The sequence below is a fragment of the Mobula hypostoma genome, chromosome 14 (genome assembly GCF_963921235.1).
Source record: "Mobula hypostoma chromosome 14, sMobHyp1.1, whole genome shotgun sequence".
NCBI classification, from domain to species: domain Eukaryota; kingdom Metazoa; phylum Chordata; class Chondrichthyes; order Myliobatiformes; family Myliobatidae; genus Mobula; species Mobula hypostoma.
Genome location: NC_086110.1, coordinates 13,932,268 through 13,993,215, shown reverse-complemented (window position 1 = coordinate 13,993,215; position 60,948 = coordinate 13,932,268). Strand labels below are relative to the sequence as shown.

The 60,948-nt window shown below is 46.1% G+C and overlaps 1 protein-coding gene across 1 annotated transcript; it reads right to left on the bottom strand.

Moving 5' to 3' along the window:
- Positions 1-1,283: 1,283 nt before the first annotated feature.
- Positions 1,284-17,303, bottom strand: LOC134356591 (uncharacterized). Its single transcript, XM_063067551.1, has 3 exons — positions 17,154-17,303; positions 14,448-14,912; positions 1,284-1,292 (listed from the first exon to the last, which is right to left on the bottom strand). Exons 1-3 carry the CDS (start codon positions 17,301-17,303, stop codon positions 1,284-1,286), a joined length of 624 nt encoding a protein of 207 aa, XP_062923621.1.
- Positions 17,304-60,948: the final 43,645 nt, after the last annotated feature.

Sequence of the window (60,948 nt, the reverse complement as noted above, 5' to 3'; positions counted from 1 at the left end):
AAACTTCTTCAACCTTCTGAAGTGAAAGAGATGTTGCTGTGCCTTTTTCACCACACAACTAATATGTACAGACCACGTGAGATCTTCGGTAATGTGCATGTCGAGGAACTTAATGCTGTTCACTCTCTCGACCCCAGATCCATTGATTTCAATAGGAGTTAGTCTGTCTCCATTCCTCCTGTAGTCCACAACCAGTTCCTTTGTTTTTGTAACATTGAGGGAGAGGTTGTTTTGTTGACACCACTGTGTCAGGGTGATCTCTTTTCTGTAGGTTGCCTCATTATTACTTGAGATTAGGCCAATCAGTGTAGTGTTGTCAGCAAAATTAATTAGCAAATTGGAGCTGTGGGTGACGACACAGTCATGGGTATACAGGGAGTAAAGGAATGGGCTTAGGACGCAGCCCTGAGGGGCACCTGTGTTGAGGGTCAGAGGGACAGAGGTGAGAGAGTCCATTCTTACCAGCTTCTGGCAATCTGACAGGAGGTCCAGGATCCGGCTGCACTGTCAGCTCCATTCCGGTATCTCCTGATAGAACAGAGAAGATTAGCACAGCAGCAGACATAGATGAAACAATGGAAGTACTTGAAGAGACAATACAGAAAGGATGGCCAGCAACTAGGACTGACTGTCCAATGTGTATTCGGGATTACTGGGCGTGCAGAGCTGAACTGTCAGTAGTGGAAGATATAGTCTTCAAAGGGAATAGTTTGTTATTCCAGTGTCACTATGCAAGGAAATTCTCCAGAAGATACACGAGGGGTATCTTGGTGAGGAAACAGGTAAATGTGGAGTATGTGAAGTGACGTACTGGTCAAGAATGAATCAAGACATCAGGCAGATCATTGCTTCATATGAAATATGCCTTACCTATAGACCAAAGCAGCAAGCAGAACCACTTACACCGCACCCTGTACCAGACAGGCCGTACTCCAAAGTTGGAGTGGATTTGTTTGATTGTAATGGGAAGAGTCATATTGTTGTAACAGACTACTTTTCCAATTACCCAGAGTTTGCAACACTGCAATCAACATCCCACAAAGCAGTCATCACCTTCCTGAAAACTGTGTTTGTGAGAGTTCAATGTGAAGTGGTATTGGACAAAGGTCAACATATAACTTAAAGCCCTTATCACCTAAAATTGAATGTGCTGGCAGAGGATTCAGTCAAGGTTGTGAAGGGCCTCATGAAAAAGGTGCAACATGGACAAGGGGGTTTCCAAAAAAGTCTATTGATTTACAAAAGTGAACCACTGCAGAGTGGCCTTTCACCAGCCCAGATGATCAATACACCTGTGGAAACAAATAGCAGACCAAAGGGGACCATTAAACCACCTTAGAGACTGATAGAAGGTTGCTGAGTGGATAAGAGACTGTAGTTGCTTATTACAATTGAAGTTGAAATGTTGAACAGTTGAAAATTCAAAAAAAAGAAAAGAGACCAACTACGGGATGTAGATATCTTTATTGGAAAGGATTATTGTTCCTTGCAGGTTTATGAGGCCAGAGGATTGTGTTTTGTTTTCTTTCAAAGGTGAAGATGTGTTATTACGTGTACATAATAAAGAACTTCAGTTCCCAATGGGCAATGTGAGGGGTTCACCCAGAACCAGAGTCTATGTTGGTGACCTGGTTGTATGTGCTCAGGGTCAAGTAGCAGTTCAGTAATAAAATGTTCCAATATATTCAGATAAAAGTGAGGATTTCTATCAATAATCCCTCGAATTGTTTTTACAGCTGCTCTGAGCTGGAAAGTTTTACATGGCCTGAAAGACACGTGGCACATTATATGAGAGAAAACTCCAGCTGCGCTGCAACAAAGGCTTTGTGTGTGGGAACATTTCAGTTACGGCGCACCCACGCAGCTCAGAGGGAAGAGTGACAGAGTTAAGTCTGCACTCCCAGGAGCAGATATTAAGTGCATAACCAACTCAAAACCAAATATGTATTCACTCAAGATCAAGATGATGAAGGTCACAAATCCAATTATTGACTGAATTGGAGTTAGATTTATTATTGTACAATTTTCTGACGTGTAATGTGTTGGTTTGCAGCAGTACAATGCAAAGACATAAAATTACTATAAATCACAAAATAAATAACCCAAAATAACAAGCTTGTGTGCATGGACCATTCAGAAATCTGATGGTGGTGGGATAATCACACCCATATACGGGGACATCATGCCCACAATATCTAGACCTAATAAGGGAAAATCTTCAGATGCTGGAAATCTGAGCAACACACATAAAATGTGGAGGAAATCAGCAGGCCAGGTAGCATCGATGAAAAAAAAGCACAGCTGGCATTTCGGGCCGAAACCCTTTGGCAGGACTGGAGAAAAAAAAGCTGATGAATACATTTGAAAGGTGGGAAGAGGGGAGAGAGAAACGACAGGTGATAGGTGAAACTTGGAGGGGGAAGACTGAAGCAAAGAGCTAAGAAGTTGATTTGTGAAAGAGACAAAAGGCCATAGAAGAAAGAAAAAGGGGCAGGGAGCACCAGAGGGAGGTGATGGACAGGCAAGGAGATAACATGAGAGAGGGACAAGGGGATGAGAAATGGTGAATTTGGGGGGGGGGTGTATTATTGGAAATTTGAGAAATTGAAGTTGATGCCATCAGGTTGGAGGCTAACCATGCGGAATACAAGGTGTTGTTCTCCAACCTAAGTGTGGTCTTATCCCAACAGTGGAGGAGGCCATGGATGGACATATTGGAATGGGAATGGGAAGTGGAATTAAAATGGGTGGCCACTGGGAGATCCCGCTTGTTCTGGCGAACAGAACGTAGATGGGTCTCACCGATGTACAGGAGGCCACACCAGGAGCACCGAACACCGCCCATCGTCTCCCTTCAGTGCTTCTTCAGAGCATAGATGCTTGGCGAAGCGGTCTCCCAACCTACGTCGGGTCTCACCAATATACAAGAGGCCGCACCAGGAGCGTCAAATGCAGTATATGACCCTAACAGACTCACAGGTGAAGTGTTGCCTCACCTATCTATATCTAGACCTGTAAAGGATGAAATTCTGAGCATTCTTTCAGCAGTCTATTGTTTGAATAATGTAGACGTTTGTCCCAACTATTATGGACAGATCAGCTAGCATGTCTTTCTAACAACAATTTTGTATGGAATAAATAATAGAAGGCACCCCAGAACTATCTCTCAAGGGAGATAAGGACATTTAAACTCCTGTTTACAGTAATCTTGGTTGTAATTGCTGCTGTAAACTAGCAAATTCCGTATTTGTATCTGTGATTGATCTTCCATCTTCAGACAACTTACCACAGGCTGCTAGAGAAATTCTCAATTGGTCAACAAGTTTAAATTACATCAGAATAAACGTTCTCTTGCACAGAAACAAATGCATGGAGATATGAACACCAGGAGCTGAAATGCTGTCATGCATTCATGTTAGAATTTCATCGGCCTTGTATTTTCAGTTTTCCATTAACCCATTCTGAAGATAATTACACTCAGTGGCCATTTTGTTAGGTACCTCCTGCACCTAGTAAAGTGACCTCTGGGTATATGTTCATGGACCTCTGTTGCAGAAGCCCATCCACTTCAAGGTTTGACGTGTTGTCAGTTTAGAGGTGCTCTTCTGCACACCACTGTTGTAATGCGTGGTTACGGAAGTTACTGTTGCTTTCTTCTTGTCAGTGTGAACCAGTCTAGACAGTCCCCTCTGACCTCTCTCATTAACAAGGGAGTTTTGCCCATGTAACTACTGGTCTCCGGATGTTTCTATTTTTGTTTTTTTTTGCATCATTCTGTGTACACTCTAGATATTGTTGTGCATGAAGATCCCAGGAGATCACCAGTTCCTGAGATACGCAAACCACCCCAACAATCATTCCACAGTCAAAGTCACTGAGGTCACATTTCTTCCCCATTCTGATGTTTGGCCTGAACAACAACTGAAACTCTTGACCGTACCTGCAGGCTTCCATTGCATCGAGCTGATCACTCAAAGATCACCGTCAAAATAACAGGATTCAAGATTCTAGATTGTTTAATGTCATTTCCAGTATGCAAGTGTAGAGGAGAATAAAATAATTGTTACTCTGGATCCGATACAGTCAAAATAACACAATAAGATAAACAACACAGTAAATATAGATACATGAGACAGCTTTTATACATCCATTGATTATATTAACATGAAGTGATGCTAGTTACTGGCGTGTCAGTACGTAAGGTGACTCCGACAGGAATGATAAAGTAGTGGTGGTGGGGAGTGTATTAGTGGAGGGGTGGGTTAGTGGTTGGTTGTATTGAGTAGCCTTACTTCTTGGGGAAAGTCATTGTTTTTGAGTCTGGTGGTCCTGGCATGGACACTGCCATTAGCTTCCACCCTGATGGGAGTGGGACAAACAGCCCATGAACAAGGAGGGCGGTATCTTTCACGGTATTGCTGTGTTTTTTCCTCCTGGCACCTTGCTGTAATTATGTCCTTGGTGTCAGTGATGCCTTGGACAGGCTTGACTCCCCATTGTAGAGCTTTGCTGTCTGCCGCAGTGCACTTTCCATACCCTGCAGTCGTGCAGCATTTTGGGACGCTTTCTGCTGCATATCTGTAGAAGGTCATATTATTGATATGCATAGTCCAGCTCTCTTCAGCCTTCTCAGAAAGTAGAGATGTTAGTGAGCTTTCTTGACTGTATAGGATGTGTTCTAGGACCACAGGATGTTGTGTGAGATGTGCTCTCCCAGGAGTTTGAAATTGTTCCCAGTTTCCACTGCTGTGCTACCGATGTAAGTAGGGGTGTGAGTGGTGTAACACTTCAGGAGGGGAGATGGTTCTCCTGAAGTCGATAACCATCTCCTTTGTCTTGTTGACAGTGAGGAAGAGGCACCAGGCCTCGAGCCCTCCCACCTCATCTCTGCAGGCCAACCCACCGTTGTTGGCAATGAGCCCCACCATTGCCGTGCCACTGGTGAACTTGACAGCAGCTGACACCAAATGAATTGAAAAAACGTTTTTTGTTCTCACTAAAATGCTCAGTACTCACCAAGTATTTAGTCCTCCCTCTTCCTTCAGCACGCTGTTAGTCGTCACTGAGATCAGCCAGGTTATTTATAAGGAGAGGTTGCATTAACTTGGAGTTTCCTTTCTGGAGCATTGGAGGCTGAACTGAAACCTGTTCGAAGCATATAAAATTATAAGTTGCATAGACAGGGCTGATAGAAACATCTTTTTGTCTCGGAGTGGAAATATCAAATAGAAAAAGGCATAACTTTAAGATGGGAAGGGGGGAAATTTAAAGAAGGTTGCAAGGTAATTTTTTTATACAGAGTGTGGTGGGTGCCTGAAGCTCACAGGTGAGGAAGGGGGTCATGGTAGAATTAAATGCAATACAACATTTAAGAGAAATTTAGACAGATATAAGAAGAAGCAGCAAATTTGGAGATGTGGACCATGTGTGGGCAGATGGGATTGCTGCCATTAACTTGTAATTTGGTCCAAACAGTTGCTCTTACCAAAACTGTAATATCTTGCTTGACCAGATCATTCAGTGCTTCGTGTTTCAGTTTATCATTGAAAGGCCAAGTCACTAGGTATTTAAAATGCGGTTAATAGGTTTTTGATTAGCCAGGGCATCAAAGGTTACAGGGAGAAGGCAAGAGGATGGGGTTGAGGGAGTAATAGACCAGCCATGATAGAACGATGGAGCAGACTCGATGGGCTAAAGAGCCTAATTCTGCTCCTAAGTCTTATGGTGTTATGATCTAAAGGCAATGTCCTTTGCCAAAGGACACATTTGCACTTGTTCCAACAAAGCTGATTTCCTAGTCTTATCAAGATGCTCAGTTCCAGTACAAACTTCTGAGAATATTCCTACATGAAGCACTCAGTCATTTAATGAACAGATTATGACATCAGCATCTGAATTATTATATTATACTTAATGCCAATTCTTAAACATGCTATCTGACCAGCGGAGGCCTTAAAACCCACAAGTTCTCCTTGCATCTGTTGTCACCACTCTGAACCAAAAACTGTACCTGACCTCTAACAGGAAAACAAGCTCCACAAATTTATATAATTTCACCTTTGCACGATTGAAGTCTTTGTTTACTTTCTTTATAAGTGAAAGGAATTACAATTAAAACTGGGCTGGGACTCTTAAATAACTCTGAGTTTTCGTTATCCAAGCCTGCACTGACCGTGCTGACATCAATAGATATTGTTCCTGCTTCATCATCAGTTTCTCTAGCTGTCTGTTTCAGCACAGATAATGCAATTCTCTTTATCTGGTTGAACCTTCTGCCTTTAGTTCATATTTTACTGAAAAGCAGGAGACAAATCTCTCCTGTCTCCTCCCACAGCTCCAACACACTCACACACTTGTGTTTCAGTACCAGCTTCGGTCACCCCCTGAGATTTTCCTGCATCTGCATCTCACATCCACCTCCGTCTTGTGGATTCACTAATTACCTAAGATGAACTCCAAGCCTTCTCCCAAATGACATACTGTAAATCATCTAATTTCTCTGAGGTCAGAATAGATTCTCAAAGCAACCTTTCATCCTGTGGTGTATAATTACAACTTCAAGTCTGTCTCTATGTACTTCTACAGGCATAATTGCACACCACTCAGGATTTCCAGCTGCTTTTTTCTTGCAACATTTCTCTATTGATCCCACCATTTACCAACATCTTGCCTTCTCCTATTAAAATTACACCTTTTTTAGAGATTGTTTTCCTGCAGATGTTATCACTCAGAAAAATGTCTTCACATTTGTACAATCTAGTAATTATCTCACACTTTGGCTCAGCTTGTCTAATTAAACTTTATACATTTCTATGTCGGAGAGAATCACTGCTGCCTGGACAGTCCGTTTTCTGCTTCACTCTGTCAAGATAAATCAAATGTCCTTCACCTTCCTGAACACTTATTTCCATTATACAGTTCAAGATCTTTCAGCTAATGACCATCTCCAATGTAGAGTGGTCACCAATGTGTTACTTTAAAATCCTTCGCCCGGTGCTACTATGCATCAATTACTGTACTCTTTAACTAAATGCATAGTCAAGATGTGTTGTAAACTAAAAATTGAATTTTCAAATAAAATCAAGTAACCATGTTACAATTAAGGATACAAGTTTTCTAATGACAAACAAGAGAATCTGCAGATGCTGGAAATCTAAGCAACATACACAAAATGCTGGAGAACTCAGCAGGCCAGGCAGCATCCACGGAAAAAATTACAGTTGACGTTTTGGGCCGAGACCTGTCGACTATACTTTTTTCCATAGATCGTGCTGGCCTGTGGATTTCCCCCAGTGTTTTGTGTGTGTTGCTCAGGTTTCTAATGGACAGCCTTGTTTTTGCTGTTTCACAGACAGGCTCCAGGAATGCTCTGAGACAATAATAATACAATCGCTCGAATGGAGTATGACATTCTCTTAAGGGGTTGCTTCTTAGTGGGTCTTCAGGTGGCTGTAGAGGCCGATCTGGGATCCATATTGTTGTGACTATGGTCAAAGTCACTAGAGAGACACTGAAGCTGGTAATATGGAAGTCTTCAGAATCAGATTTATTATCACCGACATGTGTCGTGAAATTTGTTAACTTAGCAGCAGCAGCAGTTCAATGCAATACATAACATAGAAGAACAAGGAAAAAATAAAATAATAGTAAGAATAAATAAATACATAAATCAATTACAGAACAAATCAGTCAACTAGAATGGTTGGGGGGTGGGGATCAAATTAAAGAGACTAGGAGAGAGGAGGTTAGTTCACAACAGGGGGATAAGAGCAAGTGCAGAGAGACAGAGGGGTGTAAAATGAGGGTAGAAGCAAAAAGTAGTAAGGTGAAGAGTATAAGTGGTAGGCTGGTAAATCCAGGGCAAAAATCAAAAAGGGCCACTTTTCAACATAATTATATAAGGGCTAGGAGTGTTGTAGAAGCGAGCCTGAAGGCTTTGCGTGTCAATGCAAGGAGCATTCGTAACAAAGTGGATGAATTAAAAGTGCAGATTGTTATTAATGAATATGATATAGTTGGGATCACAGAGACGTGGCTCCAGGGTGACCAAGGATGGGAGCTCAACATTCAGGGATATTCAATATTCAGGAGGGATAGACATGAAAAAAAAGGAGGTAGGGCAGCATTGCTGGTTAGAGCGGAGATGAACACAATAGAAAGGAAGGACATTAGCCGGGAGATTGTGGAATCGATAGGGGTAGAGCTGCATAACACTAAGGGGCAGAAAACGCTGGTGGGAGTTGTGTACAGGCCACCTAACAGTAGTAGTGAGGTTGGGGACGGTATTAAACAGGAAATTAGAAATGCATGCAATAAAGAAACAGCAGTTATAATGGGTGACTTCAATCTACATATAGATTAGGTGAACCAAATTGGTAAGGGTGCTGAGGAAGAGGATTTCTTGGAATGTATGCAGGATGGTTTTTTGAACCAACATTGTCGAGGAACCAACTAGAGAGCAGGCTATTCTAGACTGGGTATTGAGCAATGAGGAAGGGTTAATCAGCAATCATGTCGTGAGAGGCCCCTTGGGTAAGAGTGACCATAATATGGTGGAATTCTTCATTAAGATGGAGAATGACATAGTTAATTCAGAAACAAAGGTTCTGAACTTAAAGAAGGGTAACTTTGAAGGTATGAGACGTGAATTAACTAAGATAGACTGGCAAATGACACTTAAAGGCTTGACGGTAGATATGCAATGACAAGCATTTAAAGATCGCATGGATGAACTACAACAATTGTTCATCCCAGTTTGGCAAAAGAATAAATCAGGGAAGGTAGTGCACCCGTGGCTGACAAGGGAAATTAGGGATAGTATCAATTCCAAAGAAGAAGCATACAAATTAGCCAGAAAAAGTGGCTCAACTGAGGGCTGGGAGAAATTCAGAGTCCAGCAAAGGAGGACAAAGGGCTTAATTAGGAAAGGGAAAAAAGATTATGAGAGAAAACTGGCAGGGAACATAAAAACTGACTGTAAAAGCTTTTATAGATATGTGAAAAGAAAAAGATTCGTTAAGACAAATGTAGGTCCCCTACAGACAGAAACAGGTGAATTGATTATGGGGAGCAAGGACATAGGAGACCAATTGAATAACTACTTTGGTTCTGTCCTCACTAAGGAGGACATAAATAATCTTCCAGAAATAGTAGGGGACAGAGGGTCCTGTGAGATGGAGGAACTGAGAGAAATACATGTTAGTAGGGAAGTGGTGTTAGGTAAATTGAAGGGATTAAAGGCAGATAAATCCCCAGGGCCAGATGGTCTGCATCCCAGAGTGCTTAAGGAAGTAGCCCAAGAAATAGTGGAAGCACTAATGATAATTTTTCAAAACTCTTTAGATTCTGGACTAGTTTCTGAGGATTGGAGGGTGGCTAATGTAACCCTGCTTTTTAAAAAAGGAGGGAGAGAGAAACCGGGGAACTATAGACCGGTTAGCCTAACATCGGTGGTGCGGAAAATGCTGGAGTCAGTTATCAAAGATGTGATAACAGCACATTTGGAAAGCGGTGATATCATCGGACAAAGTCAGCATGGATTTGTGAAAGGAAAATCATTTCTGACGAATCTCATAGAATTTTTTGAGGATGTAACTAGTAGAGTGGATAGGGGAGAACCAGTGGATGTGGTATATTTGGATTTTCAAAAGGCTTTTGACAAGGTCCCGCACAGGAGATTAGCGTGCAAACTTAAAGCACACGGTATTGGGGGTAAGGTACTGATGTGGATAGAGAATTGGTTGGCAGACAGGAAGCAAAGAGTGGGAATAAACGGGACCTTTTCAGAATGGCAGGCAGTGACTAGTGGGTTACCGCAAGGCTCAGTGCCGGGACCCCAGTTGTTTACAATATATAATAATGACTTAGATGAGGGAATTAAATGCAGCATCTCCAAGTTTGCGGATGACATGAAGCTGGGTGGCAGTGTTAGCTGTGAGGAGGATGCTAAGAGGATGCAGGGTGACTTGGATAGGTTAGGTGAGTGGGCAAATTCATGGCAGATGCAATTTAATGTGGATAAATGTGAGGTTATCCACTTTGGTGGCAAAAACAGGAAAACAAATTATTATCTGAATGGTGGCCAATTAGGAAAAGGGAAGGTGTAACGAGACCTGGGTGTCATTGTACACCAGTCATTGAAAGTGGGCATGCAGGTACAGCAGGCAGTGAAAAAGGCAAATGGTATGCTGGCATTCATAGTACGAGGATTTGAGTACAGGAGCAGGGAGGTACTACTGCAGTTGTACAAGGCCTTGGTGAGACCACACCTGGAGTATTGTGTGCAGTTTTGGTCCCCTAATCTGAGGAAAGACATCCTTGCCATAGAGGGAGTACAAAGAAGGTTCACCAGATTGATTCCTGGGATGGCAGGACTTTCATATGAAGAAAGACTGGATCGACTAGGCTTATATTCGTTGGAATTTAGAAGATTGAGGGGGGATCTTATTGAAACGTATAATATCCTAAAGGGATTGGACAGGCTAGATGCAGGAAGATTGTTCCCGATGTTGGGCAAGTCCAGAACGAGGGGTCACAGATTGAGGATAAAGGGGAAGCCTTTTAGGACCGAGATGAGGAAAAACTTCTTCACACAGAGAGTGGTGAATCTGTGGAATTCTCTGCCACAGGAAACAGTTGAGGCCAGTTCATTGGTTATATTTAAGAGGGAGTTAGATATGGCCCTTGTGGCTAAAGGGATTAGGGGGTATGGAGGGAAGGCTGGTACAGGGTTCTGAGTTGGATGATCAGCCATGATCATACTGAATGACGGTGCAGGTTCGAAGGGCCGAATGGCCTAGTCCTGCACCTATTTTCTATGTTTCTATTACAGTATACGTATATTGAATAGATTAAAAATCATGCAAAAACAGAAATAATATATGTTAAAAAGTGAGGTAGTGTTCACGGGTTCAATGTCCATTTAGGAATCGGATGGCAGAGGGGAAGAAGCTGTTCCTTAATCGCTGAGTGTGCGCCTTCGGGCTTCTGTACCTCCTACCCGATGGTAACAGTGAGAAAAGGGCATGCCCTGGGTGCTGGAGGTCCTTAATAATGGACATTGACTTTCTGAGACACTGCTCCTTGAAGATGTCCTGTGTACTTTGTAGGTTAGTACTCAAGATGGAGCTGACTAGATGTCAGACACCCCACCCTGCAAAAACTCATTTCAAGGAGGTCTCAACCTTTTTTCAGGGAGATCTCAACCGGTACTCTCAATCTCATAGCAGTCTGTGTCAATGAATCCGTTAATTTTGCAAGACATGAGATTCACAGAGACAGCTGACTTCTGAATTCTGTCTTAATGTGCCATGTTCACAATAGCTGCTGTCTTGGTTGATGAGTAGGCATAGTTTTTTGCTATTTCTGAATCAGGAAACATTTTCCTGATTAGCTTGCCTGTTTGCTTACACACCTAGAATGGCAGTTTATGCTCAACAATGAAAGATGTAAAGTTCACCTCAGCTCTAGTCACCTTCTCTGTCAGACTTTGGTTTTCTGCTGAAAAGAACTGTGAAATACTTGAGCAGCTTTCCCTGCGCTTAGCGTCCCAAATATGTTGTGGTCCCTAAATGAAATAAAAGCATAAGGTGTATCCTTATTACAGGTGTGCGTCGCTTAACGTCCATTCGGACAACGTCCGATCGCATATACGTCCGCAGTCACACCCACACACACTGCCTGCAATAGTCGGGATCAGAACTTACTTTTTTACATTGAAATGGAGGATTTTAAATGAGTGATTTAGAAGTTCTGTATCTTCAAGTTCAAGTTTATTGTCATCTGGCTGATTGTCCACAAACGAAACCACCTCTGTCTGGACCACGGTGTAGCCACAATACATATATCACGCACACCACATAAAACAATATATTACCACATTATTTAATAAAGTGTAATTCAAAATGCATATAAAGTGCGCAGCCCAGGTAAACAGTTCGCTGTCCTAATGACGAGACCTCGGTGGTGGCTGGGTATTTATTAAAATCGGTTTTTCTTCTGAAAACTACTACTACTACGTCAACTCAGGCCTAGGGGGCCGGCGTCGGGCACGATGACGGACTCTCCACTTCTCCCCCTCCCTCATCAGTGTGTTCAGTTCATCTACATTAGCCGCGCCACTGTCTTCTAGGAGTGTGTTGACCATAGTCTTGGGAGGGTGCCCAGGGTTCATCCTCCCGTGCTTGGGCTCCCATATGATGACTAGGCTGGCAGGTAGCTCGGGATGGCGTAGACAGTGCCCCGCTAGTTGCAATCTTCTCGCCTTGATTTTAGTGGTGAGCATTGGTAGGTTGTTATAGAGCTCGACATTTGTCATGTGCTGTTGCCAACTCACGTCAAGAGCCATCCGGAGCATTCGTGTATAGCAACCATCTAGAGACTTTCGCATTGAGTTGGTGAGTGTCCACGTCTCGCATTTGTACGTGAGAATGGACTCTATGACTGCTATGAAAATCCTCTTTTTAAGCCCTCTGGTCAGGTTCGACTTCCAGATTTCCTTCATGTCGTTCATAGCCCTCCACGCCAGTGCCTTCCGTATCTTTATGTCCTTCTCCGAACTCATCATTCTTGGCCCGAGGTACTTGTAGTCAAAGACATTCTTAATGGTATCATTCTCTACGGTCTTGAGAGTACCTTCGTCGCAGTTAAACGCCATGTACTCTGTCTTTTTAGCGTTTAGGTGAAGTCCAACTTTATTGCACTCAATTTCCACTTTTGTCAGCAGCTGCTGTGCTTCCTCCATCTGGTCAGAGAGCAGGACTATGTCATCTGCAAAATCGAGATCTGTGAGTGTAACTAGTCTGACCCTTTTGGTTCTCCCTGGTTTTATGGTAAAACCAAACTTGTCATGATCTTTGGTAGCTTGACGCAGAGCGTAATCAAGGAGATTATAAAGATGTAGGGTGCCAGAGTGTCTCCTTGCAGCACACCAGCTAGGAGCTGAAACCCTGCTGTTTCTCTGTTTGGTGATACAACTTTCGCCATGGTTTTGGTATAGCTGGACTCTATTGCTCTCAGTAGACGGTCTGGTACTCCATAAGCTTTCAGGATCTTCATTATTTTACCTCAGTGAATGGAGTCAAAAGCTTTGCAAAAATCGATGTAAGTAAACACGGCTGGTAGGTGGTCTTCTTGACTTCCTCAGTGATTCTACGGAGAGCAAGTATTTGCATTACTGTTATGCGCTTCTGCCGAAAACTTTTCTGATTGAATCTTAGCTTAGGGTCAATGGTGGTGCGAATCCTGTTCAAGATCATCCGATTGTATAACTTTGCTAAGATGCAGGTCAAGCTGATACAGCGGTAGTTATCTGTCTTTGTGAGGGATCCAGACTTGGGGACTGGGATAATGTTTGGGAGTGACCACTATGCTGGTTTGTCGCCTTTCATCAGTGTCGTATTACATATGTCCAGCAAGATGTCGTCCAAGTCGCAGTTCTTCAGGACATCTGGTGGTATCCCATCTGGTCCAGTGCTCCTGCCTTGTTTGAGTGCATATTTGGCCTTCTTCAGTTCCTCAATGGTGAACGGGCCGTCATATGATGTCGACTTGCGTTAGTATCGTGGGTATGTCCTCTTCTTCTTCCGTAATTGTTGGAGGGCTTCCCAGCAGGTTCTTAAAGTGGGTAAACCGTGTCAGGACACAGTCCTCTGGTGTTTTACCACTTATTTGACCTGATGGGGACTTCTTCCGTCTACTGATCTCATTGACTAGGCGCCATGCTTCTCCATGCTGCATGTCTTCATTAGCAGCTTCTAGCTCTCTAATCCTCTCAGCTAGTTCCCCTTCCTTCAGTTGGTCGTAGGTGGCAAAGAGATTCTTCTTTGCTGTCTTGAACTTGTCTGTTAGCTCTTCTGATTTGCTCCTTCTAAGTTCGGCATGACAAGCATTGACCACACTTCTTGCTGCGATGACATCAGGATGTTTCGAGATCCGGTTCTTCTTGATTCGCTTCACAAGTAGGCAAACTCTCTGTTGCATCTGTGTGTGTGTCTATGAGATGTTGATAGCGGTTGGTGGCAGTCTCTTCCTCCCCCTTTTCCGGTGGGCTGAAGTGATTTCTCACCTCCACTGTGTACTGGGCTTGAAGAATAGGTTGTGAGGAGAGTGCCTTCCTGTCTATCTTCTCCTTGGGTCCTGTGGCTTTGGGTTGCCGCAGGCTCAGTCTCACTTGCATTGACACTACTCTGGTCAGAACTGACTGAGTTGAAGGTGCTGTAGGCTTCTGTGTTGATCACACAATTACACCATTTTGTTCTTTTGAGGATGTAATCGAGCTGTTTCCTGTAGATGGAGGCTCTGTTTTCATATGTTCACAGTTTACCAGCTCGCTTCTTGAATTGTGTGTTGGCGGCAATGAGACTGTGTTCCTGGATGAAATCAACTAGATATTGTCCATTTCTGTTGGTAAAGTCTCGGTATGAGTATGCAACATCTTCCAGCCCGACCCGGTCATTAAAATCGCCAAGCACAGCCAGGAAGTTATGTGCCGGTATTGAAGTGACAGCTTGGTGAAGTTTACTGTAGAAGGCCTCCACCTCCTTCTCCTCGCTGCTGTTGTGCGGGGAGTAACAGATGATGACAGAGGTCACCGGGTTTCCGTCGAATTCCGCAGTAAGGATTCTGTCACTGACTGAGACTACACCCCTCAGTGCCTCCTTTGCCTTGCTGTTCACCATCAGCCCTACTCCACCTTGTGCTGACATCGTCGCCAGCTCTCTCCATGCAGACGAGGTGATGAGGTGCATCCCCTCTACCTCTGTGAACCTTATCTCTTCGTCAGGGTGTACACAACGGTGTTCCTGGATCCCCAGGATGGAGATCTCGTAGCTGCTTGCCTGTGATGCCAACTCTGTGCATCGAGGCAAGAGGCGGATGGTGTTTGTGTTGAAGGTTGAGATGATCGTTTTTACCTTACAACACCCCCCTTGTCGGACTCAACCCTCCCCATGGGGTTTGAGGTTGCATCTTCATACTGCCTGTCTTGGCCAGGGTCTGGGCATTCCGCAGAGTTCCTGAGCACTCCTGGCTCTGGAAGTATAGGGTTTGTTGGGTTGTCTGTCATCATAATGCCTTACAAGGCGTGAAACGGAATATTGTGTGGTGCGCCACTCCTCACACAGACTCACATAGAGTTCATCCACCCTTTGACAGGTTTTGTTTTTAGTCCTGCTGGGTGCCTACACACCCTCCTCCCTGGTTAACCAAAGTGCACCAGGGGGTGTGCTGGTTGAGTCGCCGACAACCCAACCCGAGACAGGTAGTACTGGGCTACGTGGTACCAGTAGCAAGACAAGGCCCTGACCTGACTTGTAAACGGCTGCGCTTAAACCCAGCCTATCGCGGGCTTCGATGTACCTATAAGTGGAAGTGTTTCAGGAAAAGAACCTCGAAGAAGTTGCTTGCTGTGAGCGCGTTTTTAAAGATGTCTTTGCGGATGATTTTGGAATTTTGTTCCAATTTAAACCCTGCTCTAATCCCATTTAAATCGACTGTAAAGCCCACCCACAGAGAAAACTGATAGGTCTACTTAGCACAAAAAGAGACCAATCAGGATGCTCTCTCTGTCTCTCTGTCACTCACTCATTCGCTCCCTCTCTCTCCCTCTCGCTCACTGGCTTTCAAAAAAATTGATTTCCGGGAGATTGTACTGTATATAATTTGCAGACGTCAGGGAGCCACTGTCGATATGAGGGAGACTCCCGGAACTTCCAGGAGAGGTGGGATGTCTGAGATGTACAAACCTCTGCAGCTTCCTACGGTCCTGTGCAGTAGCCACCTCCCCTTACCCACCATACCAGACAGTGACGCAGCCTGTCAGATTACATCTATAGAAGTTTTTGAGTGTACTTGTTGACATACCAAATCTCTTCAAGCTCCTAATGAAGTATAGTCGCTGTCTTGCCTTCTTTATAATTGCATCGATATATTGAGAACAGGTTAGATCCTCAGAGATCTTGACACCCATGAACTTGAAACTGCTCACATCACCACCAGATGGCATCATTTTGGAGACACTCTTGGTAAAGGATCACAAACTCAAAGTTACATCACATTTTTATATCTTTAAGATCATAGGTAACAGCAGATGATTCAATACAATTTCAATAGTTACAATCATATTGATTACTTCAGTACTTTGAGTTGACACATCGTTTCTTTGAGATACATAGTGGAAGCACGTTGTAATTGATAAATCACCTCTGGAGGTCCAAACGCCTTTGGGAGAAACTAATTAACATAAATATCCTAAAACCTTTTGACAACAGAGAGCCAGATACTCAAAATTAATGTAGTCAGGGTTGTCTCGGAGTACACGAATATGGTAAGTACACAAAAACTATTGGTTCCCTATACCTGTGGCCATGTTTGTTATGCTTAGTGATGTCTGTTTGGCCTGCCAACTTGCACTCAAGTCACAATGGTGCAAAACACTGTGCCATGTTGCGTGGTTTGATGCAATCCAATTAACACAATCCCTTTGCTTTATCACTTGGCTCTTGCATAGGCAATCTCTTAGTCTGTGGAACAGCCTGTGCTTTTAACTTCAATTTAATGCTTGCAATTTACAAAAAAAAATTGAAGGCTAATTGCAAGCTTCCTAAACTTACCTACATGTACAGTAAGAACTGAAGCCTGGTTCTTGTTTGAATTAATATCTGCTACATTCACATAACTCCAGAATACTCCCTAACCTACCCTCCTCCAGCCCCCCGGACAGAAATCTGTCCCAGGAAGGCCAGGTTTTAAGGAGGATCTGATTAAGTGGGGCAGTGAAAATGCCCTTCACCTTGGATCCCTTCCCCAATGACCAACCTATCATGTCCCAATGTGAACTTGGTCTGGTTGTCCATTGTATCTGACAATGACAGGAAGCCTGTCCAGTTTAAAGTTTTTAAACTGGAAAAGCTGTCGCACTGGGGCAGTTTGACTCTTTCAACATCAGAAATCCGGATCCAGTTGTATGATCATGCATCACAAACTGGGATTCTCCTTGGTTATAGTGGCTGGACCATGACGTCTTCTGTGCCTTGTCATGCCCTTAGCTCCCCTTGGAACATTGCAGTCTCGCCTTCCTAGCCTTTGAATCTCACTGCAGATCTCATTCACACAGACGGACTTCGTACGCTAGGATAGGCATGTCTCTATTTTACCGGGGTTGGAGGTCCCTGGCTACCCTCAGCCGCTTTAGCCCACCTGTTGATGTGGTGTACCGGGGTGGCAACTGTCACATGCAAACAGCCACTTGGAGCCACAGGTGACAGCTCAGTATCCGGGTGAGTGAGCTGTCCCAGAATGGACATGACAGGCTCCTTCACCAGAGGAGCTACCCTTCCCTGGACACCCCACGCACCCCGAGATACACACGACAATTATAAGACCATAACATATGGGAGCAGAACTAGGCCATTCAGCCCATTGGGACTGCTCTGCCATTTCATCATGGCTGATCCAATTTTTCTCTCAACCCCAATCTCCCGGCTTCTCACCATATCCCTTCATGCCCTGACCAATCAAGAATTTATCAACTTCTGCCTTAAATATACATAAAGACTTGGTTTCCACAGCTGCCTGTGGCAAAGAATTCCACAGATCCACCTCCTCCTTCCTCCTCATCTCTATTCTAACAGGATGCCCCTCTATTCTGAGTTTGTGTCCTCTGGTCTTAGACTCCCCCACCATAGGAAACATCCTCTCCAAATCTACTCTCTCAAGGCCTTTCACCATTTGAAGGGTTTCAATGAGGTCACACCTCATTCTTCTGAACCCTAATGAATACAGGCCAAGTGCCATCAAACGCTTTTCATATGATAAGCCGTTTAATCCTGGAATCATTTTCGTGAACCTCCTTTGAACTCGCTCCAGTTTCAGCAGGTCCTTTCTAAGATAAGGGCCCCAAACTGCTCACAATACTCCGAGTGAGGCCTCACCAGTGCTTTGTAAAGTCTCAGCATTACATCCTTGCTTTTATATTCTAGTCTTCTTGAAATGAATGCTAACATTACATTTGCCTTCCTCATCACAGACTCAACCTACAAATTAACCTTCAGGGAATCCTGCACAAGGACTCCCAAGCCCCTTTTGTGTCTGAGTTTGTTTGTATTTTCTCTCCATTTAGAAAATAGTCAACAGTTTCATTTTTTCTACCAAAGTGCATGGCCATACACTTCCCAACACTGTATTCCATCTGTCATTTCATTTCCCATTCTCCTATCTGTCTAAGTCTTTCTGTAGCCTCTCTACTTCCTCAAAACTACCTGCTCCTCCGCCTATCTTCATTTCACCTGCAAACTTTGCAACAAAGCCATCAATTCCTTCATCCAAATGCCTTCATCCACAGGTGGATAGAGTAGTTAAGAAAGCTTATGGGGTGTTAGCTTTCATAAGTCGAGGGATAGAGTTTAAGAGTAGCAGGGTAATGATGCAGCTCTATAAAACACTGGTGAGGCCACACTTGGAGTACTGTGTCCAGTTCTGGTCGCCTCATTATAGGACGGATGTGCAAGCATTGGAAAGGGTACAGACGAGATTTACCAGGATGCTACCTGGTTTAGAAAGTATGCATTATGATCAGAGATTAAGGGAGCTAGGGCTTTACTCTTTGGAGAGAAGGAGGATGAGAGGAGACATGATAGAGGTGTACAAGATAACAAGAGGAATAGATAGAGTGGACAGCCAGTGCCTCTTCCCCAGGGCACCACTGTTCAATACAAGAGGACATGGCTTTAAGGTAAGGGGCGGAAGTTCAAGGGGGAAATTAGAGGAAGGTTTTTTACTCAGAGAGTGGTTGGTGCGTTGAATGCACTGCCTGAGTCAGTGGTGGAGGCAGATACACTGGTGAAGTTTAAGAGACTACTAGACTGGTATGTGGAGGAATTTAAGGTGGGGGCTTATATGGGAGGCAGGGTTTGAGGGTTGGCACAACATTGTGGGCCGAAGGGCCTGTACTGTGCTGTACTATTCCATGTTCTATGTTCAAATCATTGACATATAACATAAAAAGTATCAGCCCCTGCCAAAAACCACTAGTCACAGGCAGCCAGCTAGAAAAGACTCCCTTTATTCCCACTGTTTGCCTCCAGCCAGTCAGCCACTGCTTTACCCGTGCTGGAATCTTCCCTGTAAAACCATAGGCTTGTAGCTTGTTAAGCAGCCTCATGTGCGACGCCTTGTCAAAGGCTTTCTGAAAATCCAAGTACACAACATCAACTGGTTCGCCATTGTCTATCCTGCTTGTTATTTCTTCAAAGAATTCCAATAGATTTGTCAGGCAGGTCTTTCCCTTGAGGAGATCATGTTGACTAAAGTCTATTTAGTCCTGTGCCTCCAAGTACCTTGAGACCTCATCCTCAATAATCGACTCAAACATCTTCTGTCAGGCTTCAAAAACTTCATGGCAGACAAGTGTGTAGACTGTGGGACAGCTCAGCTCAGAGTGGATACTTCTTCCATGTGGAAGGGTTAGAGCATTACTGGCTGATTGGCTTTTTCTGTCGGTCTTCGGATGATAGCCAGGGGACAAACTCACTGAGTTGCAGAGGAGGGAGCAGGAGGCTCATCGGAAGGAGATGAAATGCACAGACAGGCACCTCCCAGATTCCACCCAGCTAACAGCAGCCACCTGCCACACATTTCCAACTCATCACCTGCAACCTACTCTCGCCCACAGTCCTTGCTCCCCCATCGAACCAGCCAGCCTCAACCAGTTGGCCCTAGCCTTCAGTAACTTTGTTGCCCGTCATAGTAAGTATCAGTTTTCTCTTGTTATGTGCCCGCCATGGCTTGTTGTTTTGCAGTTCATTATTAAAGCTATCATTCACCGAGTCGTCTCCACCGCTCTACGTTTGAGTCAAGACTCCTCCACATTTCCTGACAATAAAAGAGAATGGAACCAAATGAGAACTGTCCTATCCAAATAGGTGACAGCGCTTTTCAAATGCCGTAATATCAGAACAATTCATCGCATGTTGTTTGCATATTTATACAAGTGAAGGTGATTGTATGTATGGGGATAAAGCTCAAATATGTCTTCAGGAGGTGATTTTACTTCATCTGAAATAGTCATGTTTGCATTCATGCATGGCAGCTTGTGTTGTGGCAATGTTTACGGATCCATTACCAAGTCAATATCTTAAAAGGACAGAGGAGAAAATGCACTCTGTAAAACTGATGGCGGCTTCATGGGGAATGTGTTGCCTCTGAACCTGAAGATTGTGGAACCAATCCCATTCCACAGACATAAATACCTGATTTAGGTTAATATTCCAGTTTAGAGAGTGTTCACGTCTTTCAGATAAGACATTAGTTGTATTTCAGGCAGATATTAAAAAGGCCTAATGTCAAAAAAGGTCAGAATTTTCCCTAGTATCCTGCCTCACACTTCCCCCTCAACACCATCACTACCTGTTTGTGGTTTTGTACTATCGTACAGTCTGCATGCTGATTTAATTTCTACATTAGAACAGGGAGTATATATACAGAATATATTAAACCCTTAAATTTACTGTAAAATGTTCCCAAATGTCTGGAGGTTATTATATAAATACAAGACTCTTATTTCTGTTTCTGCTACTCTTAGGCTATGATCATGATAAAAAGAAACAAAGAAAAGTAACCAGGAAGAACTCTGATTAACATTGCAACTTCCAATATCTCCCAGATTCACATCGGTAGCTAATTGCCTACAAACATGAACTTTAACTGGTATTTGACAACTTCTGATTTCCAATATGATCATCTCAAGGCTGAAACGAAAATCAAAGCTTCCATTTTAATCATGTGCTTTTATTAAAAGGTATACAGCCACCATCAAAGAAGGAGAAGTCAGGCACTAGGGACTGCAGTTCCTTCGATACTCTATTATGGGATGAGAAAAGGCAATTTTCTCCAATGTGCCTAACCATTGGGAAACATAACTTGTAGAGTCTCCAGGGGAAAACACCAAGACACAGCCAAAAAAATTAAACTAAGCATCTTCATGTGAAGTTGTAGGATAGTAATCCAGCTTCATAATTTTTCTTCGCATCAAAGGGAAATTGCATTCCAGCTGTCATAGATGCTTCAATTGAGAACTCAATGTTCACAGTGAGAGAACCATTAATGAAACGTAAGGAAGATAAAAATTGAAGCAAGGGTAGACCAACTGGCTTATTGAGACTTCCATACCACTCACTGCGGCCAGAGCCAATGTTCCACTGCAAAGCTGTGTTCCAGCTCTGTCGCTAGAGGCCATCAATAGCCAGAGATCCTTTGATCTGTCTGTGACCATAGAGTTTTCATCAGTGCTCCACTTTCCTTCCATATCCTGAAGGTGTGCAGGTCTGTTGGCTATTGCAAATTGCCCAATTTAGAGTGTTAGAGTTTGGGGCAGTGGCAGCCCCAGAGACTTTTTCTTGCTGGTGCTACGGAAGGGTTGAATTATTCAGTGATGGTGTTGAGGGATGCACTGTATGGTAATATGTATTCGCAAGGCCAGACGCGTGGCATTAAAAAGTCAGTTTCAAGCATTATGTGCCAACTATAAATGCCTCTGTTGATTCACAAGCAAAAGCAATTGATAGATCTAATATAGAAGTGAACTGTTACAGTGTCAATGGCATCGAAGACAACCTGTGCTACATGGAGCATAAATAAAAAAAACAAACAGAGCATCCGAGCAACAGCGGACAACGTGACTCACGCACCAATCCCGCAATCAGCGTCAAATGCGTGCTTTTCAACTGAAAAACACAAAACGAACCCACTGCTATTTGCATTACATGGACAGCAATGCCAAAAGATACACCGTTATTAAAGTCAAATAAGGCAAACAACAGATGCATGGCTTTGCCAGGAGTTGGACAAATCATACTCTGACCATGCAATACCTCAATCAATTTGGCTATTGAATTTAAAACAAAAATCAACAGAATCACTGCTTGGAAGTCTAAGCAAAACCAGTAGGCTTAACAGCAGTAAATGTAATATTTTAGGATTTGCAGGAAACATAAGGACCATAGAGTATCCACCACAAAATAATACTAATAATCAGCATTAGTCTTGGCCCAATTTTTTAAAAAATCAACTGCACTCACCATAAATGTTTTCAGAGAAGCACAATCTGTCTGTTGTTGTGATTGGTGGCGAAAGCATCAATGATTTTCTGGATGTCAAGTGCTTTGGTCCTCCGGCTGTTTATGGCCAACAGAGCCAAGTTGCTGTTCTGAGCATCACCGCTGCTATTCCTTAGGTAGCTTTTGATGCATCTGAGGCAAGAGAAACTCCGTTCACATGAGGCAGATGTAACAGGCAGAGTCAGTGATATGCAGATTAGTTTGTATAAATCTATAAATGCATCGCGGTAGGGTCTCATTAGAGCTAGAAATTCCACTGTGTCATTCACTGTCTGTCCTTGGTTTTGTTTTGTTTCCAGCAGACGCTGAACCTGATGTAGCTCTGCAGTCAGGTTCACTTCAGTCACTCCATCGTATTGGGCATTGACCAAAGACAATTCTTGTCTAGGAAGAACTTGTGTTTGGGACTCAATGCTGAGACTCCAGTCAGAACACTCCCCGTCTCAAATGAGAACCGTCTTTTCATTTCAGTCAGAAGTCTGTCTATAATTGGATAGAAACAGTGGTTGCGAAGGCCATCGGAGGATGTGACAGGTGTGTGTTCAGTTTGGGCCACAACAATATAATCATGTAGGCGGCGGGGTGGCTGGGCCTGTCTCCTTTCATGTGGTCTGCTCTGCATACCGGCCTTGACGCACAGGTCCCTAGCTCTTGTCTGAATTCCACTCCATGATTCCTGTCCCCGTTTTGCTGAGAGTGCATCGATAACAGACTGAGCCAAGTCCACAGCGGATGAAAGCTCCAAACCGGGAGATTGTAGCTGGTCTGACATGAACTTGGTGACTTGGAATAAATCCTCAAACAGAGTGAGAAGTAAAGCAAACTGCTCGTCAATCAGTCCATTTACAGCTCTGGCCTCTGTTTCCCTCCGTGCATTTGGTTGACCCACAATGTTCTGTAGTGTAGCAAGAATGGCAGGGAGTGATTTCCTTATAGCCCACAAAGCTGTATACTGCCATGGCCAGCATGTATCTGACAATTTCTTCAACTCCGCGGGCTGTACAGTTGATTCCAGTTCTCTCTGTTTCTTCATGAAAAGATCGTGGGCAACAGAGTTTGAAAAGAAGTTGTAAAGTAGCTGCACAGTTTCAAAAAACTCACCTGCTTGTGATACATTGCTCACAACATCCACTAAGACAAGGTTAAGTCTGTGAGCATGGCAGTGTATGTATAACGCCTGCGGGACCTTTTTCCTGAACCTCTCTTGTATCCCATTATTGCACCCAGACATCACTGCCGCCTTGTCATAACACTAACCATACACGTGTTCTTATCAATAACACACTGGGCGAGTATCTGTTCAATGCTTTTAAGAAGTGACTCTGCGTCCAACCCTTCTGCTGGAGTGAAGTGCAAGAATTCTTCAAGCACTGTTTTGTTATTCAAATACCGCACCACCACTGATATTTGCTCCTTTTTACTCAAGTCTTTACTCTCATTCACCATGATGGCAAAATATCCAGCCTGCTTGATTTCTGCACTTATTTGTTGTCTGACCATATCTGCCATAATACACATAATTTCATTTTGGATATCATGATGGGTGTTTTTTGCATTTCCAGGATTGTCCTCTATTTTTTTAGCTACAGTCTTATCAAACTTCCCAATTACACTGAGCTCACTTGTAAAAGCACAATGTGTGTGTGTGTGTGTGTGTGTGTGTGTGCACGTGCACGCGCGTGGGGCATCCGTTAGTCTCGCGATTCCATGGATCTGCGCCTGGATGTGTACTATCAATCTCTTGTGTGAGTGAGAGTGAGTGACATCACCACCTTAAGTGATCTTAGATCAGCTTAACTGATCTGGGGACAGCAACGGCAAGACATTGACAACAAACGAATAAGCAGAAGTGTAGAGTGGATCTGACAGAATTTATAACTTTATTGCTGCGTGGGTGCTATGGTAATTGTGGGCGCTGTTTCACTAAATCATCTGTAGAAACAAGCTGTATTCAAAACTATACAGAGAAAACAAAGCAGTTGCGGTTAATTTCTTGGTGGTGCTCTGGTGGTGCTATTGCAATTTCTGCTGGGGCTATAGCCCCAGCTAGCACCACCTTAGCGCTGCCCCTGGTTTGGGGATGGTTGATAGAATGGAGGGAGAATGGGATTAACATAGGGCTAGCATAAATCGATGATTGATGGTCAGCATGAACTTTGTGGGCCAGACAGCCTGTTTCTGCGCTGTGTCACTATGATCCTGCATCTTCCTCTATTACAATCCACCAAGTTGGTATATATTACCTGCATAGTTGGAAATATGACTCAAATTCATCAACTAAATCATTGATGTTGGTCATGAAGGCTGGAGGCTCATGCGCTGATCCTTGCAATATCCAACTGGTCACTATGTTTATCCTAACATAAACTATTTCATTTCCATACTTTGCTTTCTGTTCAACAACCTATTTTCAATCCATATCCATCTATTAACCCAGCTCTGTGTATTCTAGCTTTGCTGAGTGATCTCATTTGTAGGACCTTATCAAAAAAGTCTGAAAATTCAAATACATTGCATCCTCTAGTTTCATTCTTAGCTATTCCACTAGTCACATACTTAAAGAACTCCAGATTAGTCAAACATGATTATTTGTCCATCAAATCCAATTTGCCCTTGCTGCCTTTTCCTCTTTACATACCTACAGAATCAGATTTATTACCACTGATATATGATGTGAAATTTATTGTTTTGCTGTAGTGGTACAGGGCAAAGACATAAAAATCTAGAAGTTACAAACATAAATAAATAATGCAAAAGAAAGGAATAATGAGGTCCCGTTCGTGGTTCATGGACTGTTCAGAAATCTGATGGTGCTCCTTTATGTTCCATGTCAGTTTACTCTCCAATTCTATCCTGTCTTTCTTTATCAATGTCTTTGCTTACCTTTCTGAGTTCTAAAATGCTCCCAAGACTGAAGCCTATTACCATTCTGGTAACTTTTCTGCCTTTTCATTGGATTGCTAATTTCTCCTAAGATTGATATTTTTTTGTTGAATTTTTGTGCTTTAAAGTGCTTTCCACTAATTTCTTTAATTGCTAGCCATTGCTTCTGAGCTGCCATGCCTTCATACATTCACAGTTTAAATTTATGACCCTATTTTCAGATTGAACTAACTCATTTTCAACCTCAAGCCCCGCTGAACTGCTGTCAAAATCATTCAGATCTTATTGGGAAGAGAGGTCCCAGAGCTTAGATACAGCACAACTCATTAGTGAGATTACCACCAGAGCTGGGAACTCACAGCCTCATGTGGATTTGACTCCAAACATTACAAAGCCTGTATTCATCCAGGACTTTAGCCATTCAGGAGTGGCACTGTAGGCCAGTCACAAAGTGAGATGTTTTGCACTGTCCAGAATATGGGATCTCACATGTTCTCTATTTAACCCATCCACTTGGACTGCAAACAATGGAAGGATGAGCTTGCACTGCCAATAGTAGATCAAAGAGTGAATATAACCATGCAAAGCCCTCAACACTGAATCACAGCCTGCACAGACTATTCCAAAATCATATATTATACAATGTAGGGGTCCTCCATATCACGTGCCCCCTGGGACAGGAGATGCAAGTATGGTAGCTTAACAGTTAGCATAATGCTACTACAGGACTAGCGACCCGGGTTCAATTCTCACCTTCTCACCATTGCCTGTAAGGAGTTTGTGTGTTCTCCCCATGACCGTGTGGATTTCCTCCGGGTGCTCTGGTTTCCTCCCACATTCCAATGATGTACAAGTTAGTAGTTTGATTAGCCACACAGGTGTAATTAGGCAGCATGGGCTTGTTAGGCTGGAAGGGCCTGTGGTGTATTTCTAAATAATAAAAAAAGATGCTAGGTGTCGGAATTTGAAGGTAAAAATAAACTCACAAACAAGACATGATCTGCAGACGCTGGAAATCCGAGCAACACACACAAGGAGCTCAGCAGGCCAGGCAGCATCTATGGAAAAGAGTACAGTCGACATTCCTCCAGCAGTTTGTGCGTGTTGCTTAAATATAAACTGCTGGGTGAACTCAACGAGTTAAACTTCATCTGTAGAGGCAAAAGTATGGCTGGCATTTCTGATCGAGACCAAAGGGATCAGGACTGCCTCGGGCTTTTCTATCCGTTAAATAAAGGTTCTCCTTCTTTAGTCCACGTCTCTTGTTTCTAATTAGAGCAACAGTCTCCAGGACTGTGCTGGATGACAGAGAATGCACATTGCTGTACAGGTTCAGGTTACAGTGCAGGGACGTGGGGGCATAGGAGAAGGAGTGGAGATGGGAGGAGTAGCTTGTCAATCAAGAGAAAGACAAAGTAATTCATACTTTTTACCTAGTCTTCTAATGTTAAGTGCTTAAGGTGTTCGTCTAATGATCTGAAGGTGGCTGGTTTGAGCCTTGGCTGAGGCAACGTGTTGTGTCCTTGAGCAAGGCACTTAACCACACATTGCTCTGCGATGACACTGGTACCAAGCTGTATGGGTCCTAATGCCCTTCCCTTGGACAGCATTGGTGGCGTGGAGAGGGGAGACTTGCAGCATGGGCAACTGCCAGTCTTCCATACAACCTTGCCCAGGCCTGCGCCCTGGAAACCTTCTAAGGCGTAAATCCATGGTCTCATGAGACTAACGGATGCCTATATAATGTCCTTTTACTCAAGTTGTGGTTTCTTTCATATTAGAAATGATAGATCGAAGGAAACGGAAGTGATCGGCGTACAACCTTAGCGTATCTCTAGAGGTGCTCAAGGTGAATTTAAACATTCACCATTCAGCCTGGAGAAAATAGCTGCTGGTTTTAGTCTACAACCTTTCTTTTCCACTAGGCATAATAAATATGTCCTAGTAATATTCCATCACCGAGATGTCACAAGAGTCTCTAGATGCTGGGGTCTGTACCAAAAACCAAGCTGCTGGAGGAGCTCGGTGGGTCAGGTAGCATCTGTGGTGGTGAGGGTTGAGATCCTGCATCAGATTGCGACTGGCTCTTGCCTGGTTAGATGTAAATCCCACTTCCTAAGGGAGTAATTGGATCAAACGTGTTTTAAGGGAAGCTGGTTAAATACCCTGAGGTATTTAAAAGGTAGCGTAGGAGGAAAATCCGGAGAAGCATAATTGACAATTAGTAGAATCTATTGCATATGCAGTTTAGATGCAGTCAGAATCATGCTTACTGTCACTGGTTTATATGATATGAAAGCTGATGTTTAGCAGCAGGAGTACGGTGCAAAGATACAAATTACTGTAAATTAGAAAATAAATAAACAATAAAGAAATGGGAATAATGAGGAAGTGTTCATGGGTTTGTTGTCAGTTTGCAAATCTGATGCTGGAGGACAAGAAACTATTTCTTGTTCATTGAGTGTGGGTGTTCAGGCTTCTATACCTCCTCCCCGATGGTAGTAACGAAAGAGGACGTATCCCAGGTAGTGATGGTCCTTAGTGATGGGTGCCACCTTCTTGAAGATGTCCTTGTTGGTGGGAGATTGTTCCTGTGATGGAGCTGGATGTGTCTATAATCAGCTGTACCCTTTTACAATCCTGTGCATTGGAGCCTTCATACCAGACTGGGATGCAATCAGTTAGAATGCTCATCACCATCTATCTATAAATTTGCAAGCGTCTTTGGTAGCATACCAAATCTCCTTAAACTCTTAATGAAGTACAGCCATGATGGATTCAGCATAAGATTCTTCACAATAGGTTCTCTATAAGTGAAACCCAGCTAGTTTCCTTGGCTGCGTAAGTCTCGGGAAGACGCACTCTGGTCCCGCCAGACCTGTGAGACTGAGACGGCTCTCCCTCCCCAAACCCCAGTTTGTGCGGCTGCTGTGTAATTTGCTACCCTGTAAAACTCAGTGCAGAGAAATAACAGACTGCACACTGCATACGATTAAAGGAATTATATTTATGAATCTCAACTAAAGGATTAGTAAAGAAAAAAACAAAAAGGGCCTATTATAATTAAACAGTCAAACGTGCACAAGTTGGAGCTTAGCTCTTCGAAAAATCATACGTATCACCGGTCCTCAGTCGAATGTGGAACCTTCTTCAGCGAATCATGGTCCCCCACCGGGTCAAATCCTACAACTGGTTCTCTCCAGAGTTTTTCCTCTTCATCTTCTGCCGAACAAAGGACCCAGCTCACGTTCTAAAGCACCTGTTATCTCTAATCATAACCCAAACACTGCTTCTACAGAAAGGTCATTAGCAATGAAACCTTTCCCAGGGTGTTACATAATTTTCCTGATTACATTATGTAGGCTAGGAGAAATATCCTGAGGACCATCAACAACAGATTAGTTCATATGTAACAAATTCTATCCACGTAATTGGACCTCTGCTGGTTTGAGTGTTTTAAATCCTTCCCAAAGTTCATAAGCTGAACTGGAAATTACAGCATTAGAAGATGCAGACGTTAGTCCAAAATAGCTACATGTCTCACCAGTAAACATTTTTGGCAGCTCCAGAGATGTCCAACTCTGCATGGGCCAAGGGAGTAATTGCTTGCCACTTGAAATTTGCTTCAGAATGCTTCATCACAATTAAAAACTCAGCCTGACTTGGAAACAAGTGTGCGTTTTGTTAACAATACCTGAGAAGTTTCTGCCTTCTTTACAAACTTGATTTCTTTGAATAGTAGGAAAGGGGGAATCATATTGGAGGCATCTTCCATGATGTGAAAGTATCCAGAAGAATTGTTCATCTTGTTAAGCAGTATGCATGAAGGAAGAAACTGAATAAATATTTCAAGTGAATGGTCTTCTTGTCAAAAGCTGTCTGCCTGAAATCCCATCTTCCTTTCTTTCTCTGTGTGGCAGCTGTGAGTACTTCACCATCAAGTTTTAAACACTCCTGCCTTCAACTGGAGCCTGTAACTTACACCAGCCTTCTACGAAACAGTACAGAACAAAGAGCACACCAGTAGAAATTAGCCTTTATACATTCTTACAGCACCAAATACTCGGGCTGTCTTCAGGTAACAAATGGATTCCATCCTTATACAGGTATCCGTAAGTTGATTTAATTCCATAATTTGGAAAGTACAGAAAAATCACTTGATATGGCAACCATACCTCCATAATATTGCAAAGAATAGCATCAAACAATGACCAATGAGAAAGAACACTTAGTTGCAGGATCTGCTATTTGTTGGAATAAATGCATCTGCATATATCATATTCTTGAATTTAAAAATGTTATGGGAGATTGATCCATGTATGGGCTGCCCATAAGTCAGGCATTCTTAACCCATAGACAGTCTGTATACAATTCCCAAAGTGCCCATTTATCATTCCAGAATCACAATTATATTTATTACCACTAACTCAAAAGACATGAAAGTTTTTGTTTTGCAGCAGGACAGTGCAAAGACAGAAATTACCATAAATTGCAAAATAAATAAACAAATATACAAAAAAAGGAATAATAAGCTTTCTGGATCTGGTGAAGTGGAATCAAACTCAATCAAATTACAGATACCTTAGAACTCTTGTCCTAATCCCACCCCTGGCTCACTCATCCTCCTCCACTGGATCCCGACTTGATAATTCCACATGTATTTGGGAATGGCAAAAGTCTGCATTTGGGATTGGAGCTCAGTTTTGTTCTGTTTTCACAGCAGAATTATAGGGCCCAAAATGTCCATTTGCTAATGGCTGAGAAAGAAGTTAAAGAAATGAGAATGTTTCCTAATCTCTGCATCTTCACAGTTCTTCATATACTGAAGCAGTCCTTACTTGCGACAAGACATGGACAGTCATTAAGCTTAGGCTGATTTGTAGCTCATGGGTCACACAATGATCTTCTTCAACTTGAAAGAGTGAAACCACTCTCTAATAACAGTCATGTTCTTATGTTTTGTCAGATCCACCATTATCAACACCCTAAGGATCAACAATACCCATAAACTTAGTAGGACCTTCAGGAAAACCGTTTAAACTTAATAGGACTTAATAAAAACCATGTCCATGACAGAAGCTAGGGGTACTGCAGTGAATGATTCCCTTAGGTCTTCCAGATTTTACAACGCACAAGTCGTTGGTCTGATAAAGTTGTCATGGTCCGGGCCGTGAAGTCCACATTCTGGTTCACGGTCCGGTCCATCGATCCTTGTTCCGGATTTTCCTGTTTTCTCCCTTCTTCTGTTGGCTGCCTTAATTGAGGCACCTGATTCTCGTGTGGGCTGGCACATAAACACCTCTCAAACCAAGGATTTCCTGCTAGACTGTTTCCTTCCCCTTCCTTCTGAAACCTCGCCTGCTACCTTCGTCTGCCACATCGTCAGAATTTCCCGTCAAATTTGTTTAACCTACCGGAGAGAGACTGGAGCCTTGTTGCGTCAAGATAAGGAACAATCTATCATTGACCGTGGAACTGTCTCTTTGTGTCCTTGTGTTTAGTGTTCCGTGTAAGAGTCCCAGCCCTAGTCCTGTTCCCAAGGAGGGGTCCCGCTTCTGTGTTCTGTGTTCCAAGTTCCAGGCGCCGCATTCCAGTCCTGTCTAGGTCAAGGCTTCGTGTTCTCGTCCAGTCCAGGAGTCCCTCAGCAGTCATCCTGGCCTTGCATCCTAGAAAGCGTCCCGGCCCTGAATCCTGGAAAACATCCCGGCCCTGCGTCCAAGAAAGGGTCCCGGCCCTGTGCTCCAAGGAGTCCCGGCTCCGTACCCAAGGGCCTAACCAAGCCAAGTCCAAGAGCCGAGCCAAATCTAGTTCAAGAGCCACATCCTGGAGTTCCCTCGTCCTGTCCAGGAGTCTCTTGTCCTGTCCAAGCCATGTCCAAGAACCTCATCCAGTCCAAGTCTCATCCTGTGCAGGAGTTCCGCGTCCAGTCCTGTAGCCATATCTTGTCTTCGCCTAAATCCGGGGTCTGAGCCCGAGTCAAGAACAAGGTTCCGGGTCCCTGTCCAGTCTCTAGCTCGGAGTCCTAGCCCAGGCTCCCAGTTCCAAGTTCCTTGTCCTGGTCCTGCTTTCCTAGTCTTAGTCCTAGCCCAGGCCCGGGTGCCCTTGTTTTGTCCATGTCCAGCATCGTTTCTTCCTGACTCCCCTTGCTTTCTTGATAAACCTTGTCCTGTTCCTAGTACTTTAGTGTCTGTGTCTTGCATTTGGGTCTGCTCCCAGCATCCCCTTGTAACAAAAGTACTTTCCACTTGCCCTGATCTATGCAGCTTGTGGGTATGACTCAGGCCAAAACCATTCGTTTAGTTGCTACACCATGCTGACCAAGGTAAAAATTCACAAATAATGCACAAACCTTTTCTAGTAGTTGGTACTTGAATGTGATTGCACTTACCTTTCTGCTCACAGACTACGGAGGTGCGCAAGGTTTTGTTTTGACCTGTACAAGATCTTGACAATACTTCTGGATACAAGTTCTCATTTTGTCCCCAGTTCATTCATCAATGGTTTTGTCTCTAGTTATAGACTTCCTTGCAAAATGAAACAGTTGTATCAGAGTGTTTTACACATCTACCTCAAACTTTTGAATCCCTGTTGTTTCGTCCCTGAGCCTCAAAGTCAAAGTAAGTTATTTACCAAAGTACATACGCACATGTCACCAGATACAAACCTGAGGTTCATTTTCTTGCAGGCATTCACAACAAAACAAAGTATTGCAATAAACTCAATGAAAAATTGCACACAAAGACTGACAAACAACCAATGTGCAGAAGATAAAACTGTGCAAATATAAATAATAAATAAGTAATTAAAGACTGAGAACATGCATTGCAGATTCTCCGAAACCAAGTGTTCTCTGTTCTAAGCGGAGCACGCCCATGGTCTCCATATTTTCCACACAACTGAACTTCTTTGTGTCTTATATTATCAGAGCACATCTCCCTCTTTATCAAGTACAATAACTGTAAACATCTTTTTTAATAGGTGCTTGAATCCATTCCCGTTCTATTCCTAACTTGAATGACTAGTATGTCTGTGTTGACTTTTCTTCCATTTCCCAGTTTACAAAGCCAGATCCTACACATTTTCTGAACTGCCTTTAATAGCTTGCTATGCCTCTTTTAATGATTTGTACATATGTACTGCACATTGTGCTACATTTGCAATCCCTTCTGAATAGCTGTGTTTACATTATGTCTCCTAAAGTCATCCACCTTTCCTTGCTTTTAAATAGACACAACTCAGAACATTATTCCCACCATGTCTTTGTATGTAGGCTCAACAACATCTTTTTCCCACAACCACTCCACATCTGCTCTGACGCCTTAGCTTCCATCCCCCTGTAACAGTAGTTAAATCTCCAAGTGCAGCACCAGCAAACCTTCTTGCAAGGATATTAGTCCCCTGGAGTTCAGATACAAATTATCCCATCTGTACAGGTTCCTTGGAAGAAAGCCCAATGTTGAAGCCCTCCCTCCTGCACCATCACCTTAACCACTTGTTAAACCGTATTATCTTCCTATTTCTGGCCGATTTGCAGAGTTGCCAGAGCTGATGTCCTATATCCAAGCCCAGGACCTTTAAATACGACAAGAAAAGCAAAGGGTGTCATGGTCCAGTCCATGAATTCTGCATTCCGGTTCACAGTCCGGTTCATCGATCCTTATTCTGGGTTTCCCTGTTTTCCCTTGTTCCATTGGCTATCTTAATTGAGGCATCTTATTTTCATTTTGGGCTGACACATAAAAACCTCTGCAAACCAAGGATTCCCTACTGGACTGTTCCCTTCCCCTCCCCATTTGTATCCCTGACAGTTTCCTTGGTGGTTTCCTCGGCAGTCACCACGGCAAGAATCCTCGGCAGTCGTCCCGGTCCTGTGTCCTAGAAGGGTCCCGGCTCCGTACCCAAGAGCCTAATCAAGCTGAGTCTAAGAACTGAGCCAAACCTAGTCCAAGAGCCACGTCCTGTGCTGGAGATTCCTCGTCCTGTCCATGTGCCTCATCCTGTGCTGGAATTCTTTCGTCGTGTCCATGTGCCTCATCCTGTGCTGGAATTCTTTCGTCCTGTCCATGTGCCTCATCCTGTGCTGGAGTTCCCTTGCCCAGCCCAGGAGTTCCCTCGTCCAGTGCTGGAGTTCCCTCGTCCAGTCCAAGCCACGTCCAAGTACCTTGTCTAGTCCAAGCCACGTCCAAGAACCTCATCTTGTCTAAGCCTAGTCCAAGAACCTCGTTCTGTCCAAGTCAAGGCTTTGTGTTCTCATCCTGTCCATGTGCCTCGTACTGTGCAGGAGTTCCACGTCCAGTCCTGTAGCCATGTCTTGTCCTCACCTAGATCTGGGGTCCGAGCCCGAGTGAAGACCCAGGTTCCAGGTCCCTGTCCAGTCTCTGGCTTGGAGTCCTAGCCCAGGCTCCTAGTTCCAAGTTCCTTGTCCTGGTCCCGCTTCTCTAGTCTTAGTCCTAGCCCAGGTCCGGTGTCCTTGTCTTGTCCAGGGCCTGTGACCATGTCCAGCATCGTTTCTTCCTGACTCCCCTTGCTTTCTTGATAATCCTTGCCCTGTTCCTAGGACTTCTGTGTCTGTGTCTTGCATTTGGGTCTGCCATCAGCGCTCACCTTATGACAAAGGGGCTGCATCTACTGAACAATATCCTCTCAATGTAATCATGTTCATGATAGAAGGACTCACCAGTTCAGGCAGCATCACTGAAGAGAGAAACTGGGTCAAGTACCTACCCTTCATCAGAGCTGGAAAAGTAAGAAGTGTTTTGAAGTTTCCGAGCGAGGAATGTGGAGAGAAAAGCAGGAAGGTCTGAACTAATCTTCACACTCCTCTCTTGCTCCAGTGATGCCCAACATAAGCTCGAGGAACAGCACCTTATAGTCGAAGGATGTTCCAATTCTAATGACGAAGATCCCTGGACCCAGAGCATTGACTCAAAAGGTTTCTTTAACCATGAATGCTGTCTGACTTGCTCAATATTTCCAGTATTCTGTGTTGGGTTTCCAGCATCTGCAGTTTTTGCTCCAACTACAATCCCATACCTTCTATTTCTCCCCACAGTCCCGACCTGACCCCAAAGTCATTATGGTCCTTTTAATATTGTGTTCTATTTTTTTCCCAGTTAAGTCCCCTCTAAATCTATTGCACTAGCTTCATTAATATTTGTGGCAGAAATGGTTAAAACTAATGTATGACCACTCTGGAGGCAGCTAGGTTTAAGACTGCTGGTGCAAGTCTTAACCTTGAATGATCAGCACAGTGCCAGGAATTCAAGTACATGAGATAATAAGTCCTAGGCACCCAAAGAGGAGGATTCATCCGGAGTGAATCCTGAGGACTGAAAACGGGGAACAATGAGAACTGTTAGACAGTCGTTCAGAGAAAATTGATGCCTCTTGTAAAGGTTGGTCATGCACCGACTGTGGGATGCAAAACAAAGTCTGTCACACTGGGATGCTGGGAACGAACCCAAATGCAAGACACAGACACTGAAGTACAAGCAACAGGACTTGACTAGAGTAGGGACGTGACAGGATTCAGTCAAGGAGCAGGGACAAGAACGCAGACTTGGGCGAGGGAAAGCAGAACCAGGACTAGGAACCATGGACTAGGAGGCAAGGCCTTGACACCGAGCCTGAGACTGGACAAGAACCCAGAACCTGGGTCTTGCCTCGGACTCGGACCCTAGAACCAGGCAAGGATATGACATGGCTTGAGGCTGGGGTCTTGGGTCTTGAGGCTTGGCTTGAGGCTGGGGTCTTGGGTCTTGAGGCTTGGCTTGAGGCTGGAGTCTTGGGTCTTGAGGCTTGGCTTGAGGCTGGGGTCTGGGATGAGGCTTGGCTTGAGGCTACGGGATCCTCGAGGCTTGGGTTCTTGAAGCTTGGCTGCAGGATCCACGAGGCGTGGGTTCTTGGAGCTTGGCTGTGGGATCCTCGAGGCTTGGGTTCTTGGAGCTTGGCTGTGGGATCCTCGAGGCTTGGGTTCTTGGAACTTGGCTGCGAGACCCTCGTCTAGAAATGCGGAGGCTGATAACTCAGAGGCTGGAGCTCGGAGACAGACTGGGAACTGTACATCAACAGAGAGCCGGGACTTATCCTTCGAAAAGCCAGGGCTATCTTTAACTTGACACTAACACAAGACTGGACAGTACATAGACATAGAGCCGGGACTCATCCATAGACAAGCCGGGACTCAACTTTATCTGCACACCAAGGTGGGACAGGTCCCTCTGTCAGGTAACAGCAGAACAGCCAGACCTACCCAACAGAGGCGAGGACAAGACAAGACAAATACCCCAGCAGGGCAATGGCAAACAGCCTGACTTACTCCATGGAGGCGAGGACAAGACAAGACCCCCCACAGGGCAAGGGCAAAACGGCCTGGCTTTCCCCACAGAGGCGAGGACAAGACAAGACCCCCCACAGGGCAAGGGCAAAACGGCCTTGCTTTCCCCACAGAGGCGAGGACAAGAGACAACACCAAAGAACAATGGACAGATCCATCTCTGCTCCAGGGTAACTCCGAGTTTCAGTTAGGCCAGCAACCTCTGCTGGCTACAGAAACAGCCAGATCCCTGCCTAGCTCAGAGTAGCAGGCAGCCACTCAGCTGGCCCAGGAAACAGCCGAATCCATACCGCAAAGACTACTCCAACAAGGCTCCATGAAGCGGTGGACCTCACTAGCCTTCACTAGCCTTCTATCAGTAGGTTGCTCCAAGGGGGACTGACAAGACAAACCAGCCGCCCACACTCAACCCCAAGGCTACTTATATTCCAAGCTCCAAGATGGGAATCAGGTGCCTATGATTAACTCAATCAAACCAGGGACAGCTGGAAGACCTGGAGCCCTGAGTCCATGGACCGGACCGTGAACCGGAATGCGGACTTCACGGACCAGACCATGACAAAGTCTTGCAAAGTTGTTTGTCTTGTTATATAAATATGTTTAACCTAAAAATCAGAGCTCTGGTGGTGGTGGAGACTGCTGCAGAATCTCCATGATATCATGTTAATAAACTCAAAGTCACTCTGGTGTTCTTAATGTTCCCTCGACAGAATCTGGCGACAAGTATGGGATCTCCATTGAGTGAGATCCGAAGAAAGGCTAACTAAGAGGGCGAAGCTAAATAGGGAACTACCCTAACTGAAGGGGGGGGGGTAGAGTCCGGATTACTAGGGGACTGCCCTAACTGAAAGGGGGTAGTTTGCCAAAGACCTTCCTGGGAGAAGGGAAGGTGGTCGGTCCAGCATCCTGCCAGTGACTCAGAGTAAGCCAAGACGCCTGCACGGCTGAGGCTGGGAGAAGACCTCAGAGGAAAACAAGCTCGGGCTACTAAAAGGAAAGTGTAGCTATGGAGAGAAAAAAGTAGTAGGAGATTTCAAGGTTTGTGTTTGGAGATTCAGTAAACGTTCATTGTGTACATAGTGTGTATAACGAAACTTTGTGTTGTCTTAACTGAAATTAAAATCCTAAACAGGAAAAAATGGCAAGTGCCGGCAGTCGATTGGCTAGCGCTGATCCTGCCAATAAACCAAAGAGGTCCATAGGTAAGACGACGGCTTTGAACACTCAACTGAAGTTAGGAAAAAAGACTTACAAAAAAGATGAAAAAGTAAAATGGCACCACCAACAAATAGAAGAACACAAGTCCTGCCTAGATCCCTGGCAGATATAGTCATCAGAGAAACTGGAGATGATTGTTGTGCGGTAACATTTAGTAGTGATTTGTAAGGGTGGTCACATGGAGGAAGTTTTAATTTGAGACTAATCCAGATCTGTGAGGACGGCTCCTGAAATGAGGACAGCGACCTGAATTCGGATGTGGATTACATGCTAAGATGCTTTAAAATGGAAGAAGATGCCAAAAAGACAGCAACCTGTAAAGAGAAAGGAGAGGAAGCAGCCTGAAACAGAAAAGGCTGAGCTGAAAACAAAGCTGCCATGGGAACTGATCCCTGGATTCCCAAACAGGCCAGTGCCCCATTGGCACCCAATAGTGAAACTGACGATTTAGTAATGATGACGGCTGCCTTGGGACGACCGACACGCCCTCCATACAAACCCCCTATGTCAGAAGTTCAACTACCTGACAACCCCAGGGGAGCAGGCATCACTGTAACGAGAGAAGGGGCTCAGGGAACAGGACTTAAAGCTGAGAGAGCTGAAGTAAGTATTAGCAGAACGAATGATAACTCAAAAATGTCAGAGAAGGCAGAAACAAAAAAGACAGGAAAAGATGAACTGTTAGAGCCATTGCAGGTTTGGCGCATACTGATAGGCGTTACACCATGGACACCCGCAGAGGCAAGAGCTATGGTAGTGGAGGTCGGGACCTGTCAAAGAAACCCAAAGCGTTCCATAATTGGCTTGTGCAGATGTGTACTATCTGCTCTTGCCTGGGGAAGTGCAAATGCTATTAAAATGTGCATATGGGACCACCTGGCCCTCCTTGAAGGAGGGCTATACCGATTTGCCGTACCACCTGGCGAGAATGGAGATTGGAGAAAAAAATGATGACCTAGCAGATAATGGAAATGAGTCTCTAGACAACTGGCTGAAAAACAGGGAAAGGAAGCTATGCGAGGTGAGCGAAAACACAGGGATATACGGGAAGGTATGGGAGGTGCGCAAAAACACAGCAATATAGTGGAAGATATGAGAGGTACGCGAAAACACGGCGATATTAAGGAAAGTATGAGAGGTGCGCGAAAACACAGTGATATAGGCGTAGGTATGGGAGGTACATGAAAACACAGCGAAATAGGCGAAGCTATGAGAGGTGCGCGAAAACACAGAGATACAGGGGATGCTATGAGAGGTGCGCGAAAACACAGCGATACAGGGGATGCTATGAGAGGTGCGCGAAAACACAGCGATATAGGGGAAGCTATGAGAGGTGCGCGAAAACACAACCATATTGGGGAAGGTATGAGAGGTGCGCGAAAACACAATGATGTAGAGGAAGCTATGAGAGGTGCGTGAATACACAGCGATATAGGGGATGGTATGAGTGGTGTGCGGAAACACAGCGATATGGGGATGGTATGAGAAGTGCGCGAAAACACACCGATATAGGGGAAGGTATGAGAAGTGCGCGAAAACGGCGATATTGGGAAAAGTATAAGAGGTGCGCGAAAAGACGGCGATATAGGGGAAGCTATGGGAGGTGCGCGAGAAAACAGCGATATAGGGGAAGAAACAAGAGTTGCGCGAAAACACGGCGATATAGGAGAAGGTATGGGAGGTGTGTAAAAACATGGCAATATAGGGAAAGCTATCAGAGGTGCGCGTAAACACGGCAATATAAGGGCAGCTATGGGAGGTGCGCGAAAACACAGCGATGTAGGGGAAGGTATGAGAGGTGCGCAAAAACACAGCGATATAGGGGAAGATATGAGAGGTGCGCGAAAACACAGCGATATAAGAGAAACTATGGGAAGTACGCAAAAACACGGTGATATATGGGAAGCTATGAGAGGTGCACGAAAACACAGCGATATAGGGGAAGCTATGGGAAATACACAAAAACATGGCAATATATGGGAAGCTATCAGAGGTGCGCGAAAACACGGCGATGTAGGGGAAGGTATGAGAGGTGCGCGAAAACACAGCGATATAGAGAAAAGTATGAGAGGTGTGCGAAAACACGGCGATATTGAGGAAAGTATGAGAGGTGCGCGAAAACACAGCGATATAGAGAAAAGTATGAGAGGTGCGCGAAGAGACAGTGATATAAGGGAAGCTATGGGAGGTACGCGAAAACAAAGCGATATAGGTGAAGGTATGTGAGGTGCACGAAAACACAACGATATAGGGGAGGCTGTGGGAGGTGCGCAAAAACACGGCGAGATAGAGAAACCCGTGGGAGTTGCACGAAAACACAGCGATATATGGGAAAGTATGGGAGGTGCACGAAAACATGCAGATATAGGCAAGGAACGAGAGTTGCACGAAAACACGGTGATATAGGGGAAGGTATAAGAGGTGTGCAAAAACATGGTGATATAGGGGAAGCTATGTGAGATGCACGAAAACACTGCGATATAGGGGAAGCTATGGGAGGTGCGCGAGAACACAGCAATGTAGGGGAAGCTATGGGAGGTGCACGAAAACATGGCGATATAGGGGAAGGTATGGGAGGTGCGCGAGAACCCAGCAATGTAGGGGAAGCTATGGGAGGTGCGCGAAAACAGGGTGATATAGGGGAAGTTATGAGAGGTGTGTAAAAACACAGCGATATATAGGGGACATTATGGGAGCTGCGCGAAAACACAGCAATATAGCAGAAGGTATGAGAGGTGCGCGAAAACACAGCAACGAAAGGGAAGGTATGGGAGGTGCGCGAAAACACAGCGATGTAGGGTAAGGTATGCGTGGTGCACAAAAAGATGGAGATATAGGGGAAGGAATGAGAAGTGCGCGAAAACGCAGCGATATCGGGGAATGTATGAGAGGTACGTGAAAACACAGCAATATAGGGGAAACTATGAGAGGTGCGTGAAAACACGGCGATATATAGGGGACATTATGGGAGCTGCGCGAAAACACAGCAATATAGCGGAAGGTATGAGAGGTGCGCGAAAACACAGCAATGAAGGGGAAGCTAAGAGAGGTGCGTGAAAACACAACGATATAGGTGAAGCTATGGGTGGTGTGCGAAAACTGAGCTATATAGGGGAACGTATGAGAAGTGCGCGAAAACACGGCGATATTGGGAAAAGTATAAGAGGTGTGTGAAAAGACGGCGATATAGGGAGAGCTATGGGAGGTACAGGAGAAAACAGCAATGTAGGGGAAGAAACGAGAGTTGCGCGAAAACACGGCGATATGGGGGAAGCTATCAGAGCTGTGCGTAAACACGGCGATATAGGGGAAGGTATAAGAGGTGCGCAAAAACAACGATATAGGGAAGCTATGGGAGGTGTGCGAAAACACAGCGATGTAGGGGAAGGTATGAGAGGTACGCGAAAACACGGTGATATGGGGAAGGTATGAGAGGTGTGCGAAAACACAGCGATATAGGGGAAGCTATGGGAGGTGCACGAAAACATGCAGATATAGGCAAGGAACGAGAGTTGCACGAAAACACGGTGATATAGGGGAAGGTATAAGAGGTGTGCAAAAACATGGTGATATAGGGGAAGCTATGTGAGATGCACGAAAACACTGCGATATAGGGGAAGCTATGGGAGGTGCGCGAGAACACAGCAATGTAGGGGAAGCTATGGGAGGTGCACGAAAACACGGCGATATAAGGGAAGGTATGGGAGGTGCGCGAGAACACAGCAATGTAGGGGAAGCTATGGGAGGTGCGCGAAAACAGGGTGATATAGGGGAAGTTATGAGAGGTGTGTAAAAACACAGCGATATATAGGGGACATTATGGGAGCTGCGCGAAAACACAGCGATATATGGGAAAGTATGGGACGTGTGCGAAAACACAGCAATGTAGGGGAAGCTATGGGAGGTGCACGAAAACACGGTGATATAGGGGAAGGTATAGGAGGTGTGCAAAAACATGGTGATATAGGGGAAGCTATGGGAGGTGCACGAAAACACTGCGATATAGGGGAAGCTATGGGAGGTGCGCGAGAACACAGCAATGTAGGGGAAGCTATGGGAGGTGCACGAAAACAGTGCGATATAGGGGAAGCTATGGGAGGTGCGCGAGAACCCAGCAATGTAGGGGAAGCTATGGGAGGTGCGCGAAAACAGGGTGATATAGGGGAAGTTATGAGAGGTGCGTAAAAACAGCGATATATAGGGGACATTATGGGAGCTGCGCGAAAACACAGCGATATATGGGAAAGTATGGGACGTGTGCGAAAACACAGCAATGTAGGGGAAGCTATGGGAGGTGCACGAAAACATGGCGATATAGGGGAAGGTATGGGAGGTGCGCGAGAACCCAGCAATGTAGGGGAAGCTATGGGAGGTGCACGAAAACATGGCGATATAGGGGAAGGTATAGGAGGTGTGCAAAAACATGGTGATATAGCGGAAGCTATGGGAGGTGCACGAAAACACTGCGATATAGGGGAAGCTATGGGAGGTGCGCGAGAACACAGCAATGTAGGGGAAGCTATGGGAGGTGCACGAAAACATGGCGATATAGGGGAAGGTATGGGAGGTGCGCGAGAACCCAGCAATGTAGGGAAAGCTATGGGAGGTGCGCGAAAACAGGGTGATATAGGGGAAGTTATGAGAGGTGTGTAAAAACACAGCGATATATAGGGGACATTATGGGAGCTGCGCGAAAACACAGCAATATAGCAGAAGGTATGAGAGGTGCGCGAAAACACAGCAACGAAAGGGAAGGTATGGGAGGTGCGCGAAAACACAGCGATGTAGGGTAAGGTATGCGTGGTGCACAAAAAGATGGAGATATAGGGGAAGGAATGAGAAGTGCGCGAAAACGCAGCGATATCGGGGAATGTATGAGAGGTACGTGAAAACACAGCAATATAGGGGAAACTATGAGAGGTGTGTGAAAACACGGCAATATATAGGGGACATTATGGGAGCTGCGCGAAAACACAGCAATATAGCGGAAGGTATGAGAGGTGCGCGAAAACACAGCAATGAAGGGGAAGCTAAGAGAGGTGCGTGAAAACACAACGATATAGGTGAAGCTATGGGTGGTGTGCGAAAACTGAGCTATATAGGGGAACGTATGAGAAGTGCGCGAAAACACGGCGATATTGGGAAAAGTATAAGAGGTGTGTGAAAAGACGGCGATATAGGGAGAGCTATGGGAGGTACACGAGAAAACAGCAATGTAGGGGAAGAAACGAGAGTTACGCGAAAACACGGCGATATGGGGGAAGCTATCAGAGCTGCGCGTAAACACGGCGATATAGGGGAAGGTATGAGAGGTGCGCAAAAACACAACGATATAGGGAAGCTATGGGAGGTGTGCGAAAACACAGCGATGTAGGGGAAGGTATGAGAGGTACGCGAAAACACGGTGATATGGGAAAGGTTTGAGAGGTGTGCGAAAACACAGCGATATAGGGGAAGCTATGGGAGGTGCACGAAAACATGCAGATATAGGTAAGGAACGAGAGTTGCACGAAAACACGGTGATATAGGGGAAGGTATAAGAGGTGTGCAAAAACATGGTGATATAGGGGAAGCTATGTGAGATGCACGAAAACACTGCGATATAGGGGAAGCTATGGGAGGTGCGCGAGAACACAGCAATGTAGGGGAAGCTATGGGAGGTGCACGAAAACATGGCGATATAAGGGAAGGTATGGGAGGTGCGCGAGAACACAGCAATGTAGGGGAAGCTATGGGAGGTGCGCGAAAACAGGGTGATATAGGGGAAGTTATGAGAGGTGTGTAAAAACACAGCGATATATAGGGGACATTATGGGAGCTGCGCGAAAACACAGCGATATATGGGAAAGTATGGGACGTGTGCGAAAACACAGCAATGTAGGGGAAGCTATGGGAGGTGCACGAAAACACTGCGATATAGGGGAAGCTATGGGAGGTGCGTGAGAACACAGCAATGTAGGGGAAGCTATGGGAGGTGCACGAAAACAGTGCGATATAGGGGAAGCTATGGGAGGTGCGTGAGAACCCAGCAATGTAGGGGAAGCTATGGGAGGTGCGCGAAAACAGGGTGATATAGGGGAAGTTATGAGAGGTGCGTAAAAACAGCGATATATAGGGGACATTATGGGAGCTGCGCGAAAACACAGCAATATAGCGGAAGGTATGAGAGGTGCGCGAAAACACAGCAATGAAGGGGAAGCTAAGAGAGGTGCGTGAAAACACAACGATATAGGTGAAGCTATGGGTGGTGTGCGAAAACTGAGCTATATAGGGGAACGTATGAGAAGTGCGCGAAAACACGGCGATATTGGGAAAAGTATAAGAGGTGTGTGAAAAGACGGCGATATAGGGAGAGCTATGGGAGGTACACGAGAAAACAGCAATGTAGGGGAAGAAACGAGAGTTACGCGAAAACACGGCGATATGGGGGAAGCTATCAGAGCTGCGCGTAAACACGGCGATATAGGGGAAGGTATGAGAGGTGCGCAAAAACACAACGATATAGGGAAGCTATGGGAGGTGTGCGAAAACACAGCGATATAGGGGAAGGTATGGGAGGTGCGCAAAAACACGGTGATATGGGAAAGGTTTGAGAGGTGTGCGAAAACACAGCGATATAGGGGAAGCTATGGGAGGTGCACGAAAACATGCAGATATAGGTAAGGAACGAGAGTTGCACGAAAACACGGTGATATAGGGGAAGGTATAAGAGGTGTGCAAAAACATGGTGATATAGGGGAAGCTATGTGAGATGCACGAAAACACTGCGATATAGGGGAAGCTATGGGAGGTGCGCGAGAACACAGCAATGTAGGGGAAGCTATGGGAGGTGCACGAAAACATGGCGATATAAGGGAAGGTATGGGAGGTGCGCGAGAACACAGCAATGTAGGGGAAGCTATGGGAGGTGCGCGAAAACAGGGTGATATAGGGGAAGTTATGAGAGGTGTGTAAAAACACAGCGATATATAGGGGACATTATGGGAGCTGCGCGAAAACACAGCGATATATGGGAAAGTATGGGACGTGTGCGAAAACACAGCAATGTAGGGGAAGCTATGGGAGGTGCACGAAAACACTGCGATATAGGGGAAGCTATGGGAGGTGCGTGAGAACACAGCAATGTAGGGGAAGCTATGGGAGGTGCACGAAAACAGTGCGATATAGGGGAAGCTATGGGAGGTGCGTGAGAACCCAGCAATGTAGGGGAAGCTATGGGAGGTGCGCGAAAACAGGGTGATATAGGGGAAGTTATGAGAGGTGCGTAAAAACAGCGATATATAGGGGACATTATGGGAGCTGCGCGAAAACACAGCAATATAGCGGAAGGTATGAGAGGTGCGCGAAAACACAGCAATGAAGGGGAAGCTAAGAGAGGTGCGTGAAAACACAACGATATAGGTGAAGCTATGGGTGGTGTGCGAAAACTGAGCTATATAGGGGAACGTATGAGAAGTGCGCGAAAACACGGCGATATTGGGAAAAGTATAAGAGGTGTGTGAAAAGACGGCGATATAGGGAGAGCTATGGGAGGTACACGAGAAAACAGCAATGTAGGGGAAGAAACGAGAGTTACGCGAAAACACGGCGATATGGGGGAAGCTATCAGAGCTGCGCGTAAACACGGCGATATAGGGGAAGGTATGAGAGGTGCGCAAAAACACAACGATATAGGGAAGCTATGGGAGGTGTGCGAAAACACAGCGATGTAGGGGAAGGTATGAGAGGTACGCGAAAACACGGTGATATGGGAAAGGTTTGAGAGGTGTGCGAAAACACAGCGATATAGGGGAAGCTATGGGAGGTGCACGAAAACATGCAGATATAGGTAAGGAACGAGAGTTGCACGAAAACACGGTGATATAGGGGAAGGTATAAGAGGTGTGCAAAAACATGGTGATATAGGGGAAGCTATGTGAGATGCACGAAAACACTGCGATATAGGGGAAGCTATGGGAGGTGCGCGAGAACACAGCAATGTAGGGGAAGCTATGGGAGGTGCACGAAAACACGGCGATATAAGGGAAGGTATGGGAGGTGCGCGAGAACACAGCAATGTAGGGGAAGCTATGGGAGGTGCGCGAAAACAGGGTGATATAGGGGAAGTTATGAGAGGTGTGTAAAAACACAGCGATATATAGGGGACATTATGGGAGCTGCGCGAAAACACAGCGATATATGGGAAAGTATGGGACGTGTGCGAAAACACAGCAATGTAGGGGAAGCTATGGGAGGTGCACGAAAACACGGTGATATAGGGGAAGGTATAGGAGGTGTGCAAAAACATGGTGATATAGGGGAAGCTATGGGAGGTGCACGAAAACACTGCGATATAGGGGAAGCTATGGGAGGTGCGTGAGAACACAGCAATGTAGGGGAAGCTATGGGAGGTGCACGAAAACAGTGCGATATAGGGGAAGCTATGGGAGGTGCGTGAGAACCCAGCAATGTAGGGGAAGCTATGGGAGGTGCGCGAAAACAGGGTGATATAGGGGAAGTTATGAGAGGTGCGTAAAAACAGCGATATATAGGGGACATTATGGGAGCTGCGCGAAAACACAGCAATATAGCGGAAGGTATGAGAGGTGCGCGAAAACACAGCAATGAAGGGGAAGCTAAGAGAGGTGCGTGAAAACACAACGATATAGGTGAAGCTATGGGTGGTGTGCGAAAACTGAGCTATATAGGGGAATGTATGAGAAGTGCGCGAAAACACGGCGATATTGGGAAAAGTATAAGAGGTGTGTGAAAAGACGGCGATATAGGGAGAGCTATGGGAGGTACACGAGAAAACAGCAATGTAGGGGAAGAAACGAGAGTTACGCGAAAACACGGCGATATGGGGGAAGCTATCAGAGCTGCGCGTAAACACGGCGATATAGGGGAAGGTATGAGAGGTGCGCAAAAACACAACGATATAGGGGAAGCTATGGGAGGTGTGCGAAAACACAGCGATATAGGGGAAGGTATGAGAGGTACGCGAAAACACGGTGATATGGGAAAGGTTTGAGAGGTGTGCGAAAACACAGCGATATAGGGGAAGCTATGGGAGGTGCACGAAAACATGCAGATATAGGTAAGGAACGAGAGTTGCACGAAAACACGGTGATATAGGGGAAGGTATAAGAGGTGTGCAAAAACATGGTGATATAGGGGAAGCTATGTGAGATGCACGAAAACACTGCGATATAGGGGAAGCTATGGGAGGTGCGCGAGAACACAGCAATGTAGGGGAAGCTATGGGAGGTGCACGAAAACATGGCGATATAAGGGAAGGTATGGGAGGTGCGCGAGAACACAGCAATGTAGGGGAAGCTATGGGAGGTGCGCGAAAACAGGGTGATATAGGGGAAGTTATGAGAGGTGTGTAAAAACACAGCGATATATAGGGGACATTATGGGAGCTGCGCGAAAACACAGCGATATATGGGAAAGTATGGGACGTGTGCGAAAACACAGCAATGTAGGGGAAGCTATGGGAGGTGCACGAAAACACGGTGATATAGGGGAAGGTATAGGAGGTGTGCAAAAACATGGTGATATAGGGGAAGCTATGGGAGGTGCACGAAAACACTGCGATATAGGGGAAGCTATGGGAGGTGCGTGAGAACACAGCAATGTAGGGGAAGCTATGGGAGGTGCACGAAAACAGTGCGATATAGGGGAAGCTATGGGAGGTGCGTGAGAACCCAGCAATGTAGGGGAAGCTATGGGAGGTGCGCGAAAACAGGGTGATATAGGGGAAGTTATGAGAGGTGCGTAAAAACAGCGATATATAGGGGACATTATGGGAGCTGCGCGAAAACACAGCAATATAGCGGAAGGTATGAGAGGTGCGCGAAAACACAGCAATGAAGGGGAAGCTAAGAGAGGTGCGTGAAAACACAACGATATAGGGGAAGCTATGGGTGGTGTGCGAAAACTGAGCTATATAGGGGAAGGTATGCGATGTGCTCGAAAACACGGCGATATTGGGTAATGTATAAGAGGTGTGTGAAAAGACGGCGATATAGGGAGAGCTATGGGAGGTACACGAGAAAACAGCAATGTAGGGGAAGAAACGCGAGTTGCGCGAAAACACGGCGATATGGGGGAAGCTATCAGAGCTGCGCGTAAACACGGCGATATAGGGGAAGGTATGAGAGGTGCGCAAAAACACAACGATATAGGGAAGCTATGGGAGGTGTGCGAAAACACAGCGATGTAGGGGAAGGTATGAGAGGTACGCGAAAACACGGTGATATGGGAAAGGTTTGAGAGGTGTGCGAAAACACAGCGATATAGGGGAAGCTATGGGAGGTGCACGAAAACATGCAGATATAGGTAAGGAACGAGAGTTGCACGAAAACACGGTGATATAGGGGAAGGTATAAGAGGTGTGCAAAAACATGGTGATATAGGGGAAGCTGTGTGAGATGCACGAAAACACTGCGATATAGGGGAAGCTATGGGAGGTGCGCGAGAACACAGCAATGTAGGGGAAGCTATGGGAGGTGCACGAAAACATGGCGATATAAGGGAAGGTATGGGAGGTGCGCGAAAACACAGCAATGTAGGGGAAGCTATGGGAGGTGCGCGAAAACAGGGTGATATAGGGGAAGTTATGAGAGGTGTGTAAAAACACAGCGATATATAGGGGACATTATGGGAGCTGCGCGAAAACACAGCGATATATGGGAAAGTATGGGACGTGTGCGAAAACACAGCAATGTAGGGGAAGCTATGGGAGGTGCACGAAAACACGGTGATATAGGGGAAGGTATAGGAGGTGTGCAAAAACACGGTGATATAGGGGAAGCTATGGGAGGTGCACGAAAACACTGCGATATAGGGGAAGCTATGGGAGGTGCGCGAGAACACAGCAATGTAGGGGAAGCTATGGGAGGTGCGCGAAAACAGGGTGATATAGGGGAAGTTATGAGAGGTGCGTAAAAACAGCGATATATATAGGGGACATTATGGGAGCTGCGCGAAAACACAGCGATATATGGGAAAGTATGGGACGTGTGCGAAAACACAGCAATGTAGGGGAAGCTATGGGAGGTGCACGAAAACACGGTGATATAGGGGAAGGTATAGGAGGTGTGCGAAAACACAGCGATATAGGGGAAGCTATGGGAGGTGCACGAAAACACTGCGATATAGGGGAAGCTATGGGAGGTGCGCGAGAACACAGCAATGTAGGGGAAGCTATGGGAGGTGCACGAAAACAGTGCAATATAGGGGAATCTATGGGAGGTGCGCGAAAACACAGCGATATAAGGGAAGGAATGGGAGGTGCGCGAAAACACAGCGATGTTGAGGAAGCTATGGGAGGTTCGTGAAAACACAGCGATATAGGGGAAGTTCTGAGAGGTGTGCGAAAACACAGCGATATATAGGGGACATTATGGGAGCTGCGCGAAAACACAGCGATATATGGGAAAGTATGGGAGGTGTGCGAAAACACAGCGATATAGGGGAAGCTATGGGAGGTGCACGAAAACACGGTGATATAGGGGAAGGTATAGGAGGTGTGCAAAAACATGGTGATATAGGGGAAGCTATGGGAGGTGCACGAAAACACTGCGATATAGGGGAAGCTATGAGAGGTGCACGAAAACACTGCGATATAGGGGAAGCTATGGGAGGTGCGCGAGAACACAGCAATGTAGGGGAAGCTATGGGAGGTGCACGAAAACATGGCGATATAGGGGAAGGTATGGGAGGTGCGCGAGAACACAGCAATGTAGGGGAAGCTATGGGAGGTGCGCGAAAACAGGGTGATATAGGGGAAGTTATGAGAGGTGTGTAAAAACACAGCGATATATAGGGGACATTATGGGAGCTGCGCAAAAACACAGCAATATAGCAGAAGGTATGAGAGGTGTGCGAAAACACAGCAACGAAAGGGAAGGTATGGGAGGTGCGCGAAAACACAGCGATGTAGGGTAAGGTATGCGTGGTGCACAAAAAGATGGAGATATAGGGGAAGGAATGAGAAGTGCGCGAAAACGCAGCGATATCGGGGAATGTATGAGAGGTACGTGAAAACACAGCAATATAGGGGAAACTATGAGAGGTGCGTGAAAACACGGCGATATATAGGGGACATTATGGGAGCTGCGCGAAAACACAGCAATATAGCGGAAGGTATGAGAGGTGCGCGAAAACACAGCAATGAAGGGGAAGCCAAGAGAGGTGCGTGAAAACACAACGATATAGGTGAAGCTATGGGTGGTGTGCGAAAACTGAGCTATATAGGGGAACGTATGAGAAGTGCGCGAAAACACGGCGATATTGGGAAAAGTATAAGAGGTGTGTGAAAAGATGGCGATATAGGGAGAGCTATGGGAGCTACACGAGAAAACAGCAATGTAGGGGAAGAAACGAGAGTTGCGCGAAAACACGGCGATATGGGGGAAGCTATCAGAGCTGCGCGTAAACACGGCGATATAGGGGAAGGTATGAGAGGTGCGCAAAAACACAACGATATAGGGAAGCTATGGGAGGTGTGCGAAAACACAGCGATGTAGGGGAAGGTATGAGAGGTACGCGAAAACACGGTGATATGGGAAAGGTTTGAGAGGTGTGCGAAAACACAGCGATATAGGGGAAGCTATGGGAGGTGCACGAAAACATGCAGATATAGGTAAGGAACGAGAGTTGCACGAAAACACGGTGATATAGGGGAAGGTATAAGAGGTGTGCAAAAACATGGTGATATAGGGGAAGCTATGTGAGATGCACGAAAACACTGCGATATAGGGGAAGCTATGGGAGGTGCGCGAGAACACAGCAATGTAGGGGAAGCTATGGGAGGTGCACGAAAACATGGCGATATAAGGGAAGGTATGGGAGGTGCGCGAGAACACAGCAATGTAGGGGAAGCTATGGGAGGTGCGCGAAAACAGGGTGATATAGGGGAAGTTATGAGAGGTGTGTAAAAACACAGTGATATATAGGGGACATTATGGGAGCTGCGCGAAAACACAGCGATATATGGGAAAGTATGGGACGTGTGCGAAAACACAGCAATGTAGGGGAAGCTATGGGAGGTGCACGAAAACACGGTGATATAGGGGAAGGTATAGGAGGTGTGCAAAAACACGGTGATATAGGGGAAGCTATGGGAGGTGCACGAAAACACTGCGATATAGGGGAAGCTATGGGAGGTGCGCGAGAACACAGCAATGTAGGGGAAGCTATGGGAGGTGCACGAAAACAGTGCGATATAGGGGAAGCTATGGGAGGTGCGCGAGAACACAGCAATGTAGGGGAAGCTATGGGAGGTGCGCGAAAACAGGGTGATATAGGGGAAGTTATGAGAGGTGCGTAAAAACAGCGATATATATAGGGGACATTATGGGAGCTGCGCGAAAACACAGCGATATATGGGAAAGTATGGGACGTGTGCGAAAACACAGCAATGTAGGGGAAGCTATGGGAGGTGCGCGAAAAGACGATGATATAGGGGAAGTTATGGGAGGTGTGCAAAAACATGGCGATATAGGGGAAGCTATGGGAGGTGCACGAAAACAGTGCGATATAGGGGAAGCTATGGGAGGTGCGCGAAAACACAGCAATGTAGGGGAAGCTATGGGAGGTGCGCGAAAACAGGGTGATATAGGGGAAGTTATGAGAGGTGCGTAAAAACAGCGATATATATAGGGGACATTATGGGAGCTGCGCGAAAACACAGCGATATATGGGAAAGTATGGGACGTGTGCGAAAACACAGCAATGTAGGGGAAGCTATGGGAGGTGCACGAAAACACGGTGATATAGGGGAAGGTATAGGAGGTGTGCAATAACATGGTGATATAGGGGAAGCTATGGGAGGTGCGCGAAAACACAGCGATATAGGGGAAGCAATGGGAGGTGCGCGAAAACACAGCGATGTTGAGGAAGCTATGGGAGGTGCATGAAAACACAGCGATATAGGGGAAGCAATGGGAGGTGCGCGAAAACACAGCAATGTAGGGGAAGCTATGAGAGGTGCGCGAAAACAGGGTGATATAGGGGAAGTTATGAGAGGTGCGTAAAAACAGCGATATATAGGGGACATTATGGGAGCTGCGCGAAAACACAGCGATATGTGGGAAAGTATGGGACGTGTGCGAAAACACAGCAATGTAGGGGAAGCTATGGGAGGTGCACGAAAACACGGTGATATAGGGGAAGGTATAGGAGGTGTGCAAAAACATGGTGATATAGGGGAAGCTATGGGAGGTGCACGAAAACACTGCGATATAGGGGAAGCAATGGGAGGTGCGCGAAAACACAGCAATGTAGGGGAAGCTATGGGAGGTGCACGAAAACACAGCGATATAGGGGAAGATATGGTAGGTGCGCGAAAACACAGCGATATAGGGGAAGCAATGGGAGGTGCGCGAAAACACAGCGATGTTGAGGAAGCTATGGGAGGTGCGTGAAAACACAGCGATATAGGGGAAGCTCTGAGTGGTGCGAGAAAACACGGCGATATAGGGGAAGGTCTGAGAGGTGCGCGAGAACACAGCAATGTAGGGGAAGCTATGGGAGGTGCGCGAAAACAGGGTGATATAGGGGAAGTTATGAGAGGTGTGTAAAAACACAGCGATATATAGGGGACATTATGGGAGCTGCGCGAAAACACAGCGATATAGGGGAAGGTATGGGAGGTGTGCGAAAACACAGCAATGTAGGCGAAGCTATGGGAGGTGCACGAAAACACAGCGATATAGGGGAAGGTATGGGAGGTGCGCAAAAACACAGTGATGTAGGGGAAGCAATGGGAGGTGCACGAAAACACAGCGATGTAGGGAAGCTATGGGAGGTGCGTGAGAACACAGCGATATAGGGGAAGCTATGGGAGGTGCACGAAAACACGGCGATATAGGGGAAGGTATAGGAGGTGTGCAAAAACACAGTGATATGGGGGAAGCTATGGGAGGTGCACGAAAACACAGCGATATAGGGGAAGCAATGGGAGGTGCGCGAAAACACAGCGATGTTGAGGAAGCTATGGGAGGTGCACGAAAACACAGCGATATAGGGGAAGCTATGGGAGGTGCGCGAGAACACAGCAATGTAGGGGAAGCTATGGGAGGTGCGCGAAAACAGGGTGATATAGGGGAAGTTATGAGAGGTGCGTAAAAACAGCGATATATAGGGGACATTATGGGAGCTGCGCGAAAACACAGCGATATATGGGAAAGTATGGGACGTGTGCGAAAACACAGCAATGTAGGGGAAGCTATGGGAGGTGCACGAAAACACGGTGATATAGGGGAAGGTATAGGAGGTGTGCAAAAACATGGTGATATAGGGGAAGCTATGGGAGGTGCACGAAAACACTGCGATATAGGGGAAGCTATGGGATGTGCGCGAGAACACAGCAATGTAGGGGAAGCTATGGGAGGTGCACGAAAACAGTGCGATATAGGGGAAGCTATGGGAGGTGCACGAAAACAGTGCGATATAGAGGAAGCTATGGGAGGTGCGCGAGAACCCAGCGATGTAGGGGAAGCTATGGGAGGTGCGCGAAAACACAGCGATGTAGGGGAAGCTATGGGAGGTGCACGAAAACACGGCGATATAAGGGAAGGTATGGGAGGTGCGCGAAAACACAGCAATGTAGGGGAAGCTATGGGAGGTGCGCGAAAACAGGGTGATATAGGGGAAGTTATGAGAGGTGTGTAAAAACACAGCGATATATAGGGGACATTATGGGAGCTGCGCGAAAACACAGCGATATATGGGAAAGTATGGGAGGTGTGCGAAAACACAGCAATGTAGGGGAAGCTATGGGAGGTGCACGAAAACACGGTGATATAGGGGAAGGTATAGGAGGTGTGCAAAAACATGGTGATATAGGGGAAGCTATGGGAGGTGCACGAAAACACTGCGATATAGGGGAAGCTATGTCAGGTGCACGAAAACACTGCGATATAGGGGAAGCTATGGGAGGTGCGCGAGAACACAGCAATGTAGGGGAAGCTATGGGAGGTGCACGAAAACATGGCGATATAGGGGAAGGTATGGGAGGTGCGCGAAAACACAGCGATGTAGGGGAAGCTATGGGAGGTGCGCGAAAACAGGGTGATATAGGGGAAGTTATGAGAGGTGTGTAAAAACACAGCGATATATAGGGGACATTATGGGAGCTGCGCAAAAACACAGCAATATAGCAGAAGGTATGAGAGGTGTGCGAAAACACAGCAACGAAAGGGAAGGTATGGGAGGTGCGCGAAAACACAGCGATATAGGGGAAGCTATGCGAGGTGCACAAAAACACAGCGATATAGGGGAAGGAATGAGAGGTGCGCGAAAACACAGCGATATAGGGGAATGTATGAGAGGTGCGTGAAAACACAGCGATATAGGGGAAACTCTGAGAGGTGCGTGAAAACACAGCGATATATAGGGGACATTATGGGAGCTGCGCGAAAACACAGCAATATAGCGGAAGGTATGAGAGGTGCGCGAAAACACAGCAATGAAGGGGAAGCCAAGAGAGGTGCGTGAAAACACAACGATATAGGTGAAGCTATGGGTGGTGTGCGAAAACTGAGCTATATAGGGGAACGTATGAGAAGTGCGCGAAAACACGGCGATATTGGGAAAAGTATAAGAGGTGTGTGAAAAGATGGCGATATAGGGAGAGCTATGGGAGCTACACGAGAAAACAGCAATGTAGGGGAAGAAACGAGAGTTGCGCGAAAACACGGCGATATGGGGGAAGCTATCAGAGCTGCGCGTAAACACGGCGATATAGGGGAAGGTATGAGAGGTGCGCAAAAACACAACGATATAGGGAAGCTATGGGAGGTGTGCGAAAACACAGCGATGTAGGGGAAGGTATGAGAGGTACGCGAAAACACGGTGATATGGGAAAGGTTTGAGAGGTGTGCGAAAACACAGCGATATAGGGGAAGCTATGGGAGGTGCACGAAAACATGCAGATATAGGTAAGGAACGAGAGTTGCACGAAAACACGGTGATATAGGGGAAGGTATAAGAGGTGCGCAAAAACATAGTGATACGGGGAAGCTATGTGAGGTGCACGAAAACACAGCGATATAGGGGAAGCTATGGGAGGTGCGCGAAAACACAGCGATGTAGGGGAAGCTATGGGAGGTGCACGAAAACATGGCGATATAGGGGAAGGTATGAGAGGTGCGCGAAAACACAGCAATATAGGGGAAGCTATGGGAGGTGCGCGAAAACACAGCGATATAGGGGAAGATATTGGAGGTGTGTAAAAACACAGTGATATATAGGGGACATTATGGGAGCTGCGCGAAAACACAGCGATATATGGGAAAGTATGGGACGTGTGCGAAAACACAGCAATGTAGGGGAAGCTATGGGAGGTGCACGAAAACATGGTGATATAGGGGAAGGTATAGGAGGTGTGCAAAAACACGGCGATATAGGGGAAGCTATGGGAGGTGCACGAAAACACAGCGATATAGGGGAAGCTATGGGAGGTGCGCGAAAACACAGCAATGTAGGGGAAGCTATGGGAGGTGCACGAAAACACAGCGATATAGGGGAAGCTATGGGAGGTGCGCGAAAACACAGCGATGTTGGGGAAGCTATGGGAGGTGCGTGAAAACACGGCGATATAGGGGAAGTTATGAGAGGTGCGTAAAAACAGCGATATATATAGGGGACATTATGGGAGCTGCGCGAAAACACAGCGATATATGGGAAAGTATGGGACGTGTGCGAAAACACAGCAATATAGGGGAAGCTATGGGAGGTGCACGAAAACACGGCGATATAGGGGAAGGTATGAGAAGGTGCGCAAAAACATGGCGATATAGGGGAAGATATGGTAGGTGCGCGATAAACACAGCGATATCGGGGAAGCAATGGGAGGTGCGCGAAAACACAGCAATGTAGGGGAAGCTATGGGAGGTGCGCGAAAACAGGGTGATATAGGGGAAGTTATGAGAGGTGCGTAAAAACAGCGATATATAGGGGACATTATGGGAGCTGCGCGAAAACACAGCGATATATGGGAAAGTATGGGACGTGTGCGAAAACACAGCAATGTAGGGGAAGCTATGGGAGGTGCGTGAAAACACAGCGATATAGGGGAAGGTATGAGAGGTGTGCAAAAACACAGCGATATAGGGGAAGCTATGGGAGGTGCACAAATACACAGCGATATAGGGGAAGCTCTGGGAGGTGCGCGAAAACACAGCGATATAGGGGAAGCTATGGGAGGTGCACGAAAACACAGCGATATAGGGGAAGCTATGCGAGGTGCGCGAAAACCCAGCGATATAGGGGAAGCTATGGGAGGTGCGCGAAAACACAGCGATATAGGGGAAGGTATGAGAGGTGCGCGAAAACACAGCGATATATAGGGGACATTATGGGAGCTGCGCAAAAACACAGCGATATAGGGGAAGGTATGAGAGGTGCGCGAAAACACAGCGATATAGGGGAAGCTATGGGAGGTGCACGAAAACACGGCGATATAAGGGAAGGTATGGGAGGTGCGCGAAAACACAGCAATATAGGGGAAGCTATGGGAGGTGCGCGAAAACACAGCGATATAGGGGAAGTTATGAGAGCTGCGCAAAAACACAGCAATATAGCGGAAGGTATGAGAGGTGCGCGAAAACACAGCGATGTAGGGTAAGGTATGCGTGGTGCGCAAAAAGATGGAGATATAGGGGAAGGAATGAGAGGTGCGCGAAAACACAGCGATATCGGGGAATGTATGAGAGGTACGCGAAAACACAGCGATATAGGGGAAACTGTGAGAGGTGCGTGAAAACACTGCGATATATAGGGGACATTATGGGAGGTGCGCGAAAACACAGCAATATAGCGGAAGGTATGAGAGGTGCGCGAAAACACAGCAATGAAGGGGAAGCTAAGAGAGGTGTGTGAAAACAGCGATATAACGAACATTATAACAGGTGTGCGAAAACCCAGTGACATAGGGGAAGCTATGGGTGGTGTGCAAAAACAGAGCTATATAGGGGAAGGTATGAGAAGTGCGCGAAAATGGCGATATTGGGAAAAGTATAAGAGGTGCGCGAAAAGACGGCGATATAGGGGAAGCTATGGGAGGTGTGCGAAAAACAGCGATATAGAGGAAGGAACAAGAGTTGCGCAAAAACACGGCGATATAGGGGAAGGTATGGGAGGTGTGTAAAAACATAGCAATATAGGGAAAGCTATCAGAGGTGCACGTAAACATGGCAATATAGGGGAAGGTATGAGTGGTGCGCAAAAACACAACGATATAGGGGAAGCTATGGGAGGTGCGCGAAAACACAGCGATATACAGGAAGGTATGAGAGGTGCGCGAAAACACAGCGATATAGGGGAAGATATGAGAGGTGCGCGAAAACACAGCGATATAGGGGAAGCTATGGGAGGTGCGCAAAAACACGGCGATATAGGGGAAGCTATGGGAGGTGCGCGAAAACACAGCGATATAGGGGAAGCTATGGGAGGTGCGCAAAAACACAGCGATATAGGGGAAGCTCTGAGTGGTGCGCGAAAACACGGCGATATAGGGGAAGGTATGAGAGGAGTGAGAAAACACGACGATATAAGGAAAGATATGGTAGGTGCGTGAAAACACAGCGATATAGGGGAAGCAATGGGAGGTGCGCGAAAACACAGCGATGTTGAGGAAGCTATGGGAGGTGCGTGAAAACACAGCGATATAGGGGAAGCTCTGAGTGGTGCGCGAAAACACAGCGATATAGGGGAAGCTATGAGAGGTGCGCGAAAACACAGCGATATAGGGGAAGGTATGAGAGGTGCGCGAAAACACAGCGATATAGGGGAATCTATGGGAGGTGCGCAAAAACATGGCGATATAGGGGAAGCTATGGGAGGTGTGCGAAAACACAGCGATATATGGGAAGTTGTGAGAGGTGCGTGAAAACATGGCGATATAGGGGAAGGTACGAGAGGTGCGTGAAAACACAGTGATACAGGGGAAGGTACGGGAGGTGTACAAATACACAGCGATATAGGGGAAGCTATGGGAGGTGCGCGAAAACACAGCTACATAGGGGAAGGTATGAGAGGTGCGTAAAAACACGGCGATATATAGGGGACATTATGGGAGCTGTGCGAAAACACAGCAATATAGCGGAAGGTATGAGAGGTGCGCGAAAACACAGCAATGAAGGGGAAGCTATGGGAGGTGCGTGAAAACACAGCGATATAGGGGAAGCTATGGGTGGTGTGCGAAAACACAGCGATATAGGGGAAGGTATGAGAAGTGCGCGAAAACACAGCGATATAGGGAAAAGTATAAGAGGTGTGCGAAAAGACGGCGATATAGGGAGAGCTATGGGAGGTACACGAGAAAACAGCAATGTAGGGGAAGAAACGAGAGTTGTGCGAAAACACGGCGATATAGGGGAAGGTCTGAGAGGTGCGCGAAAACACGACGATATAAGGGAAGGTATGAGACGTGCACAAAAACACAACGATATAGGGAAGCTATGGGAGGTGTGCGAAAACACAGCGATGTAGGGGAAGGAGTGAGAGGTGTGCGAAAACACGGCGATATAGGGGAAGGTATGAGAGGTGCGCAAAAACACAGCGATATAGGGGAAGGTATGGGAGGTGCGCGAAAACACAGCGATATAGGGGAAGGTATGGGAGGTGCACGAAAACACAGCGATATAGGGGAAGCTATGGGAGGTGCGCAAAAACACAGCGATATATGGGAAGCTATGGGAGGTGTGCGAAAACACAGCGATATATGGGAATGTATGAGAGGTGCGTGAAAACACGGCGATATAGGGGAAGGTACGAGAGGTGCGCGAAAACACAGCGATACAGGGGAAGGTACGGGAGGTGCACAAATACACAGCGATATAGCGTAAGCTATAGGAGGTACACAAGAACACGGTGATATATGGGAAGGTATGAGAGGTGTGCAAAAACACGGTGAAATTGGGGAAGGTACGGGAGGTGCTTGAAAACACAGCGATATAGGGTAAGCTATGGGAGGTGTGTGAAAACACAGCTATATAGGGGAAGGTATGAGAGGTGCATAAAAACACAGTGATACAGGGGAAGGTATGGGAGGTGCGCGAAAACACAGTGATGCAGGGTAAGATATGCATGGTGCACAAAAAGATGGAGATATAGGGGAAGGAATGAGAGCTGCGCGAAAACACGGCGATATTGGGGAAAGTATAAGCGGTACACAAAAACACGGCGATATAGGGGAAGCTATGGGAGGTGCGTGAAAACACGGTGATATATGGGAAGATATGGAAGGTGCGCGAAAAACGGCGATATATTGGGAAAGTATGAGAGGTGTGCAAAAATACGGTGAAATCGGGGAAGGTACAGGAGGTGCTCGAAAACACAGCTATACAGGGGAAGCTATGGGAGGTGCATGAAAACAGAGCTACATAGGGGAAGGTATGAGAGTTGCGCGAAAACACGGCGATATTGGGAAAAGTATAAGAGGTTTGTGAAAAGACGGCGATATAGGGGAAGGTATGGGAGGTGCGCGAAAACACAGCGATGTAGGGGAAGGTACGAGAGTTGCACGTAAACATGGCGATAAAGGGGAAGCTATGAGAAGTGCGAGTAAACACGGCGATATAGGGGAAGGTATGAGAGGTGCGCAAAAACACAGAAATATAGGGGAAGGTATGGGAGGTGCACGAAAACACAGCGATATAGTGGAAGGTATGAGAGGTGCGTGAAAACACAGCGATATAGGGGAAGCTAAGAGAGGTGCCGAAAACCACACGAAGTAGGGGAAGCTATAAGAGGTGCATGAAAACATGGTGATATTGGGGAAGCTATGAGAGGAGTGAGAAAACACGACGATATAAGGGAAGGTATGAGAGGTGCGGAAAAACACAGCAATATAGGGAAAGATATGGTAGGTGCGCGAAAACAGAGCTATGTATGGGAAGGTGTGAGAGGTACACGAAAACTCGGTGATATAGGGGAAGGTATTAGAGGTGCGCAAAAACACAGTGATATAGGGGAAGCTATGGGAGGTGCGCGAAAACACAGCGATATAGGGGAAGCTATGGGAGGTGCGCAAAAACACAGCGATATAGGGGAAGCTATGGGAGGTGCGTGAAAACATGGCGATATAGGGGAAGGTATGAGAGGTGCGCGAAAACACAGCGATATAGGGGGAGGTACGAGCAGTGCGCGAAAACACAGCGATACAGGGGAAGGTACGGGAGGAGCATGAATACACGGTGAGATAGGGGAAGCTAATGGAGTTGCACGGAAACAAGGCGATATAGGGAAAGGTATGAGAGGTGTTCGAAAACACAGCGATATAGTGGAAAGTATGGGAGGTTTGTGAAAACATGGCGACGTAGGGGAAGGAATGAGAGGTGTGCGAAAACACAGGTATATAGGGGAAGGTATGGGAGGTGCGTGAAGACACGTCGATATAGGGGAAGTGATGGGAAGTGCTCGAAAACACACTGATATAGAGGAAGGTATGAGAGATGAACGAAAACACAGCGATATATGGGGAACTATGGGAGGTGTGCGAAAACACAGCGATACAGGGGAAGGTATGGGAGGTGCGCAAAAACACAGCGATATAGGGGAAGCTATGAGAGGTGCGCGAAAACACAGCGATATGGGGAAGGTATGAGAGGTGCGCAAGAACACGGCGATATAGGGGAATGTATGAGAGGTGCGCGAATGCACAGCAATATAGGGGAAGCTAAGAGAGGTGCGCGAAAACACAGCGATATTGGGGAAACTATGAGAGGTGCGCGAAAACACAACAATTTATAGGGGATGTTATGGGAGCTGCACGAAAACACAGCAATATAGCAGAAGGCATGAGAGGTGCGCGAATACACAGCGATATAGGGGAAATTATAGGAGGTGCGTGAAAACACAGCGATATAGGGGAAGCTATGGGAGGTGTGCGAAACCAGAGTTTTATAGAGGACGGTATGAGAGGTGCGCGAAAACAGGGCGATGTTGGGGAAAGTATAAGAGGTGCGCGAAAAGACTGCGATATAGGGGAAGCTATGGGAGTTGTGCAAAAACACGGTGATGTAGGGATATCTATGGGAGGTGCGTGAAAACATGGCGATATAGGGGAATGCATGAGATGTGCGCGAAAACACGACGATGTAGAGAAAGCTATGAGAGGTGTGCGAAAACACAGCGATATATGGGAAAGTATGGGAGGTGTGTGAAAACACGGTAATGTGGGGAAGGTTTGGGATGTGCGTGAAAAGTCGGAGATATAGGGGAAGGAATGAGAGATGCGCAATAACAGAGCAATATGGGGTAATGTAGGAGAGGTGCGCGAAAACACACCGAAGTAGGAGAAGCTGTAGGAGGTGCGTGAAAACATGGCAATATTGGGGAAGCTATGAGAGATGTGCGAAAACACATTGATATAGGGGAAGGTATGAGAGGTGCGCGAAAACATGGCGATGTAGCAGAAGCTATAAGAGGTGCGTGAAAACAGCGATATAGGGGTAGGTATAGGAAGTGCGCGAAAACACAGTGATATAGGGGAAGCTGTGGGAAGCGTGCGAAAACACAGCGATATAGGGGAAGGTATGATAGATGAACGAAAACACAGCGATATAGGGGAAGGTATGGGAGGTGTGTGAAGACACGTCGATATAGGGGAAGTGATGGAAAGTGCGTGAAAACACAGCGATATAGGGGAAGGTATGATAGATGAACGAAAACACAGCGATATATGGGGAAGTATGGGAGGCACGCGAAAACACGCAGATATAGGCAAGGAATGAGAGTTGCGCGAAAACACACCGATACAGGGGAAGGTATGAGAGGTGCGCAAAAGCACAGCCATATTAGGGAAGGTATGGGAGGTGCACGAAAACACGGCGATATGGGGGAAGCTATGAGAGGAGCACGAAAACACAGCGTTATAGGGGTAGCTATGGGAAATATGCAAAAACACGGCGATATAGGGGAAGCTATGGGAAGTGCGCGAAAACACGGCGATATATGGGAAGGTATGAGAGGTGCGTGAAAACAGGGCGATTTAGGGGAAGGTATGAGAGGTGCGCAAAAACACGCAGGTATAGGCAAGGAATGAGAGTTGCGCGAAAACACACCGATACAGGGGAAGGTATGGGAGGTGCGCAATAACATGGAGATATAGGGGAAGCTATGGGAGGTGTACGAAAACACGGCGATATGGGGGAAGCTATGAGAGGAGCGCGAAAACACAGCGTTATAGGGGTAGCTATGGGAAATATGCAAAAACACGGCGATATAGGGGAAGCTATGGGAAGTGCGCGAAAACACAGCGATATATGGGAAGGTATGAGAGGTGCGTGAAAACAGGGCGATTTAGGGGAAGGTATGAGAGGTACGCGAAAACACAGTGATACAGGGGAAGGTACGGGAGGTGCGCGAGAACACAGCAATGTAGGGGAAGGTATGAGAGCTGTG

Coding starts and splice junctions, on each gene's coding strand:
- LOC134356591 (XM_063067551.1), bottom strand. CDS start 17,303: ATGTCCATTCTGGGACAGCTCACTCACCCGGATACTGAGCTGTCACCT. Junction 14,913..17,153: donor GCCAGGGACCTCCAACCCCG/GTAAAATAGAGA, acceptor GGGTGTTGTAAG/GTAAAAACGATCATCTCAAC.